The 72,089-nt window shown below is 30.0% G+C and overlaps 2 protein-coding genes and 1 long non-coding RNA gene across 3 annotated transcripts; all 3 read right to left on the bottom strand.

Moving 5' to 3' along the window:
* Positions 1–34,085: 34,085 nt before the first annotated feature.
* Positions 34,086–38,368, bottom strand: LOC112291546 (ethanolamine-phosphate cytidylyltransferase). Its single transcript, XM_024539116.3, has 8 exons — positions 37,590–38,368; positions 36,661–36,896; positions 36,143–36,393; positions 35,784–35,851; positions 35,413–35,533; positions 35,171–35,236; positions 34,793–34,915; positions 34,086–34,660 (listed from the first exon to the last, which is right to left on the bottom strand). The coding sequence occupies exons 1-8, from the start codon at positions 37,922–37,924 to the stop codon at positions 34,589–34,591; spliced, it is 1,272 nt and encodes a 423-aa protein (XP_024394884.1). The 5' UTR covers positions 37,925–38,368; the 3' UTR covers positions 34,086–34,588.
* On the bottom strand, positions 37,938–39,085 carry LOC141046210 (uncharacterized). Its single transcript, XM_090255518.1, has 3 exons — positions 39,023–39,085; positions 38,446–38,640; positions 37,938–38,163 (listed from the first exon to the last, which is right to left on the bottom strand). The coding sequence occupies exons 1-3, from the start codon at positions 39,083–39,085 to the stop codon at positions 37,978–37,980; spliced, it is 444 nt and encodes a 147-aa protein (XP_090111644.1). The 3' UTR covers positions 37,938–37,977.
* Positions 39,086–39,626: 541 nt separating this feature from the next.
* On the bottom strand, positions 39,627–40,990 carry LOC149987827 (uncharacterized). Its single transcript, XR_016506303.1, has 2 exons — positions 40,666–40,990; positions 39,627–40,426 (listed from the first exon to the last, which is right to left on the bottom strand). It is a non-coding gene; the product is annotated as an uncharacterized LOC149987827 (long non-coding RNA).
* Positions 40,991–72,089: the final 31,099 nt, after the last annotated feature.

Here is a 72,089-nt window from a genome sequence, read left to right as displayed (position 1 = left end):
AGCTTCTTAGCTCGTGGAAGCTACTTGAGAAGCTTCTTAGTTTGTGGAAGCTACTTGAGAAGCTTCCTCATTTGAGGAAGTTACTTGAGAAGCTTCTTAGCTTATGGAAGCTACTTGAGAAGCTTCCTAATTCTTAGAAGCTATTTGAGAAGTTTCCTAGCTTGTAATATATATAAGAGCTGAGACTGAGGGGATCTTCAATCTCAACAACACACCTCTTGGAGCTCTAGCTCACCTCTCTAGTATTGTTCTTGTACTCAACTGATTAATCTAATTCTTGTTGATTCTTCTTGAGCTTCTTGTTTAGATTTTCAATCAGTATTCTAAATTTGTGATATCCATTTTAGTATAATTATTTTCTTAAAATTATTGATATTTTCAACATAGTCCTTCACATTGATTTCTCTATATTGTCTTTTGAAAATCTTCACTTACTTTTCAGCAATAGGTATCTTCAACCTTATACCATCTAATTCCTTCAATAAATATGTGGCATTATTATGGACTGTTAATACTACATATGGTCCAAATCACTGTTTTGAATTTTTTTGCAAAATATTATGCTAATTATTCAAGTTGCTATCATAAAGAAAAATCCAATCACCTTCTTCAATTGCTCTAGGCCTCAATTGATGTTGTTTATCAAATCGAATCTTATTTTTGTAGCCTAGCTTTTTATAATCTTTTCAATGCTACCTCCATATGTTTTAATCCTTACTCAAGTTGTTAAATTTTAATATCCAATAATTCTTCTCTTGTCAATCTATCTTCTTAAGGTAGCATACTCCAAGTTGGTACATATTCTTCAATTGGCATAATAGGTTTTTGACCTATCATGAGTTCAATTGGAATATATCTTGTCATTAAACTATGTATTGTTCGATCAATCTGTAATGCATAAGATAGAAATCGAAGCCATTCTTTTATTTTTCTATTATAAGCTTTACCTAAGGCTTTTACAATTGGTGGATGTCCACATTCATTCTTTGCATTTTCTTTTAGATCATAAGTAATAGTCAATGATAATTTAATTCCATATCTTTTAAAGAATTCATAAGCTCTATGACAATTCAATTCTCCATGATCTCTAATAATCTTTTTCACACATTCATAGCAATAAATAACATCTTCAAGAAAAAACCTCCAAATTTTCTCTATAGACTTTGTTCTTAGTGCCTTGCCTGCTACTTGATTTGATAAACCTTCACAAGCTAAAACTAAATACCTCATTTGTCATACTTCCATGAGCATAATAATCAAATCTATAACTCATTTAAAATGAATATCCAAAGGATATATTAGATATAGACTATCTTAATGTCATATATTTGAATACATCTGATAAGTTATATAAGATTCTATAAACAAAGCTATATCTCAATACATATTATTCCTTTAATATTATTTCTTTAAATTAGAAAAAATAGCCAAAATTCTTCTCTATCTTATAATTGTACTGTAAGACAACTAATAGGTAAAAAAGGTGAAAAAATTATTACATTATAAGAGATCTTACTTCAAATACTATAGAAAATTATCTTAGAAAATAGAAAATAATCCAAAAGAAAATAAAACTAAATGTATAAATACTACCTTTTTACAAAGTAAGCTTCTACTTACTTTGTAAGGCCATAAATAAGACAAAATAAGATAGATTAAAAAAATAAAAAATATGAACATATATAAGAAGAAGTTTGGAGTTGATTGTAGTAAAAATCAACTCAAAAGAACAAATTTTGATACCTAGAGAGGACTGATTATCAACCTAGGTCGAAATCAAATTCCAAAGCATAAAACTGGGCACTTATAGAAACTTCGGGATCCTTTGGTAGATTGAAGAGTAAGGTTTGAGAACAAACTTGATAGGATTTTTTAAGGCATTAATTTTGAATGGTTTGAGTGTGTGATGAATTTCTAAGAGCTTTACAAATTCATAGTTATTTTGGATGATTCTGAAATTTGTAAAATAAAAAGGATATCATATTTTTAAAAATTTCATAAGTTTGATAGTTGATCTATTGTTTAAATTTTGAGGTCTTATGTGAATAGTTTTTTAAAGTTTATGTTGTAAGTTTGAGCTTGATCAAATGGTTGAATTAAAGGTTATTGAATTTTAAATAGATTGAGGTCTTGGAAATTAGACTTTGAAATGCAGTTATGATTTCTAAGATCTTTAACAATCTATTAGTTGGATTAGAGTGAAATTTATTTGTAAAGATAATAGACTTGATTTTCTATACATATATAAAATTTGAGAACAATTGAATGGTTTGAAAAAGAAATATTGATACTAGAACTTCAACATTTAGATTGGAGTAGGAGGCTAGCCAATACATGAGCAGATTTTAGGATTTTTCTTCTATTTGATAAGTAAAATTATCTTCAAATTTTGTGTATTTATTACTAATTTAGTTTTTGATAATTATATAAAATTTTAAGTGAGATCTTAGGCATTCTTTTAAGATTTATTTTGGATTTATTTTGAATTCTTTTAAGATTTCTTATTGTTTCTTTTGTAATTTTTTTAAGGTTTCTTTTGAATTTAATTAAAGATTTTTTAGTATTATTAAGATTTAATTATAATTTATTTATTATTCTATTAGAATTAGGATTTTTTGTTATAATTTCTATTATATTTTTCACAGCGAGGTGCCTAGTGCATTCTTGAAAAAGACTTCATGTAATATGACATTATCCATAGACTATCATGAAACTCCTTGAGTAGTTTTTGCTGATCTTTCTTGGTACTTATTACTTGTCATGGCATTCCAATGTTTGATTTTAGCTACTTTCAAAGAAATCTTCCTTATAATATAAACTTATAAGATTTTTTTTTAATTTGTTTAAATTTTTTAATCAACCAATTAGCATGCTTGGTTAATGTGGTCAAATAATTTCTAATATCTAATAACTCTCTTTCATAATTTTTTTATGAAATAGCTTATCTTTTTGTTCAATTGTGAAACCAAATAAAATTTTGTATCTACATCATCAATATTTTCAATCATCTCATCTTTTCTACATCATATTTTGCTTAAAATATCATACTTGCTATTAGATTTTTGTTCTCTGTAATATGCCTAAGCTTTGAATTTAATGACTTGATATAACAATCCATCTCAACATTGTAATATCTGGTGTTATACAATTGGTAATCATTCCAAATAAAGGCAAACAATCTATTTCAATTACTACCATTGCCCTTATCAAATAATCCTTCTCAACTTTCATAGCTGAAATAATTCTCTATAATTCTCTTTTCACTTGTGAATATACACATTTTCAAGTACTTAAATCTCAACTCCAAATCAAACTACAAATCTATATCCATTCAAATCATCTTGACCTATAACTCATCTAATGGCAATTGAAATAATATCTACTATAAGAATCATTAGTCTATTGCACTTATAATCAATTTTTTTCAATACTAGAGGTAATGTCAATAATTTCTTCAATCTTTGCATTGCTTTAATATATATATATATATATTTTTTCTATTTAAATTGATTATCCTTATGTAACAATTCATACAATAGATGTGCTATGTGAGTATAATGAAGAATCCAAATATAAAAAATAACACATGCATCCAAAAACCTACACACCTTTGTTAAAGAATTGTAATTCTTTTTTATTCCTCTAATTGCATCAATCTTAGTTGGATCTAGTTTTTTCCATAAAATCTACATAAATATCCAACAATTTCAATTTCTTATATTCAAATGTAGATTTTATATCCAATAATACAAGATGAACTTCTTCAAGCCAAATTAATATTTTTCTACAATCTTATATATGATCAACAATATACTTGTGATATTCCTTCTTTTCTAAAGTTTCATCCTTGTCTTCTTCTTTCTATCCCTTAATAAATCCTTCAATACCTTATTCATTTTGTACATTATATGTGCAATTGAATTAATAGCACCTTAAGGAAGTATCAAGGATATGAATTTCAAAGAAAGAAAATCCTCAATACACTCTTATGTCACTAAAAGGAATTAGAAAGTCACTCAAAGTTGATATAATATTGAACTAAAATGGCTATTATTAAAAATAAGAAGACTAGAAAGTCTTAAAATAAGATTAAGGATTAGAATGGCATTGACAAGAATAAAGAAGGCTTCATTCCTACCTCCATATATACTCTCTAATTAAGAGCTACTTGACAATATTCTAAAGGACCTCCAACATGTGTTGACTTTGTTAGCCACATATCTTAACTTGCAAGACAAGTTATCTATGTATGTACTACGTAGTTAACTTATTGACTAAGTTTCTAACCTACAAATACATCTAAAGTCAAAATCACCATTATGAAGCTTTCAGGAAGCTATTTTTGAAGAATTTATGAAATTAATCTATATTTATTTATTTCTAGCTAATTATATAAATAACTATATATATATATATATATATATATATATATATATATATATATATATTTTCCTCCCTTTTAGACACGAGTTCTACAAGGAGCAATCATCATCTTTCATGAAACTTTATAATTTTTAATCTTGATTTTGATAGATGTTATTGATGAAAGGCTTCAACTTTCTTTGATACATTTACAAGATTCTTTGATGGCTCTCATGTATGTTCATTAATATCTTATTTTTGTATATGAATAAGATATTCCAACCTATTTCGATGATGCCTTAAGTCTAACACTTCTTCTACCTCAAACTCTTTATTATTATCTACTTCTATAGAAGAAGGTCGCATTTATCTTCTTCTTGAGATATTCATTGTCTTATACAGCTCAAGAAGAGATATGTGAAATATAGGGTGGATCTTCATAGACTCCGATAGATGTAATCAATAAGCAAGAAGATTTATTTGTTCACAAATAAAAAAAGATTCCAGTCTATGATAGTCTAACTTATCACAAGGACAAGTAGTCTTGATATTGCAACAAAATAATCATACTTTATCACCTACATTGAATTATAGTTGTTCCTTGTAATAGGCATCTATATTGATCTTTTGTCGTTCTTGAGCTTCTTTTAATTGTGTCTTCATTGTTGCATGTAGCTGTGACATACAATTTGTTAAATCTTCCACCACAAGATTATCAAATTTTAAAAAGTCAAAAGTATTAAATTAAAGATGATAACCATAATTGACAAATAAAGATGTTTATTAACTAAAAAAATATACTAAATTATTATATGCAAACTTTGCCAATAAAAAAAGAGTTGTCTAATTATCTTGATGATAGTTGATGGTACACCTCAAATACAACTCTAAAATTTGATTCACCCATTTTATTTGTCCATTAGTTTGAGGATGAAAAGCCAAAGAGAGCTTTATATTCATCTTTAGAATCTTGAATAAGATTCTTCAAAATCTCAATACAAATTGAATTCCTTATCTAATATAATATCTTTTGGCAATCCATGATAGCAATAGATATTATCAATGAAAAGCTTAGCTCTTTCTTCACGTAAAATTTATTTTGTACATGATATAAAATGTGCCATTTTGGTGAAGCAATCTACAATTACAAATATTGAGTCACATGAACTTGAATTTAAAAGATCTAAAATAAAATCTATAGAAATGAAAGACCATAATTGTTCAGATATAGGCAATGGTTGGAAAAGTCCATAGGATTGATGATAAAGAGTTTTTGATCTTGAACAAACGTCATATGATTGAACAAAGTCTTTTAGTGCCTTTCACATTTGCGGCCACTAAAAATCTCTAGATATAAGCTCTAAAGTCTTATTGAATTCAAAATATCCTATTGCTGGAAAGTCATGACGTGCTTGAAAAATACATAAACATGCTACTCCTTTTAAAATATATAGGCATCTTTTAAAATAGATTAGGTTCTTAAACTTGAACTTTGAAACATTATGAGACTTAGAAGAAAGATTCTTAATATCATGAATAAGATGATCAGAGGATATATTTGGTTGAATTTATTTGACAAAAGTCGAATCAACAGTAAATGTTGATTTTATTGCTTGAAGATGAAAATGCTCTAGCTTCAAGAAGATTGTTCTTTGTTAATCAAAAGATGTCTCTTTCTTTTGGTACAAGATAAGAGAATCTAGAAAGAGCATGTGATAAACCTTGTTATTTTTTGAGCCGATATGAAATCTTGAAATCAAATCTTGATAATAACATAGTCCAATGGGCTTGGAAACAATTCAAAATACATGATGACATGAAATTCTTAAGGTTCTTGTGATTTGTATATATTTTGACTAGACTTGAAGCATCTTCTAGATAATGATGCCATTCTTGAAATGAATCCACAATTGTAAAAATTTTCTTATTGTAGATCTTATAGTTAATCTTGGTTACTGAAAATATCTTGGAATGAAAAGCTACTAGATGGAATTTGTCATATGTTCTCATTTGTGACAATAGTGCAACAAAGGAGAAATTTGATGCATCTATTTTCATAAAGAATGCCTTAGAAAAGTTGACACGATACAAAGTTGGTACAGAAGTAAATTCTTTCTTTAAAGCAAAAAATGATGCTTTGACTTCTTTACTCTACTCAAGTTTGTCTTTACAAATCAAACGTATAAGTAGAGCTACAACTTGAGAAAAGTTTTAAATAAAGATTTGATAATAATTGACAAAGCTCAAAAAGTATTGTACATCTTTTATTATTCTTGAAATCTTCTAATCTATGATAATTTAGACTTTCTTTGGATCCATCATAAGGCCTTCATTAGAAATGATGTATTCCAAAAAGTTAACTTGACTAATAAAGAATATACACTTTTTCATCTTTGCATATAATCTTGCATCTCTTAGTTTTTGTAATACAAAAAAAACATGAATTTCATGCTCTCTTGTATTCTTAGAATAGATTAAAATATCATCCAAATTACAGATGATAAAATCATCAAGAAACTCATAAAAGATATCATTCATTAGATGTTGGAAAGTAACTAGTGCATTCATGAATCCAAAAAGTATGACATGATATTTGAAATGTCCATACCTAATTTAAAAAGTTCTCTTCCATTCATGTCTTTTTTTGATGTGGACCAAGTTATAAGCTCTTCATAGATCTATTTTTATATAAAACCTTGTTTGATTTAGTTGAACAAGAAGTCCTAAAATTAAAGATAGGAGATATCTATTTTTTATGGTGATTTTATTAAGTCATCAATAATCTACACTTATCTGCAGAGATCCATCTTTTTTCTTCATAAATAAAATAGAAGTGCAAATTAGAAATTTAGAATGGCATATAAAGTTCTTAGCTAAGTTTTCATTAATGTATTCTTTGAGTGCAACCAATTCATTTTTTGATAGGCTATAGATTGATCCAAATGGTGGTTGAGTTCTTTCTTTAAGATCAATGGTACAATTATAAGGACAATGCTCTAAAAGAATATTTGCATATTTCTTTTCAAAAACGTCTTAGAAATCCTAATACTGGCTAGAAATACCAATTGATATCTTTTCACCATCAACAATGGCCATGGCATACATATCAAAAGATGATCCTTCATTTGCGGCATGCATGAAAGCTTTTGCACCTACCAATAAGAGTTTGGATATACTACACTTATGGATTTCTACTTGCCTAGCACGACCTTGGACTAAACTATGGAAAAAATTGAGATTACAAGAAATCTAATCTATCTAAAGATTATATCTTTTTAAGCACAATAATCCTAAAATAATTAGATTAGAAAAAAATTTAATCACATTAAATATTATTAAATTATTGTGACCACTAATTACTACTTCTATAGGAATAGTTTCATGTGTAATATCCCCAAAAGATAATGAACGTCCATCTATTATTTCTACATGCACAGGTTTGATTTTCTTAAGTAAAGATATATCTAATTTTTTTACAAAATCTTCATCTATAAAACAAACTAAGGCTCTTAAATTCAATAAAGCTAAGACTTTATAATTTTTTGGTTCTAAAAAAACTTCTATTGTAAAATAAGGTGAAGGATTAAAGGAAAAAATAAGACCTTTGCTAGATGCTGCATATGATTCTAATTGCATAATTTCTATTGTAATTGGAATAACTCGTTTTTTAACACATTGTCTTCTTTGGCAATCATGCTTCTCATTTTGTAATTATGTTGTTTCTTTAGATAATATTAATCAATGTATTTAGCTTCTCTTTACTATATATCTTTACTTAAAAAAATCAAACATAAGCCCTCTTGATGTTGTCGACTCTTTTCATGCTTTGTGAGAGATTTAAAATGTATTATATCAATTTACATTGGTTTTGGCTTTAATAAATAAGATTCTAAAAACTTATGAGCTGCTGTCATTATTTGATTTTTTCTTATGTAGCCAAATCTTTGTTCTTGAAGTCTTTTAAATAATCAATTTTCACATACAATGGCTTGAGCAATAAACAATTCCAAAGATTTTGTCTTTGGTATTATCAGTAACAAGTCTTTGAAATTATCCTTCAATCCATATTAAAATTGATTGATAAGGGCTTTGTCATTTAAGTCTACATTACAAGCAAGGTTTTAGAATTTAGCAGCATATATGGTAGTTGACCATGTTCCTTACTATAAAGATAAGAGCTTGGTCTTTACTACTCTTTTTCAATCACTTTTTTCAAATGTAGCTGTAAAAACTTCTAAGAATGAATTCAAATTATAATGGAGTTGCAAATCTTTTTCTATTAAAGGTGTAAACTAAAAAAGAGGACTTCTTCATAGAAGTGCACCTATGAATTCGACTTGAGTAAATCCATCTAAGTATTAGAAAGGGTGCAACTTTAGATAGAACATGACTCATTACAAAAATCCTCAAAATTTTGATCTTGTTCCATCAAACTTCTCAGGCATACTAATCCTTATCCCTATTATATTTGTAGAAGCAAAACTCTCTGAATTTGGATATGAGGTCAATCTACTTACTTCCTTCAATTGTACAACTTCTTGCCATAGACTTTGAACTTCTTCTATAGGCATAAGTATAATATCTCCATAATTCATGTTAAAAATATATGAGATTTTTATTCTTAGAGTATTGACAAGGTCATGAAGATTTACAATAGTTGCAAATTTATGTTCACTTTTGTTGAGAGTAGCATCCATAATTTTTTCTTCCATAGACAACTTGTACAAATTTAAAAATTTAAAATAAAAAAGATTATTCACAACTTCTTATAAAAATTTCTACAAAGAGAGATAATTCACTCTCTTTAAGAAAAAGATCAGTATTAAAAAATCAGATTTTTTTGTTTAAAGATAGATAGTCTATAACCTTCAAAATATAATAATAGAAGTAAGATAATTCATTTATTTCTAAAATAAGATAGAAATAGTATGTTAGCACTCTTATCAAACTGTCAAGGACATGAATCTCAAAGAAAGAAAATCCTCAATACACTCTTATGTCACTAAAAAGAATTAGAAAGTCATTCAAAGATGATATAATATTGAACTAGAAAGGCTATTACTAAAAATAAGAAGATTAAAAAATCTTGAAACAAGACTGAAGACTAAAAAGGCATTGAAAAGAGTAAAGAAGGCTTCATTCTTGTCTTTATATATTCTTTCTAACTAAGAGTTACATGGCGATATTCTATAAGACCTCCAACATGTGTTGACTTTACTAGCCACATGTCTTAACTTGTAATGCAAGTTATCTATATATGATCCATGTAGTTAGCTTATTTACAAGCTATTATATGGAGTTAACTTATTCTACAAGCTACCAACATGTGGTTAACTTGTTGGCCAAATTTTTAACCTATAAATACATCTAAAGTCAAAATCGAATCTATGAAGCTTTTAAAAAACTTTTCTAGAAGATTTTATGAAATTAATCTATATTTACCTACTTCTACCTAATCATATAAATAACTATTGTTTTTAATATTTATATTTGTGATAGAAAGAGTATATATTCTAACCACTCTAAGTAGTATTTTTATCATTTACATGTCTCTATTTCCTTCTATAAATTGAAATTGGTCATAGCCTGAATACAAATCATCCATTGAATAGATTGTCCTTCTTGTAAATGCTTTAGTAAGCTCATCTACTATTGATCCAATTTATGCATTTTTGATAGTCATTGCATTCATTCATTGCATATCTTGAATAAATTATAATGATCTATTTTTTTAGATACTATAAACCATCGACTAGAATATGATGCAAAAAATGATTTCAAAATCTTCATCTTCATCTTTTCTTTCAATAATTTCACTAAGCTTGGTAAATGTGCCTTTGGCACTCGAATTGGCTTCAAATTCTAAGGTACATGTGGTATAGTGAAAATAACCATAGGCATTATAATATTTGGATCCACACACCTAATTTCATGAAATTCAAATGATTTGTCTTATTTTTTCAATATTTTTTTGAAGTACACAATTTCTTTTGGCAATAAAAAATCATCAAAATCAATCTTTAATTCTTCAAAAGTCTCTTTAGTATACTTGTGTTCAATATTCTTTGGATCCTTTAAGTTCTTTTAGCTTGATGCTTCTTCTATTTGTTCTTTAGAATCTTTTGGCAACAATCCAATAAAAGATATCACCTTCTTATCTATTATCTTATATTTTTTTTTAATCATGATCTTTGATCCTTGAAAAGATTCAATTATATCATAAATTTTTCTTGAATGAATTTGTATAACTTTATTATCATCACTTAATTTAATAGATATAATTCATTTCAAGAAATCTTCCAATCTATTTTTTTCATAAATATTAGTAATCTTTTTATTATCTTCTAATATTTCTAATCTACATAATTCTTTTTTAATATCATATAATTTTTTTTTAAAATATTTAATCTTTTTATATATAATATTTCTATTTTTAAAAATATCAAAAAATCCTATATAAAAGATACTTAAATCTTATAAAAGTACCTTCCCTTCTATACCTCTATTATCTTATTTTATAATAGTACTCCTCAAAAATCCTTGAATTCTTCAACAACTCTTAACAATAGACTCTCTCAATTTTTTTCCATTCCATTCATTATTTAGAGACACAATTAGAAATTATACTACCCTTCTTCTATCTTTATTATATATTTGTGCATAAGTTGAATCATCATTAAGTACATTTATTTCCATTTGAATTACAATAATATATGGTTGTTCCAAAATAAGAAGATAAGATATTACATCTTGAACAAAGAATTTTTATTCTATTCTAAGGTCACCAATTCAAATTTTTACATCTAGATAAGCACCATAGAAATCACCTTGTTTATTAGTAGCTACTTGTATTATCTATCTATGTTCTATATCAATTGGCCACCTTTATTTCATGTAAAGATCTTTGAATATAAGATTTATTTTCAAACTATAGTCAATCAAAGAAACAATTGGCTCATCTATATTTCCAACCTTCACCAATGCCTCTATAATTATTTTAGTCTAATATTTTTGAGTATAATGACTTGAAAACTCTTTATTCTTGTTACTTTGATCATCATAATATATTCTTTGATTATGACTCCTTCCCTCACTTGTTGATTATTTGCAACAATTATCAAAGTCATCTTCTTTGTCCTCACATATGCATATATCAATAGCATGATTTAATTCAGCTTCTTCCATTAATTACTTCTATTATTTAATACTATCAATAATGATATCATGGAATTTTTCCTAAGAAATTTCTAAAATCTTCTTTAGTGTGAATTCAACCTTATCATTGAGCACACATTCCTGAAGCACTCTTTTTAAATCTGTTATTGCTTCAATATCAGAGAGTAGTTTGTATGTTGATGACTTATTTTTATTTCTTATAACTTTTGATTTTTTCTTCAATGTTATTAAAGCATCTTCTATTGATAATTCTTATGAAGCCATCTCACTAGTCCTTTGTTTTCAAGTTTGTCTCTTGAAAGTATTTCCTTCTCTTGTATCCTCAAAATCTTGCCTCTTCTTCTCTTCTATTAAAGTTTTATGTTGATTTTTAGCAATATAGGCATTTATTGACAAAGCTTCTATAAAATTCTTTCAACTTATAACTCCATGAATTGTAATAGCAGTCCTCAACAATACTTTCCATGGTATCTTTTTTTTTTTTTTTTTACATTGTAGAAATAACAGAAGATCAAAGTCTATTTGGTACAAAATTTCCAAAAAATTCTTATTTTTCATCATCATCTACCTTAATATAATAATTTACACCTTTTATTGCTGTAATTTCATGCATAGCTAAATAATCCTTAACTAATGCTTTCATACCTCCTTTATTAAAGTTGATTTGAAGAAGATTATTAATATCTTTTAATGCCACTTTTCTATCTTTTCAAAAAATAATATCTTGTTATAAAATTTTATTGAATTCACCACAATATTTTCAAGAATGAGAATCATCATCACATCAAATATATCTTTGTATATATCCTTCCTTAAAAATAGCCTTTGAACTTGTTGTAGAAGTCTTCTTCTCAAGCCTTATAAGTTTGATTTAAAGATCTTGCATCTCATGTATAATCTCCTCAAGTTCCATGTCTTCTTTCTTTGATATAGTCTTTGAAAGTTGAATAATAGGTATTATTCATTATAAAATAGGTACTTGAGTTTTAGATATGTGTCTAATTCCTTGAATTTCAATCCTATCATTTTTTTCCTTCTTTGTAAGTAATCCCAGAGCATCTTCAACTTCTTTTCATTTTGTTGTCAATCCTTCATCTTTTTCTTTATCCTCAAGAAGAATTTCTAACTTCTCTTATAATTTTCCATCAGCTCTTCAAAAAAACAATTCAATCTTGTTTGGATTGATAGTTAACTTTTTATCTTTGATAATCAAGAATATTTCCTCTCAAACTCCTTCAAAAGCTTCGTAGCTTGTAAATTCTTATTAGATCACTCAATCCATTCCAAAAATGATTTCTTGATAATCCAATTAATGTCGTCTAAAAAATATTTGTCTTTTAATGCATGTAAAAATGTCTCCTATGAATCCTAAAAATGTTCTATAATTAATTTGATATATTTTCTTATCTCCAATATTATAACAATTTCAAATAGCTCAATCATCTTTTTTTCAAAAACCTAATTCAATTCTATTTTTTATACATAATATCTCAAATATTTTAAAATATTCCTTCCATTAAATCAGTTAATTTTGCTAATCATTGCTTGTAATGTTTTGGTTGCCAAAGCTTCTTTACAATCATTATCCTATTGTTATTTCATAAATAATATAAATGCTTAAAATATATTTGTAATATTTGAATTAAAATACATACCTTATCCATCAATAGAAAACCAAATTGAAGCTCTATTTGAAGATCCACTTGAAGCTCCATCTAAAATTCTATCAAAAACTTCAAATTCAACCTTCTTTTCATCTTGCACCATGAATTTCAAATAACCACAAATACAATTCAATACCTTCTACTCTAAACTTTCATGTCAAATTCACCACTTATTTTGTAATACATATTATCTTGTTTGAAAATGCACTAGGCACTTAGCTCTAGAAGATGAAGTTGTGTTTTACAAATATCAGAGAATTCTTAATAGATTTCAACCATCTAAATACAAAATAATTTGAATTTTAATTCAAAAGTTCTTAAAGCTAATACAAAGTATTCAAAAATACCCTTTTTAGTAACTTCAAGTATATACAAATTCCAATTGCCTAATTACTTTCATAATTGGATAATTTTGATTTTTTCTAGTAAGCCTTGACTCTAGTGAATAAGTTTCAATAAGCTATAATTCTTAATTTAACCATCTACTTGATGCAAAATTTTTTGTACAAATGCTACTATAAGTCTTCTACATGATCAAAAAAATTCAGCCCAATCCAACTTACAAATTATGAAAAAACACCTAATAACTATATTGATATTACTTGGCTATCAACTTGAAAGTTGATGCAAATATTCCAATAGAAATTTCTCCTTCTTTAACTATTAACTTCAGTTCAAAATTAATGTGTAGCTTGAACTTAAAGTCTTCTACTACCATGCCAAATTTCACCTTGATTTAATTAATAGATCTTTAAATATCATAGAAATCCTATCCAACTCCAAACTACTAACTTCTAATATTTTCTTGTACCAAAAACCAAATATTTCTTAATTATACCATTACAATAATACCAAATTTTACACACACTTAGCACACTTAATCAATCAATTACTATTAAATTTTGAACTATAGATATGATACCAATTCTATGAACTAGCCAAAAGTACTAGTTCTAATTATATTGCATAAATTCCAAATTATTAATACAAAATTTGACTTTGATCAATAATTGTAGAGTCATTCTAAATCTCTTGAAAACAAGCTTTATACCTTTGAAATTATTTTGAAGCTAGCTCATCAATTCTAATTGCTGATCTTCAAATACCTTGATATTTTTTCCGATGTGGTTGTTTCAGTAGCTAGAGGTTTGATTTCGACCTTTTCTTACACATGGTTGATCCTCAGATATCAATCTAATCTATCTTAAGGATTTTTTAGCCCGAACCTACCTTCAACTTAATCTTAGTATCAACCATGTTAATTATTTATCTCTTCTAATATAGTTTTATTAATTTTTGGCCTTTTTAAGGTACTAAAAGAATTTCTACAGCCTAGAAGGTAAGATTACAAACCAATTTTAAATCTACTAGCTATTAAAATAAGAAAATAAACTAAGAGGCTTTTATAAAAGCCATGTTTAAATATCTTGAATTATTATTGAATCAAGATGATTAAATATTAATTAAAAAATTATTTTTGATTATATTTTCATCATGTAGTTGTATTACAATAAAAAAGTTCTATAATATATACAAAAACTACAACCAAAGATAGAAGAAAGATTTTTATTTTTTTTTTTTTCTTATTTTTTTTTATAGCACAGATTTGTTATTCTTTATCTAAATTTTAATGGATGTTGTTAGTGAAAAGCCTCCACCTTCTTTGTTGTATTTGCAAGATTCTTTGTTGGCTCCCATATGCATTCATTCATATCATATCCATACTAATGAATAAGATATTTTAACCTATTTTGGTGTTACTTTGAGTCTAAAACTTCTTCTATCTCAAATTCTTCATTATTATTCACTTTTATAAGAAGGAGTGGCTCATATTTTCTTCTTGGTATATTTTTTATCTTGTATGACTCAAAAAGAGACATGTTGAATATATGATGGATTATTATTGACTTTGATAGTATAATCAATAAGGAATTGGATTAATTTTTTTACAAATAGAAAAAGATCGAGCTTATGATAGTCCAACTTATTTTAAAGGTAAATGGTCTTGATATTATAACAAAGTAATCATATCCTAATATCCACATTAAATTATGGTTATTCCTTGCAATAATCATCTACATTTATCTTTTGTTATTCTTGACCTTCTTTTAATTACGCCTTGATTATTACATGTACCTCTAACAAACAATTTATCAAGTCTTTCGACTTAAGATTATCAATGCTTGAAAAATCAAAAACATCAAGTCATAGATGATAATCATAACTAAAAAAGGAAGATATTTAGTAACTAGAAGAATGTATCATATTATTATGAAAAAACTTTGCCAATAGCAAAAGAGCTGTTGAATTATCTTGTTGGTAGTTGATGGTACATCTCAAATATTTCTCCAAAACTTAATTAATATGCTTTGTTTATCTATCAATTTAAAGATGATAGAACAAAAATAAATTTATAGCTATCTTTAGAATCTTAAAAAATATTATTTAAAATCTTAATATAAATTGAGTCCTCCTATTCAATACAATATCTTTAGATAATCCATGTTAGATATTTTTAAGATAAAGCTTAGCTATTTTTTTACATGTGATAGATTTTTTACATGGTACAAAATATACTCTCTTAGTAAAATGATCTACTATCACAAATATAGAATCATGTAAACTTGAGATTGAAAGATTTGTGATAAAATCCATAGAAATAGAAGACCATGGTTGTTTGAATATAGGCAATGGTTGGAAAAGTCTATAAGATTGATAATAAAAAAATTTTGACTTTGAACAAATGTCACATGATTAGACAAAATATTTTACTACCTTTCACATTTGCAACCACCAAAAGACTTTAGATATAAGCTTCAAAGTCTTATTGTATCTAAAATAACTTGCCACCAAAAAGTCATGACGTGCTTGAAGAAAATATAAACACACTTTTCTTTCTAGAATATAAAGATGTCTTTTGAAATAAAAGAAGTTATTTTTGAATTCAAACTTTAAAGCATTATAAAACTTAAAAGAAAGATTCTTGATATCATAAATAAAAGAGCTAGAAGACATATTTGATTGAATTTGTTTGATAAAGATTGAATCAATAGTCAATGTTGATTTTATTGCTTGAAGATGAAAATGCTTTGGCTTTAAGAAAATTATTCTTTATTGATTAAAAGATGCATGTCTTTCTTTTGGTGTAAAATAAGAATATCTAAAAAGGCGTTTGACAAACCTTATTATTTTTCAAGTCAATAAGTGATCTTGAAATCAAATCTTGACAAAGACATGCTTCAATGGACTTGGCAATAATTCAAAACATGTGCTAATATAAAATATTCAAGATTCTTGTGGTCTATATAAATAATGACTTGATTAAAAGTACCTTTTAGATAATGGTATTATTCTTGAAATGAATCCATAATTACAAAAATTCTTTATGATGAATCTCATAGTTTATCTTGACTATTGACAAAAAATTTGAATGAAAAGCTAGTAGATGAAGTTTATTATTATTCCTATTTATAAAAATATGATACCTAAAATAAAATTTGATGCCTCTGTATCTATAAAGAATGGTTTAGAAGAATTGATGTAATATAAAATTAGTATAGAAATATAGGCTATCTTCAAAGCTTCAAATGTTGTTTTTGCTTCTTGATTCCATTAAAATTTATCTTCATAAGTCAAATATGTAAGTAGAGCTACAACTTGAGAAAAATCTTTGATAAAGATATGATAGTAATTGGCAAATTTTAAAAAGTATTAAATATCTTTTATTATTTTTAGAATCTTTTAATCTATAATAGTTTTAACTTCCTTAGAATCCATCATAATTCCATCATTTAAAATGATGTATCTTAAAAAGTTGACTTGAATAGTATGAAATATATACTTTTTTATTTTGGTATAAAATCTTGTACCTCTTAATTTTTGTAACATATAACAAACATAAAGTTTATGTTCTTTTATATTCTTAGAATGGATTAAGATGTCATCTAAGTAAGAAACAACAAAGTCATCTAAAAACTCTCAAAAGATATCATTCATCAGATATTGAAAAGTTGCTAGTATATTTGTAAGTCCAAAAGACATGATGTTGTATTTAGAATGTCCATACCTAGTTCAAAATGCAATCTTCTATTTATCTCCTTCTTTGATGCGTACCAAATTGTATGCTCTTTATACCTCTATTTTTGAATAGATCTTAGTTTGATTCAATTATTTAAAAAATCTAAATGTCAAAGATATCAGATACATATTCTTGATGGTGATTTTGTTGAGTTCTTGATAATCAACACACATCTACAATGATCCATTTTTTTTCTTCACAAATAAAATTCGAACTATTGATAGAGATTTAGAATGATATATGAAATTTCTCTTCAATATATTCTTTGAGTTCAGCCAACTCATTTTGTGATAAATTGTAGATTGGACTAAATTACAATTGAGCTCTTTCTTGAAGATCAATTGAATAGTCATAGGAACAATGTTTTGAAAGAGTATTCACATTTTTCTTGTCAAATATATCTAAAATTTTTTGATATTGGCTTAAAATACGAATTGAAGTCTTTCCACCATTAGAAATAGTGCGGCATAAATGAATTAAGATAATCCTTTTTTTGCAACATACAAAAAAGTTCTTATACTTATAAATATTAGTTTAATTGTACTAAACTTATAGCTTTTTACTTGTTTAAATATATTATTAATTATACTTTTAAAAAAATTAAGACTACGAGAAATCTGATCTATTTTAAGATTATATTTTTTTAGCCATAATAAATCTAAAATACCTTAATTAAAAGGAAATCTAATGATATTGAATATTTCAAACTTACTATAACTATTAGTTATTACTTCTATAAGAAGAATTTTATGAGTAACATCTCTTGAAGATAATGGACAACCATCTATGACTTCTATGTGAACAAGTTTAGTTTTCTTTATTAAAGGTATACTATGTCTTTTAGCAAATTCTTTATTTAAGAAATATGCTGAGACTCCTAAATATAATAAGATAAAGGCTTTGTGATGTTTAGGTCCTAAAATAATATTTATAATAAAATAAGAAGAAGGTTTTAAAGAAAGAATAAAACCTTAATTAAGTATTGTACAAGGTTTTAGCGGCTTTGTTCCTATTATAGTTAGATAAACTTGTTTTCCAACGTACTATCTTATTTGACAGCAATATTCTTTATTTTGTCTCACTTATTTGGATAATGTTGAATAGTGTGTTTAGATTCTCCATAATATAAGCATAATCTTTTATAACAATGGCAAGTCTTTTTTGCTTAATACGAGGTTTAAAATATATCATATTAATTCTTATATCTTCAATTTTTGATTATATATATTGAGGAGATGTTGGTGTTGCTATTGAATTATAATAATGTTGAAGCATACTTGTGCAACTCTCAGATCAAAATTCAAAAAGTTGATTGTTATACTTTACAATAAAGTCAATTGCTTGATTCAATATTTAAAGATTAAATAAATTGAACATCAATTTTTTTATCTCATATTATAATACGTAGAAAAATTGGCTAATAAGTTGTTAAGGATACAAAGTTCAAAGAAAGAAATCCTCAATACTCGCTTGTGTCAGTCAAAAGAACTAAAAATTTATTCAAAGATAGTATAGTATTAAACTAGAATATCTATTAACATGTGGTTAATTTATTGACTAAGTTTCTATTCTATCAATCAACTACAAATATATGCAGAGTCAAAGCAATGTCTATGAAGCTTTTAAAAAGCTTTTTTTAGAAATATTATAAAATAAATCTATTTTTACCTATTTCTACTTAATTATATAAGTAAATATCATAACAAATATATATATGTCTGTGACACAAGTGCAACATTATTTCACTTGATATTAATTACAAGTTGTCAAAATTATAAAGTATATAATATTATTAATTGATTGTCTTATCGCAAAATATAGATCTTGTTAATTGCAATACAAATTGTATTATGATCTCTATACATGGATCAAAACTCTACCAAAAAAGCCTCTAGATTATCTAATATTTAATCTTATTATTTACAAAAATGTAAAAATAATAATAATGCTAAATCTGAAAAAAGTATACTAATGAATCTAACTTGTGATCTTAGAAGTGAATAGCTTTGAAATTAAAGTTCAATCACAAATTCTACTTGATTGATAAATCCTCAAAATTTGGATCTTGTGCCATTAAACTTCTTGGACAAAACAACCCTTGATTTTCTAATATTGGAAGAATATTCCACCATAAGAGAAGGAACATCATTTGGTACGAATGTTGAAGCACCTTCAATCATCTGTATATCTTTGCTCTCTACTTGTGAACTAAAATAACCTCCACTAGTTGGAAGGTTATTTAGTGCACAAGTAAGTTACTATGTAAATTTTGGAAGTCTTAGCTATTATTTAATTATCAATAAATTCACTCTTTAATCTTCTTAAAACACTCGAGTAATTAAACAATATCTACCATAGACTTACACTTACAATAGCAATCTACTCATATATGCATAGTTAAGGAATTTCTTCCTTTCTTTCTCAACTTATTTTATTTTTTAGTTTTTAATTAATTAATTTTTTTTTTTGTTTTTTTTTCTTTTAAAACTAGGACTCATTTATTAACAATCATCTATAAATGGACTTCATCTAAAATAAATTTTCATCCCTAAATAACTTATCATCTACCTTCAAAATTCATCCAAGCTTATACACATCATCTCTTGCATAATTTCATCCACTTCATTAATTTCATCCAATAATTCTTCCAAATTTAACCTAACTTATTCTAACCTAATTCATCTAGATCTACTTCAGTCAATATAATATGCATATGTCCGAATTCTTATAAAGAGGATTGAGGGAGTGGCCTCGACTACCAGGAGATAAGCTTCCTTGCCTTCTTCGACCCCTGCAAGTGTGATTCTCCGAGCCGCAATGCCACCCCTCACTTTTGTTCTCTTTGATTCAGAATTTGTAGCATCAACTCTTCCATTGTCTATTCACGCTTCATTCCACCATCGTTGGACAGAAAAACAACGAGCGCCAGCTTCTCTTTCGACTAGACCACAACGGTGAAGTCGACCGTCAAGTTCGACAGTTCTTTCCTCACCCCCTCCAGTTCATAGAATCAAGAATCGAATCACATTAACTTTGCAGTTTAGATCTTCAGCGACCTCGCCAAGTCCTCCCTTTAATGATAACGCTCCATCAAAGAGTGATAAGCTGTCTTTAACTTCTCTTCGGAGCTCCTACCCTATGTGATCATTAAAAGAGCCAAAAACCTTGCTCCATCTCCTACAATCCGACCCGGTTGGTGTCGATGAGGGCGTTCAATGCACGGTTGGGCTTCACAAGCAATACCTGCACCCAACTGCTAGTTCCAAAATCGCACCCAGTAGTTTAATGGCCTAGTACCTTGCCCACTTCATTGTTGGTTGAGGCTACCACGTCGCCGCAACCCCTCCTCTCCCAATAACCACAACACACCAAGAACGGACTCGCTTCCATGTTGCAACAGCAACCGCTCCGACTGCATCAAAATTGGCGCCTTCCAATAATGGGAACAAGGAGAAAAAACGGGAAAACAAGAGACTGCTGCACGACAGCACTTCGATGGAGCAGAAGACTAGTAACAACAAACTTTGGAGAGCCGACGCTCATGAGAGCACCGAAGGGAGGGAGAAAAATCAAGAAGAGAAAGTTTTGTCACTGTCGAAGCCCGGAACTTGGATCTAAAAAAATAAAGAAGATGGCTCCGCTGAAAACGGATCTAACTAATCACGAAAGAAGAAAAATATAATAAAAAATAGAAAATAACGGACACGCAAAAAATAGGGAGTCGTTCCACTAGCTCGGAAGAGGTGTCGACGCTCCAGTCACGATACCAAGGATAATCCGAACTACACCGCAGCTCACAAGAAGAGGAAGAAAAGCAGACAGGAAAAGTCCGTTCCGGAGCGTTGGAGCTTGTAAGGACATGAGGAAAATAAATAAATAAATAAATAACAAAACAAAAAATGAGAGCAGTCCGAGCCCTCTGGACACCTTCCGATGCCGCAATACAAACCACAACCTGTGGAGCTCGAATCCGAGAACCCAAAAACAAAAACAAAAATGGAAAATCAGGGATCCGGGCGGCCGGACCCCTATCAACGAGGAGGTTGCCGCCATTCCGGAGCAGCCTCTCGCCACCTTGATCAACTTTTATTTTCCTTTTATTTTTCTTTTATTTATTTTTATTTTTTGTCCTTCTTCTTTTTTCTCCTCTCTTTCTTCCCCTTCTACTACTTTTGAGCTTTTTATTTTTTCATATTATATATATATATATATATATATATTAAGAATTAATAATAAAATAAGTTTCTTTTTTTTCTTCTTTTTTTTTTTTTTTTTTTTTTTTTTTTGATAACAAGAGATACTCTCATAGGCCATCATCCAATGTTAGCTACAAAAACCTATTCATCATGGAATTTTATCCTAATAAATTCTACCTTATGTTGCATATCTGCTATTAGCAATCTATTTCCTATTTTTTCAAAAACTTCTACTATTAACTCACCAATTTTGTGATTTTAAGCACAATAAGTGCATTTTTTGTACTAAATACCTAAGTGAGTCAATTGAATGGCTCACACTACCATTCTTCTTACTCCTTGTGGTAGTAAATTGAATTAATACATTATAAGCATTAAATCTCTTAATTGCTCTTGTATTTATACAATTGTACTCTTTGTTTCAAGAAGCTTTGTTATGATAACACTTAGAAAAAAGAAAATATCTAATATCACTTAAGACAAATCAAAGAAAAGACTTGAAAATAAAGAAAATAATAAGAACAATATCAATTTAAAAAAGGATAATCTGCAACTTCTAATATACTTATGTCTTATTAAGAAAAAAAGGTAATCTATTCTTAATCAAAATAAGACAAAGCTCTAATATTGAAAGTATTTTCTTGTCAATCTGTCAAGGACAAGAATGTGATAAAAGCAAATAACCAGGTGAGCCTTTTCTCAAGGAAGTATGACAAAATAGAAGTAAGAAAATATATATATATTAAAAGAAAATTGTAATGACTATTGCTAAAAGACATGAAAATTAAAGACTCTTGAATCTAGACTAAAACATGAAAGGAATTAACAAGAGTAAAGAAAGCTTTACTCTTGCCTTTATATATATTATCCACCTAGAAGCTATGTGGCAAGGTTCTATTGGACCTCCAACATGTGTTGACTTTGTAAGCGACATGTTTTAACTTGCAAGATAAGTTTTCTATGTGTGTGCCACATAATTAGCTTGTTCTACAAGCTACTAACACGTGTGACATGAAACTAACTTGTTGACCAAGTTTTTAACCTAAAGGCCAATTATAAACACATTATAGTCAAAATTATCTCTATAAAGCTTCTAGTAAGTTTTTCTAGAAGATATTATAAAATTAATCTATTTTTATTTATATTTACCTACTTCTATCTAATTATATAGGTAATTATTAGAATATATATATCCATGATAATATGTCCGAGATAGTGATCCACAATTTCTAATTTGTTTGCGTCTTATTAAAAAAATGGATATTTTTTTTTTTTTCTTTTTTATCAAGAAGAAACAAACCTTGATATTGTAAGTATATTCTTGTCAATTTTTCAATGAAAAGAATTTATTGAAGACAAATAAAAAAGTGAGTCTTTTCTTACAAAACTATGAAAAAATAAAAAATAAAAATATGTATATTAAAAAAAACTAAAATGCCTATTGCTAAAAGATAAGAAAATTAGAGATCTTTAAAACTAAGTAGAAGTGAGAAAAGAATTGATAAAAGTGAAGAAAGCTTTATTCTTGCTTCTATATATATTATCTCTCTAAGAATTATATAGCATTATTCTATAAGACCTTCAATATGTGTCAAATTTATAAGACACATGTCTTGCAAGGCAATTTTCTTATATGTACGCGACATTGTAAGCTTGTACTACAAGCTATCAATATGTGCTATGTGTGGCTAACTTGTTAGCTAAGTTTCTAACCTATCAATTACCTATAAACATATATAAAAGTGAAACTACGTCTACAAAGCTTTTCTAAAAGATATTATGAAATTAATTTTTATTTTTATTTTTATCTATTCATATTACCTAGATAATTAATACAATAAATATATATGTTTGTAATATTATAGCCCAAATATAAATCAACTATTGAATAAATTATTATTCTTATAAATGCTTCAACAAACTTATCTATTAACGGTCTTATATCTACATTTTTAATAGTTACTACATTCATCAATTGCATATCTTAAATAAAATATTATGATCTATTTTTCTTAGGCATTATAAACCAATGATTGGAATATGAAGCAAAAAAAGGCTCCAAAATCTTTATTTATATCTTTTTTTCAATAATTCCATCAGTTTATGAAAATATGCCATCAACACAAAAATTGGCATTAAATTCCAAAGCACATGTGGTATTGTAAAGATAATCATAGGAACAACAATATTAGGATCTGCACATCCTTTTTCATGAGGTCCAAAGAGGTAAATGATTTATTTTATTTTGCAAGCATTACTTTAAAATATTCAATTTTTATTAGTAACAAAGAACCATCATATCCGGTCTTCAATTCTTCAAAAGTTTTATTTATAAATTAATATTTAATATTCTTTGGATCTCTTAAACTTTCTTTTTTTAATACTTTTTTTATTTTATTTATAAAATATTTTGAAATATGTATGGCAATAGGTTTTACTTTCTTGTCTATTGTTTTATATATTGTATCTACAATAATTTTTGGTACTTGAAAAGATTCAAATATAGAATAAACCTCTCTTGAATGAATTTCCACAAACTTATCATCATCTTCTAATCTAATAGATGCAATTAATTCTATAGAATCTTCTATTCTATTTTTTTCATAAACACCAAAAATCCTCTTATCACCTTTTAATATTTCTAATTTAGATAATTTTTTTTTAATATTACATATTCTTTTCTTTTCATTTCTTTTAAATTCTCAAATTTTTTGTATATAATAATTTTAATTTTAAAAATGCCAATAAAGCTTATATCAAAGGCACCTACATCTTTCAAAAGTATCTCCTCTTTTATACCTCTATAATTTTGCTTTATAATAGTATTTCTTCAAAATTCTTAAATTCATCAATAATCCTTTGTAATGGCTTTTTCTTCAACCTATTTCAATTTTGTTCATGATTAATAAACACAATTAGAAATTGTATTACTTTTCTTCCATCTTCACTACGTATTTGTACATAAGTTGAATCATTATCAACTTTTTTGTTTCTATCAATGTTGGCATAATATATGATTGTTCTAAAATCATTGGATAGGATGTTGTATCTTGAATAAAGAAATTTTGTTCTATCACAACATTTCCAATCTAGATTCTATATTTTGGGCAAGCTTCATATAATTCACCTCATGTATTATTAAATTCTCATATTGTCTTTCCATACTCTATACCAATTGGTCACCTCCATTGCTATGTAATAATAGAATTATATCATGAAAGATAAAAAAAAATATAGATTTTATTATAGAAGAGCCTAATAGAAAGATATACTAGCAAAATAAAGATAAATAATAGAAAGGTAGTAAAAACTTTTAGAATTAATGCTACTTTTTTATTGAAGAGATTTTTACTTATTTTGTAGGAGCATAAATGAGCCAAATCAAAGTAGATGAGATAATTAATTGATATAAGAAACTTTAAGAGAGAATTGAAAATAGGATTTAACAAAATTACCTCAAAATATCAAGAATTGATATCCAAAGAGGATCCATTATGAATTAAGATTAGAATCAAAGCTTGAGGCACAAAACCATGCATCAATGGCAATTCTAAGGTTCTTTGGTTGGTTAAAGAATGTAAATTGAAAGCAAACTTATGAAAGGATCTTTAGAAATTAAATTCATATAATTTAAAGGCATATTGAGTTTTTGAGGACTTTTCAAAAATAAAAATGTACTTAGTAATTTTGGATTTTGAGAAATAAAATAAAGTTTACAAATTTATAGATTTTGTGACTTTTGTAGCACATTGATAGGTAAAAGTTTGAAAGTTTGTTTTTGTACTTGTTATAAATGTGTTTGAAAAATTTGATATCAATCAAATAGTTAGATTGAAGGATATGTGGTTTTATTAGGTTAAGATCTTTGATACTTGAAATTTAGGATCAATGAAGGTTATTGCAATCTTAAAAAAAATTATAATTTGATTGAAGTGAAAATTGGTGAGGGCTATTTGGACTTAGAAAACTTCACATCAACTGATGTTTGAAGTAATTGAATAGATTAGCAAGGAAAAATCATTGCTAAAATTTCAATATTTAAATTTAAAAAAGAAGGTAGCTAACATCCAAGAAGTTTAAGAGTTTTTTTGTTCAATTGGTAAATTTGATTTTTTTTCAAATTTTTTATGCATGTTAATTGCATGTGAATTGAAGTGTGAGTAAAATTTTAGAGTAGATAAATGGTTTGATTAATATTTATTGAGACTTTAAAATAACTATAGAAATTAGTTAAGATTTATTTAGGATTTTTTTAGGTTATTAATAGTTTTTTAGAATTTGATTTAGGATTTAAAACTTGATAGGATTTTATTAAGATTTGATCAAGATTTTATTAGAATAAAATTAGAATTTATTAGGATTTGATTATAATTTAATTAAGATGTGGTTAGAATATTATTCGAGATTTGATTAAAATTTGGTTAGGATTTAATTAAAGTTTTGAGTAGGATTTAATTAGGATTTTATTAAGATTTATTAGAATTTTATTATAATTTATTTAAAACTATATTAATATTTGATTAGGATTTATTTAGGATTATTTAAGATTTATTTAAAGTTTTTATTTTTAATATTTTAAAATATTTTTTTTAAGATTAATTTATGAATGTTTTATTTATTTTTAGTAATTTCTTTTAAATTTATTTTGAATTGGTTAAAATTTGATTAGATTTTTTAAAAATTAATTAAAATTTGTTAAGATTTTATTAGATTTGATAAGATCTTGTTATTGTAATTTTAATATATCTTTTAAAATTAGATACTTGATATATTTCCAAGCAAGCACTCATGTTATACAACATTGTTTTTTATCAAAAGCTGCATCTTTTTCTTATGGTATAAGATAAGATTGTTTAGAAAAGCCATCCAACAAACCTTATTGTTTTTTTTTAAAATAAATTATCTTAAATTCAAATCTTGACAAAGACATATTCTAATAGACTTAACAAAGTTTTAAAATACATAATGATATAAAATATTCAAGATTCTTGTGATTTATGTACATATTGATTAGATTAGAAGTGCTTTTTAAATAACCATGCTATTTTTGAAATAAATCTCTTATTGCAAGAAGTTTGTTGTCGTAGATCTTATATTTATTTTTAACTATTGAAAGTTTTCTTGGATGAAAATCTACTAAGTAAAGTTTCTTATTTTCTTCTATTTGTGATAATACAATATCTAAAGCAAATTTCAATGCATTTGTTTCCATAAAGAATAGATTAAAGAAGTCAATGTGATAGAAGATTAGTGCAGAAATAAAAATTAACTTCAAAGCTTCAAATGCTACTTTGGCCTATTGATTCCACTCAATTTTTTCTTTAGAAGTGAAATGTATAAGTAGAGCTACAACTTGAGAAAGACTCTTGATGAAGTTTTTATAATAATTGAAAAATCTCAAAATTTTTTGAATAACTTTTATTATTTTTGAAATCTTCTAATTTATGATAGTTTGTACTTTTTAAAGTTCCATCAAGAGTCTATCATTTCAAATGATATATTTTAAGAAGTTGACATAGGTAGTATAAAAAATATAATTTTTTATATTGATGTAGAGTCCTACATCTTATATTTTTGTAATACACAATAAATATGAAGTTTATTTTTTTATGTGTTCTTAAAGTGATTTAAGATGATGTCTAGATAATAGAAAATAAAATTATCTAAAATATTTCAAAAGACATCATTCATTACATGTTGAAAAGTTTCAAGTGCATTTGTAAATCTAAAAGATATGACATTGTATTCAAAATGTTTATATCTAATTCAAAACACAATCTTCCATTCATCTCCTTCTTTGATGCATATTAGATTGTATGTTCTTCATAGACTTACTTATGTATAGATCTTAGCTTCATTCAATTGATTAAGAAGTCCAAATATTAAAAATAGAAGATACTTATTCTTAATGGTGATCTTATTACATCCTCAATAATCTTCATACATCTCCAATAATCAATCTTTTTTCTTTACAAATAAAATTGGAGCTCTTGCTCAAAATTTTGAATGGCATATGAAATTCTTGGAAAAATTATGTTCAATATACTCCTTAAATTTAGCCAACTCATTTTTTGATAAACTATATATTGGTCTAAATAGTCATTGATCTCCTTCTTGATTATATAAATCTTTGCTTGATTGAATTAGTTAAAAAGTCTTAAAATTAGAAGTAAAGAATATCTATTTTTAATAGTGATATTTTTAAGTCCTTGATAGTTTATGCTTTCAAATTATATGTCATCTTGTTTGAAAATGCATTGAGCATCTAGCTATAGAAGATGAGGTTGTATTTCACAAGTATCCAAAAATCCTAATATGATTTATTGTCATAAGAAGAATGTAATTTGAATTTTAATTCAAAAGTGCTTAAATTCAATACAAAGTACTCAAAAACACTCTTCTTAGTAATCTCAACTATATATAAACTTAAATTACCTTATTACTTTTATAATTAAGTAATTTTGTTTTTTCTTTGTAAGCCCTAATTCAAATTAGTAAGCTTTAGTAAGTTATAGCTCTTAATCTAATCGTCCACTTGGAACAAAATTTTGCTGACAAATGTTACTATAAATCTTCTATGTGCTAAAAAGAATTCACTCCAATCTTACTTACAAATCATGAAAAAAAGTCTAAAAACCACACTAATATTACTTGGATGCCAACTTGAAAGTTGATGCAAATGTTCAAGCAGTGATTTTTCCTTTTCCACCCATTAACTTTACTTTAAAATTGATATATAGCTTGATTTTTAAGTCTTCTAATATCATACTAAATTTCACTTTGATCCAATTGGTAGATCTTTAGATATCATAGAAACCCTATTCAACTCGAAATTACCAACTTTTGATACTTTCTTCTACCAAAATCCAAATATATCCCAATTGCATCATTAGACTATTACAAAATTTCACATACACTTAATACACCTAAATAACCAAGCAGTTTCAAATTTTGAACTGTAGATGTGATACCAAATGCACAAACTAGTTAAGAATGCTAGCCCTATTTGTATTGTATAAATTCCAAATCACTAATAAAAACCTTGACTTTGAACAACAATTGCAAAGTCATTCCAATCCTTTGAAAACAAATCTTATACTTTTCAAATCAGCTTGAAGCTAACTCTTTAATCCTAATTTCGATCTTCAAATCTTCCCCCTATTTTGTCCTAGGTAGTCATTTTAGTGGCTAGAAATCTAATTTCAACCCTGTCTCACAAATGGTCGATCCTTGGGTATCAATCTAATCTATCTTAGGGATTTTTAGTCCAACCTTATCCTCAACTTAATGCTAGTATCAACCATGCTAATTATTTATCTCTTCTAACCTGATTTTATTAATTTATGGTCTTTCTAAAGCAATAAAAGAGTCTCTACAACCTAGAAGGTAAAATTACTAATCAACCTTTAGCCTATTAACTATAAAGACAAAAAAATAAACTAAGAGGCTTTTACAAAATTTATGTTTAAATATCTTAAATTATTATTGAACCAAGATAATTAGATATTAATTAGAAATTTATTTTTAATTATATTTTCACTATATAGTCATATTACAATAAATTGAAATAAGATAGAAACAATGAATTAGAATTCTTTTCAATCTATTAAGGATAAGAACTCAAAGAAGATACGTATACAAGTAAGAAATAAATCAAAAAAAGTTTAAAAAATAAAAATAAGAAAGCAAATATATTTAATAAGAAATTGGAATGACTAATGCTAGATTAAGAAGTTAGAGATTCTTGAAACTAGATTAGAAGCAAGAAAGAAGCTGACAAGAGTGAAGAAGGCTTTATTCTTACTTCTATGTATACTATCAAACTAAAAGTTATGTAGCAACATTCTTTAGGACGTCTAACTTGTGTCCAATTTATAAGATATGTGTTTAACTTACAAAACAAGTTTCTTGTATATGTACCACATAGTTAGCTTATTCTATAAGCTAGTAATATATGCAACATATAACTAACTTATTGGCCAAGTTTCTAATCTATCAATCACCTATAGACATATATAAAAATAAAAATATATCTATAAAGCTTCTAGAAAGTTTATCTATAAGATATTATCAAATTAATTTATTTTTATATACTTCTATCTATTAATATTATCTAAATAACTATTAAAATAAATATGTCTATGACAAAAAGTCAATTGAATAATCATAGGAAAAATATTTTAAAAGAGTATCTATATTCTTTTTCTCTAAGATATCTTGATAATCTTAAAATTAGCTTAAAATGCCACTTAAAGCTTTTTTACCATTAGAAATAAGTATGGCATAAATAATACAAATTGATCCTTCTTTTACAATATGCAAAAAAACTCTTGTACATATAAATACAGATTTGGTTGTATTAGACTTATGATTTTTTATTTTATTAATAATTCTCTTAGTTACATTCTTAAAAAAATCAAGACTACAAGAAATTCAATCTATTTTTTGGTTATATTTTTTTTAGCCATGATAAACTTTAAAAAAAAATAGATTAGAGTGAAATATAATGACATTAAATATTATAAAGCTATTATGATCATTGATTGATACTTCTATAAGAAAGATTTGATGAGCAACATCTCCAAAAGACAACAAATGATTATCTATGATTTTTATATGAATTAATTTAGTTTTTTTTACTAAAAGTATGCTATGTCTTTTAACAAACTCTTCATCTAAGAAATAAATTGAGACTCATGAACCTAGCAAGGTCAAGGCTTTATGATTTTTAGATCCTAAATTAATACCTATTATAAAACAAAGAAAGGATTTTGAAGAAAAAATAAGATCTTTACTAATTGTTGTATAAGGTTCCAACCGTATAGTCTCTATTGTAGCTTGGTAGTCTTATTTTTTGACATAATGTCTTCTTTAACAACCATAATCCTCATTTTTTGGTTGTATCATTTCTTTGAAGAATATTGAGCAATATATTTAGGTTCTTTACAATATAAGAATAATCCTTCCTGACGACAAGTCTTTTTTTGCTTAATAAGAGATTTGAAATATATTGCATCAATTTGTGTATCCTTTATTTCTAAATATATGTATTGAAAAGATGGTGGTGTTTCCATTGAATTGTAATAACATTGAGGCTTACTTATGCAACTCTAAAATTAAAATTTTAAAAATGTATTGTCACACTTTACAACAAAATCAATTGCTTGATTTAATATTTGAGGATCAAGTAAGTTGAGCATTAATTTCTTTACTTCATATTGTGATCCATAAAGAAATTGACTAATAAGTGTAATATTATTTCACTTCATATCAATTACAACTTATTAAAATTATAAAGCATATAACATTATAGATCAATTTTTTTGATACAAAATATGGATCTTATTGGTTGTAACACAAATTGCATCATATTTTCCATACATGGATCAATACTTTGCTAAAAAAGCCTCCAAACTATCTTATTTTGAATCATGTCATTCAAAAAAAAAGATAAAAGCCATGGTATTACAAAACTTGAAAATAATGTTCTAAAAAACCTAACTTGTGATCTTAAAGTTGGATAGCTTTGAGATTGAAGTTCTATCACGAGTTGTATTTGATAGATGGATCTTTAAAATTTTAATTTTATACAATCAAACTTCATTGGCAAGACAATTATTAGTTTTCTAATGCTTGAATGGTGTTCTACCATAGGAGGTGTAACATGATTTGGTGTAAATATTGAAATAACTTCAATCATTTCTATATCTTCAATTATGCTTGCTATGCAATCACTCTTATATTTTTACCATTGCATTTTTCATTTCAATAAGCTCTATTATGATTATAAAATAGAAAAGAAGATATATAATATTTTTTAAGTTAAATAGAAGAAACAACTAGAGAACAAAAGAAATTTTAAGAATAATATCAATTTAAAAATAGATAATCTATAATTTCAAATATCCTTATGTCTTATCAAGAAAAAGAGATAATCCACTCTAAATCAAGAAAAAACAAGCTTTGATATTATAAGTGTATTCTTGTCAATCTATCAAGGACAAGAATTCAAAGAAGGTACATAAATAAGAGAAATAAGTATCAAAGAAACATGACAAAATATTAATAATAAGAAGAAAGTATGAATATTCAAAAACAAACTTGAATGATTATTGCCAAGGATTAAAAATCTAGAGACTCTTGAAACAAAATTAGAAGCAAGAAAGGAATTGACAAGAGTGAAGAAAGCTTCACTCTTATCTCCATATATATTATCTAAATAAGAGCTATATGACAATATTCTATATGACCTTTGAAACGTATTCAATTTGCAAGATACATGTCTTAACTTACAAAGCAAGTTTTTTATACAAGTGCCACATGATTAGCTTCTATTACAAGCTACTAATATGTTTGACACATGGCTAATTTGTTGGCCAAATATTCAACCTATCAATCATCTTTAGGCACATACAAAGATGAAATTGCATCTATATTGCTTCTAAGAAGCTTTCCTATAAGATATTATCAAATTAATCCACTTTAATTTACCTCTATCTATTCATATTATCTAGGTAACTATTGAAGTAAATATATATGTCCGTGATAAGGTATTACAAAGGATTTTTTTTTCTCCCTTCATACAATAATAAATTATTAATATTATTATTATTATTAGGCCTTGACTACCATAGATTAGCAAGGAATTTCAAAGTAAAGGAGGGGGGGAGAGAGAAGGAAGTGTGAAATAGGGCATGTCCCAAGCTGGGAACAAGATCAAGGAGAGGAGATGGAAAAAGGGAGTTTGGGATGGAGAACACGGAATAAAGAACAAAGAACATGAAAGGAGAATAGGAACATGGAATTAGAAACAAGATATAGAGATAGAGATGTACAAAATTAATCATGAGATAGCAAGGAAGGATGTGTCTTTAACAACATTGAAATGTGGCTTTATGAACTTTCTAAAACTAATATCAATTACATATAATATCAGAATAAAAAATTCAAATTCATGAATTATGTTTTCATATGTTTTAATATATATGCTTTTACTATTTATTATATATAAATATATATATATATATATATATATATTTTTTTTTTATTTTTTTTTGTTTTCTTTATCTTTGTGAGATGATTTGTTATGATGTATATTCAAAATATGTGTATGTTTGAGGAAGTAGATTTTGAGACCAAAGAAGCTTATATTAAATTAAAATGAATTTTGATATTGTTGATTCTATTACTTTACTTTAATAAAAAAAAAAAAAAAATAGTATATTTGATAAATAATTTTTACACATAGAATAATAATGATATATACATGAGTTACTAAGAGCCAAGGAGGATTTAGAGTTAGAAAAAGTGAGATGCCACAATATTTAATTCTTTTCATTGTTTAAAATTAAAAAAATCTTACCTAGTTGACCTCATGGTACAAAAAAATTAATCCAAATTTTTTTAATAGAACATTTTTTTTTTTTTCCAACATAGCATGAATAATGGTGTCTCTTAAAATCTGTGGTACATCTATATTAAAAGATGATATTTACAAAATTTAAGAACCTATATGAGATATATCCTTATAGAAACTATTTAAAATAAAGCGTCAATTTTTTTTATTTATCATAATTGTTAGAATCAAAGTATGCATTAGCATATTTGGATTTATAGTAAAAAAAATGATGTAGTCAATTTCATGACCTCTTGTCATTTGACCCAATCTCTAAAGACTAAGATTTCCAAAAGAGAGTTCTTTTGCACCAAGTAGATGACTTTTATTAAACTTGTGTACCATAGCATATCAAAACCATGCCAATTATGATTTTTTATATTTTTTCATTTATAAAACTCAATATTAAATTACCTAAATTAAATTGAGTATCAATTGAAATAGTAATAAATTGAGATTTAATTTTATCAAATTTTTTAGTGCTAAACAATAAAGAGGAATAATGATACAATGTTTGAACTTTTGAGTTAGTACACAAACACATATAATAATGTAAAAGTATTGAAAAAACTTTGAATTATGTGCATAAACATAAATATATATATATATATATAGAGAGAGAGAGAGATGAATTTGAATCAAAAAGAAGAAAAGAAAAACAACAACCAATTTTCTATATGTTAAGATGTAAAAAGTACAAAAATGAAAATCAAACGTTTTTATAAATAAATAAGCAAGTTAAATTTCAATGATGATCTATATATAATGATCATAATAGTTATTAAACTGTAAGTTTAATAAATCTTGTATATAACATTATAATAAAATTAAAATGTATTCAACATTTTCTGAAAGACAAATATTTTCTATGTTTTGTTTTTTAAAACAATTCCCCTTCCAAACAATGTTTTGGATTCAGTTTTAGTTTTAAAAACTATGAAAAACCATGCATGGACATGGAAAAATTATGATAAAAAAAAAAGGCAGTTCTTACATGTGGTAAAACAATAGTGGTAAAATTACAAACTCAACTAATTAATACATTTACAATAAAACTATTGACAAAACAACAATCACGTACTTATAAATTAAGTGAGCTTTTGGAAGGATGATCTTCATACAATACTGGGATGTACATAATCGATCAGAACGTCTGTGTTTAGCAACATTCAGCGGCGCTATCTGACTCAACTGACAGTTTCACAATAAATGAATGCTGTAAGAGTGAATTGTTTTATCAAATTTTTAGAATATTGCCAATTATGTACATTTAACTTCCTGACATGAGCTATGCCCTCAAGGTGTTTAACTTCCTTCTCCATGGAACTTCTCCTGGGTTTTGCTACTGCTCTTAGGAAAGCATTGTACCAGGAGATGACATCTGACAAGGCCCCAGCTATCCAAAACACATGAGATAAACCAAGGCCTCACCGCTAACTACATTTAAAATGTAAGTAACTAAATGAAATCACCTCCTCCACAAGTCCACTAAATCACAAACCTGGCGGTGACTGCTGAATTCACCCAGTATATCATGGGCCCAAAAACTGAATAATGAATGATGAAAATAATCATTTTATAAACTCCCGCAACCAGAGACCATCTCCCACCTAGAGCAACGGTCCTCTGCCTCTTACACGAACTCCCGCATGCTAACAATGTCGCAACTAGATCGGACCGCTCCCAACAGGAACAAAGAAGGGTATGACCTAAAGCATTAATCACCGTTCACATACGTTTTCGACAGGTAGTAATTTTTCTCACTCTCCTCCTTCTTCTTATTCCGCTTCTGAACACGCGACCACAATCACAACAAGCGCTTTCAGTAACGTGAGCTTCATTCACTCTTGTTAACCCGTCATAGTGCTCTCTCAGAAACACCAGCTGGTTCCACATCACAGAAAATAGAAATACTTCATACCTTGTATGCGTCGTGGTTGGCGAGTATGCGACTTATAATAGTAGACGTCGTTATGTCTCGAGGACTCTTAATTTCAGAAAAGATTCCCGCTGCCTTAGCAGCTGAGTACGGATCGATCTCTCCCTGTCTCCAAGGCAAAACACTCGTCAGCATTACTCATAACTCTACGTTTACACCGTTGCTTGAGGGCAAAGTTCACATCCCTCCTTACACAAGGGTCCAGAATAACTTGCAGAACCTCCATAAACAGAATTATGACGATGACACCAGAGAGATAGTTCACAACAGCTGTAGATTCTGTTTCGTAGCACATCTGTTGAGGAAAATGTCATAAAAATCTTAAAATTTCATACTAAGTTCCAACGTCGTCACACTTACATTCTTTAACAAGTTCTCCTCCGCACAAGTTCCATGAACCACCAACGAAATATTAAAGGTAGTTATCTGCATTCGCAAGCCAACAACCAGCGCAAAAACCAGTGGATTCATCAGGGTAAAGTTGTACTACTTCTAAGATCGTCGTTACCAAAATGAATCATCCATCTGACCCACCACTGAACTTCAGAACTACAGCATGATAAGGACAAAGTGAGAGTGACATAATACGAAGAAGAATATACCATGTCCTTGGTCACTTCCCATGGGGCCCCAATAATGACTTCATCAACGTAGCGGCACGCCAACACACTCAGACTGCGCTCATGCACGTGCATGATCGGATGATTTGGTCCACGATGCGCACTGTTTTCAAAAAATCACAACCATCACAATAAGTTCGCTGCCATCCAAACAAAAACTTGCTCTGCCTTCAATAAAACCTCTTACCACATTCGAAGGAACTCATTACGTTGTGCAAGCCCAGACACAAATCACAGGTCCAATAAACAAACAAATAATTAAATTGTAAAGAAACAAGATTTCATATATACAGAGTTATACACGAAAAAAGTGAAATGAAAATCTAATAGAAGGTTTCATTATGAACAAGCACCTGACTATCTGATCACTGTGAATGCCAACCAGCAAAAAGTCGCCCATCGCCCTTGCAGCCTTCAGAGTCTGCGCCAAACACCCAAATCCGCAAAATTCAGTCCACTTTCAGATTGAGTTAAAGGTAAATTGAGATTTTATTCGCAGGGTTCCAAACCACAAAACGTAAATTAGATCCTAGATCTGCTAAAACCCGAAAATTCCCGAGGCAGAACTATGAAGAAGAAACATGAACTGTGGCTCAGGAAAAGCAAAAACTATCTCCTCGTCTATCAATCTACCTGATAAGTATGGTATCCACCTAAAGGAAATCACCACTAATCGAAGTGGTGCACAAGGCTTTTGGCTGATTAATAATACCTCAACGTGACCAACATGGAACAGATCAAAGGCACCATCCATGTAAACAATTCGTGCGTCTGGTCGAGGTCCTTTCCCATTCGAAAACTGTACGATTCGGCGAGAAGTCGGCAAGAAATGAGACACGCGAGTACCACCACCAACACTAGTGCCTTCATTGCCACTATGTCCATGACTGAATTGCCTCTGTAACGAAGCGTGCACGGGTGTTTCCCCAGTGATTCTATCCCGAACACACAACAACATCCTCCCTGTAGCCAAGGTGATGCAGAATATCAGCACTATGTCACTTCTGAAGTCCTCTACAAGATTAAAAAGGATTCTGAAGTTCGCATCAGCCTGCTCGCAATCCCTCAACAATTCTCAGCTGGCCATTCTTAATCGGTTGATTAATCTTGACCAACTTCTGCTCAATTATACACGATGTACTTAACCTTCTACACCACTGTCAAACTTCAAAACAAGATCGTGATACAAGCAACATCGTAAAACACACTATAACACATGAAGTAAAGTACCAACGATGTCCGTGCTCGACACTCCTTCTGTGCGCTTTATCTGTTTGTAACGACCTGCTTTCTTCGCGTGCGCATACGCATCTGACCCGTCGGGAAGGAGACACGGATCGTCGCCATGAATAATGTAATCGATTCTGTATTCGGTGAATAACTTGTTCATAAACTCCACATTGATCTCATAAGGGGCATCCTGAATTACTTCGTCCACCCACTTCACTGAGCTCACCATCACCACCCTACAACCCACCTGCTTCCAATCAGTTTAAGTTCCTGCTAGAGTTATTAATCACCCATGTTATCTCCAAGCAATGTCTTACACAAGACTGCTCGTTAGATTCTCCCAACTAGACACCTGTCCAGTTCAAGTCGTCCAGATCTGAAGCAAGATGGACGATGATTTTTACGAAGAACTGTAGGCAATTTACTTATTCCATAAGATGGGGACGGGACTCTGTCCCTGCTTCTGGTCTTAAGGCGCGCCGCCTCCCAGGGCACACCGATCCAGGTGGAAATCAGACCTCCAAAACGGAGCACACCTGACACTCTGAGCACTCAAGGGTTGGGTATCATAATGCAGTTGCGACCAGTGTATGTTCTCTAATCACACGTATGGGTGCCTTGAAATGCAAAAAAAATAATGATCCTTCTACCATGAAGTCACCTTCTCCTCCTCATTAGGATTCAGCCTATGTCATTCTAAGCCACTAAGAGCCAGTAACGCAGCGCGCGTCCGCTGGTCGCAATTCTTCTTCAATAATTTCAGCATGCTTCGCAAAACATAAACCAAGAGCCTAATTCCCGTGTATTGACAAGATAAAAATACAAAATACAAAAAACGCCCCCATCTGTGGTACACGCAAAAGAAAAAAATCCTGCAGAATATAATTGCGCCAACTGCCCAAACACTCGAAAAGTTCTTTCAGGCTCACCTTTCGTCCATCGACATCACTGGAGGCCCCTTGTTGGCTTTAATCTCCTCGTCGCTCATCACCCCCACAACAAGCTCGTCGCCAAGAGCCCTAGCCTGCCTCAGCGCATTAGCGTGCCCATAGTGCATCATGTCGAAGCACCCATCCATGTACACTCTCACCTTTTTCTTCTTCTTGGTATTGTTCTTCGGAAACAGCCCACCTGCAAGATCAGGCAGGGGGGCTATCCCCAGGACTCGACCGGCCATCCCAACCACGGCCGAGGCCATGGCCATCGCCCCCAACACTTTCACCACCGCGAGCCCCTCTGCAGCTTGCCAGTCTCCCTGCGCCATCTACACAATCGCGCTCGCAATTATCAATCAAGACCAGCACAACCCGAACTCGTCTACCAGTAAAACGCCTGAAACGAAACCCGAATTTCCACGCTACTGCCCACTCCGGGACATCGTGATGGCCTGCGCAACACCTCCCTTATTTCACGTCGCCACCATCTCCTCCTCTCCCTCCGCAGGGAGCGGCACTCTCGTGCTCCTACACCACTAACTTCCCCTTGCTCTCTGCCGCAAACTCCCTGCGAAAACGCCCCAAACAGTCGGGCGGACAGATTACTAAATCAGCAATAAAAACGAATCGCGATTCCTCCGCTCCCGAGTCACATCCAATAGTATGCAGTTATTGCCTAGGGCATGTCAAAGGAATATCAGGAGCACGCAATGGCCAGGACAATGGTGATCACGCCCGCAAGAAACAAAACACAACTGGATCGCGGCCTCGCAGCACACAAAACTCGCGAGTCGCGACAGCATGCCTTCCCTTTGAACTCACAGGATCCTTTACTTCAACCGCAACTTACCTTTCGGGTTGCCCTTCCATCTACTCGTCTACATACCTTCCAAGACGCTGGCTCCCTAACTAACCGACTACCCTCTTGGTCCACTCGAGAAATTGGTGGCGCTTCTGCAGTGGCCAGGTGCCTGGTTTTCCGATCCGTGAGTAAAGCTGTTGCTCTTCGTGTGTGCGACCGACGGGCTTGAGCGTTTGCCTTGGGCTAGTAGCAGCCGCTCGACCCCCTTTCTTCTTTTTTTTAAATTTAGGGCGATGTACCCAGCCACGTGAAACCCTATACTTGCCAAGAACTTGGGGCTCGCGTAGAATTCCTCGACAGCCTTCAACTCTACCAAAATTGCAATAAATTTCCAACTTCCCTAGAATTTGCGATGTTGGGTTTGATTGGTCTGAGGTTTTACGATACTCCTACGTATGCCCTGGCCATTGAACATCAATTCCAATAATATCCCTCGGAGCTCGTGCCAGGTAGCTCACGATTGGATCACACCCTTTTCTTTTTTATGCCAATTTTGTTCGGTGCGTAAAATTTCGTAACAGGTTTCGCCGGGTGGTGAAGTTGGTGGGCGACGGGGAGGTCGCGCCTGTCGGAATTCTACTTCGTCTTCACTGTAATTCCATGTTGGGTGTTGAGATTTATGGGCCATTTTCCCTCTGTTGCACATGTGGAGTAGCAACCCACGGGTGGAAAACCGCGCAGCACCTGGCACGCGTTTTCGGTGGCAATTCCCACGGCAAATGTCAGGATTTTTCGAGGGGAAGATGCTTCTCGGTAGGTCACGGGTGCGTGATTCATAGAGCATGTTCTGAGTTTGGGCTAATCCGGTGTGGCTTCTGGGCTGTAGACTTTCCTTTTTCGTTGATTATTTGATTATGGGAAAAGAGCGAACATTGCTTTTCGGGTGGGTTGGACCACATGAGTAGGAACATCCCTTTCACATGAAAACTTGAGGAAGCCTCGATAAGGAAAGTGGTCCACAGTAGGTGTTCTATAGTTCACACGCAGTTTCTCAAGTGGTGTTGCTGAAGGCATACTACTGACCGATTGGGTCGCGTGGAGCGCCACAACTGCTGTGCCCGAGAAAGCTTCAAGCCATGCTTCACAGCCACTCTCGATTACGGTATTTCTATCCATGCAATAACCGCGAAGAAGATTGGAGCGCACCTGGAATATTCTTCTCTAAAAAGTGGAGGCTAAGAAAATTCTTGACAGCCATTCTTAAAATTCAAAGATTTCAATTCTGACATAATCGCTATGCAATTAGCGCATCTGTCCCTCGGCACATTCTGTTCGTGATTCTACTACACTGCAAGCTCAAGAACATAATCTAGCAGATTTCAAAGGGGCCCAAATCATCGATCACGACGGTCACAAATATCAGCACATGCACTTCAGATCACAGGATGAAGCTGTGACAATGTATGATGCTTTCTGAGAATATCCTCTACGCTTGGCGGTCACTTGAGCTCCTAGAACTGAGAGTCGAAGTTCAGTTGATTGCTTCCGTTGGAACTAGTAAATTCACTGACTAGTTTAACAGGTGCTTGCAGATAGAACCAACCAGCTCTTAAATAACACTGCATCTCGCCGTTGCTTGTTAGAATATTAGAATCAAGTTTTCCTGCTTGCAGTAAAATTAAATAAACAATGTCGGAATCAACAGCATTGTTAGGTACAAATTTGTAAGCGAGGATGTTTTAACTGTTGATGGAGCAGTTTGTGAGATTTGGGTTACACCTCTCGAGTACATAAACCAACTCTAAACAAGGAAATGCTACACATGCATCAATCGATCCAACTCATAAAATTGTGCATGATATTCGACGTCTTCAAGTAACTGACAGACCGAGTTGACTTCCGGCAGCTGTGGATTTACAACTTGTAAACGGTTCAAGGCAACTTCCAGGCCCATCCCCTGATATAATTGTCCCGTGACGATCCTCGTCGTGACTGAACTTGTGCGTTCAGGACATATTACTTCGATGTTCTGCTCGATTGATACAGGCAAACGATAACAAAAATAGATCAAATCCCTTTCATCTCACCGTTCTCGATGCTCGTTGTAGAGAAAAAAGGAGGGATGATGGTTACGTTCTCAAACACTTGCAACATCAACTGGTGAGAGGCTTCTCAAGTTAAACCCCACTGATTGCAGCATGATCCAATGAGGCGGAAATGACAAACCACTGAGAATTTCACACACCACGTTGGAATTTGCGAGCAAACCTGGCAGAGGTAAAGACCAAAGCGCGGCATCCCTCAAATCCCCCGCTCCATTGCTATCCAAACAAACCCTGCACACTAACAACCCCACCACGCAAGGCGAAAAACGATACACCAACGAGATAATCGAAAGACACCACAACTGTGCTTGGCAACACCGTCAAAGTCGAATCATTCCACAGAATGAATCGAAGAGCAGGAAAGTCGATACCAAACCGGTGATACACCTGAATGCGAGCAATCTGACATAGTTCCAGTCTGATACGTATTTCAAATGGTCCGGATCCAAATCGTGCTATGGAATCGAACCATTTGGGATAAGAAAAAAAAAAAAAAAAAAGAAAAAAAAACAGATTTCACGATGGTTTAGGGTTTAGGATTCTTTGAAGGAAGGGGGACGGTTCCACCTGGAATCGTGCTCCACCACGATTTGACCGTTCCTTCACCAGACACGACACTTCTGGACCATGAACTTGGTTTAGGGCATGGAATTCACGGATGGGATGTGAGAAAGTGGGCGATGGCCCCGAGGCATAAATAAAGAATAAGTTGAGGATGCCCCACATGGGAGACATCCTTGGAGCTGTTTAAATGCTTTCTCTCTCCGACTAGTTTGGAGTTGGTCCCTTTGTCATGAGAATCTTTGTAGAATATGTAACATATGTGTGTGTGTTACATATTCTACAAATGTAACATATACACACATACATACACACACACACACACACACACATATATATATATATATACATACTTGTATTTGTATTTTGATGCTTGCATTTGTTCTTGGAAATTGTAAAACATCATGTGCCCAAGCATGAGAATTACTAAAGGATGTGTATATATATATATATATATATATATGTATTTAGATAATATAAGAAATGGGGTGACATAGATTGATTTTTTCTTTGCTATAATTATAATTATTTTAAGAAGGGCTATAATATAGACAAAAAAATCATGTAGTTACTATAAGTATTAAGTAATTAAATGATGAATTGGATAAGAATAATTAGATTGTGAATTAGAATAATGATATTTTAATATTTTACATATTAATAAATCATGATATTTAATCGAAAATAAAGTAGTCAATATTTTAATAAATTATATATAATATTTTATTTATATATTTAATTTACCTAATATTGGTATTAAAAATAAAATTTGAATATTTTTTTAAAAAGATAATTAGTATAATATTATTATTATTAAATCTAAAGATTTCAAAAGCATATGATTATAATATAAAAAATTTATAAGATTAAAGGTGGACTTAACTTTGAATATAAGAGAAATAACAATGAATTTAGTATATTTATATTTATAATATTGGTTGATATATTTAACAATAAATTTTTATTTGATCTTTATAAATAAAATAAAATAAGAAATAATCTAAAATTAATATATTATAATTTCTAAAATAAATAAATATAATACAATATAATAGAATAATAATAATAGATATTTATATTATATAAATAGATATTAATAGAATTAAGTAAAAATTACTAAAATTATAAATTACAATAAAATACTAAATTATATTATATCATCATAAGATCAATAATAAGAAAGATGACCTAAAGCTCTAAGAAATGTACTATTGAAACTAAAGATCTCCTCAGCTTTAATTCCAATATATATTAAGTATTAGGAAGCTTTTTCAAGAAGTTTTCATATTCCTTGTAAACAAAGAAATCCAAAGAAGCTTCAATGATAACTTTCCTAATTTTTTTAGAACTTTTTAGAATGTACTAAAATATTCTAAGAATCTTATAAAACCTTTTAGAATATTATAAAAATATTTTAAAACCTCCTATTGAAATATTTTAAAAGTATTTTAGAACTTTTTGGAATTTTCTAAAAATATTTCCAAAATCTTCTTGTTGGATGTCTATAACATCACCTCTCCTTCTAACACTAAGTTCTATGAAGAGCATTGGTTTCATATCTACAATAGAATGAGTAAAGCTTGAGAATCATCTTCAAGGTTTTCTTGTTTAAGTTCATTATAGTGTGGATGTTTTTTTCCTCAAGAAAGTCCAACTTCATCTTAAGGATGATTTTGTGAAGGTTGCAAGAGCTGGAACAATTGATCTGATAGAAGTGATAAAAAAGCTCAAATTTTAGTTCTATTTTTAGATTCATGATCTAAAAATTATATACTCTCCAAGTTGACATATTAGATCATGAATTGGATATACTCAATTCTAAGGTTGCTATAAGAAATATCAGCTTTCTTTGTTATGTAAACATCTTAGCAATAGCTTTATAGATAAGTCATCTTAAAACAGGTTTAGATTTTTGAGGATAGCATCAATGAAATTCTTGTATCTTTTGTAGCACATTAATTAGATTTTTAGCTGATTCCTACATATGTTCATTGATATCATAATTATGCCAATTTATAAAATATTCTAACTTTCTTCTTCTTTACTAAGAATCAAGGATCTTTTTCCCTTCATATTCCATATGATTATCTATTTCAATATAATGTAGTGATAGTTGTATTTTTCCTAAAATAGTTATTTCTAAATAAGCTTCTTCGAGAAAAACATGAAAGAGTGGATATATCTTCATGAATATGGACAGTTCCAACTAATAAGTAATTAGATTTATTTACTTTTGAATACAAAATGGCCGTAGTCTTTGATAGTCCAACTTATTGTAAAGCCAATTGATTTTGATATTTCATTGAAGAAGCCATACTTTATCTTCAACTTAAAAAAAGAAGGGATTCTTTTCTAAATTCGTTTGAAGATGCTTTATAAGAATCTTGAGCTACTTGTAAATAGAGCTTTAAAGTTGTTTAGAGCCATGACAATTGTTTTGAAAGATCTTCAGCTGCTAGATTTTCATCCTTTGATGTACCTAATAAATTAGCTTCACATAGTAACCATAATTGGTGCAAAATGATGTTTGCTAAGTATCTATCTTCAATATCTCAAAAAAAGATTTCTAAAACTTTGCTATAAATTGAGGTTCTCAATTAGAAATGATGTCATTAAGTAGGCCAGGATATTGATATATATTATTAAAAAATGTCTTGTTGTTTTTTCTCCAAAAATTATCTTTTTGTATGTGATAAAATGAACCATATTTATAAGTCAATCCACAATAACTTAGATAGCATCAAAAGTAATTGATGGTAGTAGATTAGTGATAAAATTCATTGATATTAAAGACTATGGTTGCTTTAAAATTAGTAATAGTTGTAAAAGTCTATAAAGATGATGAGAGTTCTTAAAACTTGAGAGATGCCACATTAGAGGATAAATTCCTTCATGGTCTTCGATATTTGAAACTACCAAAAATCTCAAGAAATAAGCTTTAATGTTTTATTAAATCCAAAATGTCATACAACTAAGATATCATGACAAGATTGAAGAATACAAACTTGCATAAATTTTTTTGGAATATATAAAAAATCTTTAAAATACAAAAGATCTTTTACAAAATTAAAATTATCATTATCAAGGTGCTGCTTGATATTACAAAACTAATGAGTTCTTAGTTGACACTATACAAATTTGTTTAAAAATACTTAAATCAATAGATATAATCATAAAAGTAGTACAAAGATAAAATTATTTTAGTTTTAAGAAAGTAGTATATTCATGATTAAATGTTGCTTCTTTGGCTTTTGAAGCAAGTTATGATCTCTTTGTTGAAGTATCTAATAATTCTTATTGCTTCTCTAGTCAATATATAATTATAAAATCAAAATAAAATAATGACTTATTCTAGCAAATTTGGTGATGATTTAAAATCCAAGCTAAGATGAAATATTCTAACTTTTTGTAATTTGTATGTATAATTATAAGATGTCTAATGTCTTCTAGGAAGTAATACTATTTTTTTTAAAAAAATCTATAATCATAAGAAGCTCTTTATCTTGAATCTTATCATTGATCTCCATAGTTAAAAACTTTTTAGAATAGAATGCAGTTAGATAGAGCTTTCTATTATTTTTTATACATAATAATACAACTTTAAATGCAAATTTGAAAGTATTAATTTTTAAATAGAAGGCTTTTATAAAATCTAAGTACATTAAGCTTGGAGTTATAATAAAAGTTACATTTAAATCTCAAAAAGTCCTTTATACTTAAGATCCCTATTCCAATTTGTCTTTGAATGCCAACCGAGTAAAAAAAAACAACAATTTGGAAATAGTTCTTGATAAATATCTAATAGAAATTAACAAATCTAAAAAAATACTATATATTCCATATTATCTTTGATGTTGTTTATTCCATTATAGCTTAAACTTTCTTTGCATCCATCAATAGGCCTTCATTGCATATAATATATCCAAAAAAAATTACTTTTGACTAATGGAATATATATTTTTTTAATTTAGCATATAATCTTGCATCTTGTAATTTTTGTAAGATTAATCTCACATGTTCTTTATATTCTTCAAGAATCTTAGAGTATATTAAGATATCATCAAAATTGCAAATAATTAACTTATCTAGAAATTTTCAAAAAATATCATTCATCAAATGCTAGAATATTTATCAATCCAAAAGGCATGACATTATATTCAAAATATCCGTACCTTGTTTGAAATGTTGTCTTCTATTAATTATTTTTTTAATCCATACCAAATTATTTGCTCCACAAAGGTCTACTTTGAGGTATATTTTGGCTTGGTTGAATTACTTCAAAAGCCTTGATATCAATAGTAATAGATAATGATTCTTTACCATTATTTTTTTAATGGTACATAAATCAATACACATTCACAAAGATGTATCTTTTTTCCTTAAAAAAAATATTAGTATGTCTGCTAGAGATTTGGAATGCTGAATAAAGGTCCTTGCAAGATTTTTATTGATGTAATCTTTCAATACCAAAATCTTTTTTTGTGATAGATTGTAAATTAGGCAAAATGATAGTTGAGCTCTTTCTTGAATAACAATGGTAAAATCATATGATGATTCTTTGGCAATATATTAACATTTTTTTTTCAAAGACATCTTCAAATTTCTTATACTACTCTAGAATAGCTAATAATAAGCTTACTTCTTTACAAACTAGTGTTACATAAATAATAAATTGTATTTCCTTGTTAGTTGTCTTTATGAAAGCCCTTATTTCAAGAAATAAGTACTTTTTTGATTGTGACTTCTTAATAGATTTATTCTTAAAGAATTGTATAAGGTATTGAATCTCATGAAATCTCCCATTTACAAATTAATCATAGCTTTTTAACTACAAAAATCTTAAAATGATAAGATTGGATGGAATTTTAATAATATTAAATATTATTTTAATACTATGGCCTTCAAATGGTATTTCTAGTGGTATGGTCTCATGAGTAATATTACTTGAAGATGAAGGTCGACCACCTATTAATTCTATATGTATAGGTTTTTATTTCTATACAAGATAAATTTTATAAAATTAAAAAAACTTTTTATCAAGGACATGAATTTTAAAGAAAGAAATCTTCAATATACTCTTGTATCATTGAAAAGAATTAAAAAGTCATTCAAAGATCATATAGAATAAACTACAATGGCTATTGCTAAAAACAAGAAGACTAAAAAGTCTTGAAATAAGACTAAGGACTAGAAAGGTATTGACAAGAGTGAAAAAGGCTTCACTCTTTCTTCCATATATATTCTTAACTAGGAGCTACATTGTTGTATTATGTGGCATTTTGCTTGAGAATGCACAGGGTACTTGACTATGGAAGATAAAGGAAAAATTGCAACAATAAATAACCAATAACAATAATTGCTCTGATAACAGTAACCAATAGGAGCAACCAATAAGCAATAGCAATATACAATAACCAATAACAATAGCCAATAACCAGTAGCGATAACCAAAAATCAATAGTAATAATCAATATCCAATAGGAGTAGTCAATAACCAATAGCAATAACCAATATCTAGTAGCAGTAACCAATTTTCAACTGCAATAATCAATACCCAGTATCAAAAATCAATATTCAGTAACAATATCAAATATCTAGTATCGATAATCAATGTCCAGAAGTAGTAGCCAATATCTAATAATAATAGTGAATAATCAATAGCAATAACCAATATCCAATAGTAGTAGTGAATTTTTAATAGCAATAAGTAATATCTAGTATTGAAAATTGATATCCAATAGCAGTAATTAATATCCAATAGTAATAGCCAATAACCAATAATCAATAACCAATATTTGGTAGCAGTAGCCAATTTCTAATAGCAATAATCAATATCCAGTATTGAAAACCAATATTGAGTAGCAATATCTAATATCCAATATCGAAACCAATATCCAAGAGCAATAACCAATATCCAGTTGCAATGACCAATGCCCAGTAGTAAAACTCAATATCCAATAGCAACAACCAATATCCAATAGCAATGATCAATATGCAGCAGTAATAACCAATATCCTTCAAATTTACAGAACTTTAATATTCAATTTCTTCTAATCCAAGTGTTGGATTGAGCTCAAAATTTTTGATAAGACAATATTCTTAACTTCAAATGGATCATAATTACAAAAATGTGATCCAGTGTTGGTCAACCTTCTTCTCCAATCTAAATGCAAAATTTCTAGTGCCAATGTCTTCTTATCAAACCATTCAATGAATCTCAAAATTCTTACATACAAAAGAAAACAAGTCTACTATTCAAACACACAACTTCGACTCCGATCCAACTAGTAGATTGTAAGAAATCTTAAAACCTTCACTAGACCTAAGTTTCTACTTTCTTAGACCTTGACTCACTTAAACCTCAATAATCCTCAATCCAATCCTTTGATTAAGTTCAAATTCACCATACATATTAAATACAATTATAATCATTCATCTACAAAATTTCACTTATAGATCTATTATAAAACTCTTGAAATTGTCCAAAACGTCAATCCTACTTTATTTCACAAAATCCAAGTCATCCAAAAACAAACTTGACTTTGTAATGTTTTTACAAAGTCATTACGAATCCAAATCATATAAAAATAATTCTCTTCAAAATCCTATCTAGTCAGCCTTCAAACTCCACTCTTTGATTTGCCAAAGAACCTTGGAGTTGCCGTAGGTGCTTGGTTCTGTGCCTCAAGGTCTGATTTCGATCCCAGTTGATAATTGGCCCTCCTTAGGTATCAAATTTTGTCTCTTTTGAGTTAATTTTTGTTAAAATCAACTCCTAACTTCTTTTTATAAATGCTTTTATTTTTTATTTTTCTAATCTACTTTATTTTGTCTTATTTATGGTCCAACGAAATAAATAGAAGGCCTTTTTGTAAAAAGAAATATTGGTACTTTTTAGTTTTACTACCCCTTTGACTATTAGCTATATCTCTAAGATAATTTGCTCTAATACTTTGAACTAAAATCTCTTATATTATAATAATTTTTATACTCTTTCAACTATTAGTCATATTATATCAAGACAATGTGGCAATATCCTATAGGACCTTCAAAACGTGTTGACTTTGTAAGACATATATCTTGACTTGCAAGGCAAGTTTTTTATATATATGCAACATAATTAGTTTGTTCCACAAGCTACCAACACAAGGTTAACTTATTGACCAAGTTTCTAACCTATCGATTAACTATAAACACATGTAAAATCAAAGTAGCATCTATGAAGCTTCTAGGAAGCTTTTTAGAAGGTATTATAGAATTGATTTACTTTTATTTACTTTTATCTACTTCTACTTAATCATATAGATATTTACTAAAATACATTTGTGACATTATCTCTCTTTCTAAGAATGAGTTCTATGAGGAGTAGTTATTATGTGCTTATACAATCTTAGATGTAACAAATCATATTTGTTACATATTTTGGTCTTTTTTTTCTTTGAAGATGGTTGATAGATCTTCTTAGCCATTGATAGTGTCTCCTATCAGGGCAAAAAGACCACCTTGTTATTTGATTGTTATTGAGGCCTTTGTAACTTCTTTTAATTAAAACATTTGGAACATTATGAAGAGTTGTTTCTATCTCTAATAAAATCACCAAAGATTAGGAGTGTCTCTTCAAAGGTCATGATACCAAATACATTGTATCTTAATATTTTTTTGAAGGACATGTTCTTGAGGATCTTCATCTCAATTACATTGTCTTGAAAGTTATGACAATCACAATATCTAATGTGATAAGTTAGCAAGTAAAAGTTCTTGAATTGAATCTACTAGTTGTTGGTTTTCCATCTCCTTAGCGTCACAAATATAAAAAAGCTACAAAGAAGGATAGAGGTAGAATGTTACTTTCTTTGGATCTTATTTCTTTTATAGCAAAGATTTGTTATTTTTCATCTTAATTTTAATAGATTTTGTTGATGAAAAGCCTCAATTATTTTTACTATATTTGTAAGATTTTTACTGGCTTCCATGTGCATTCATTAATATTATATCTATGCCAATGAATAAGATATTCTAACCTATTTTGGTATCGTCTTAAATTTAAGACTTCTTCTACTTCAAAGTTTTGATTATTATCCACTTCTATAGAAAGAAGTGGCATTTATCTTCTTCTTGAGATATTCATTATCTTGTATAGCTCAAGAAGAGATATATGAAATATGGAGTAGATCTTCATAGACTCCGATAGATTTAATCAATAAGCAACAAGATTGACTTGTTTACAAATAGAAAAAAGTTCAATCCTACAATAGTCTAACTTGTCACAAAGATGAATAGTCTTAATATTACAACAAAGTAACCATACCTTATCTCCTTCATTGAATTGTGGTTGTTCCTTGTGATAGACATTTACATTAATCTTTTGTTGTTCTTGAGCTCCATTTAACTGCACCTTTATTATTGCATATAGCTGTGATAAACAATTTGTTAAATCTTTTGCCATAGGACTTTTAACTTTTAAAAAGTCAAAAGTATCAAATTGTGGATGATAACCATAATTAGCAAAGAAAGGTGTTTATTGATCAGAAGAATGATAAAATCCATAATTACCAAATTATTGTATATAAAATCTATCAATGATAAAAGAATTGTGTAATCATCTTAATGATACTTGACAATATCCCTCAAGTACTATTCCAAAACTTCATTTACTCATTTTGTTTGTCCATCAATTTGAAGATGAAAAGTTGAAGAGAGTTTTATATCTATCTTTAAAATCTTTAAAAAGATTCTCTAAAATCTTGATATAAATTGAGTCTTCCTATCTAATATAATATCTTTAGAAAATTCATGATATTGGTAGATATTGTTAAAAAAAAGCCTAGTCATTTTTTCACCTTTAATAGATTTTATATATAGTATAAAATATGTCATTTTGATAAAATGACCTACTATTATAAATATAAAATTATACAAACCTGAGATTAAAAGATCCATGATAAAATCCATAGAAACAGATGACCATATTTGTTTTCGAATAAATAATGGTTGAAGAAGTTTATAAGATCGATGGCAAGGAGTTTTGAATCTTAAAAAATATTACATGATTATACAAAGTCTTTGACTGCCTTCCACATTTGAGGCTATCAAAAATCTCTTCATATTAGCTCTAAAGTCTTGTTGTATCTAAAATATTTAATTGTTGGAAAGTCATCACGAGTTTGAAGAATACGTAATCATGTTCCACCTTTTGGAATATATAATTGTCTCTTGAAATACAATAGGTTGTTTTTGAGCTGAAACTTAGAAATATATTAAGACTTAAAAGAATTATTCTTAATATCATGGATAAGAGGATTAAAGGACATACTTGATTGAATTTGCTAGGCAAAGGTGGAATCAAAAGTTAATGTTGATTTTATTACTTGAAGGTGAAAATGCTCTAACTTCAAGAAAATAATTCTTTATTGATAAAAAGATTCATCTCTTTTTTTTGGTACAAGATAAAAATGTCTAGAAAGAATGTTTGACAAATCTTGTTGTTTTTTAAATTGATAAGTGGTCTTAAAATCAAATCTTGATAAAGACATATTCCTACGAACTTGGCGACTATTCAAAATACGTACCAATATGAAATACTTGAGGTTATTATAATCTATATATTTGGTGATTATACTCAAGGTGCCTTCTAAAAAATGATGCCATTTTTAAAATGAATCTACAATTGCAAAGAGTTCTTTGTTGACAATCTCATAATTAATTTCAACTTTTAAAAAAATTCTAGAATAAAAATCTAATAGATGGAATTTATTATATGCTCCCATTTTTAATAATACTCCAATCAAGGCAAAGTCTAATGCATTTTTCTTTATGAAAAATGCCTTAAAAAAGTCAACACAATATAAGATTGATGCAGCACTAAACTCCTTTTTTAAAGCATCAAACAATGCTTTGGATTTTTTACTCCACTCAAGTTTGTTTTTACAAGTCAAATGTATAAGTGAAGCTGCAATTTGAAAAAAAAATCTTAATAAAGACCTTATAATAATTGCCAAAGTCCAAAAAGTATTGCATATCTCTTATTATTTTTAAAATATTTTAATCTATGATAGTCTAGACATTCTTTGAATCCATTATTAGTCCTTCATTAAAAATGATGTATCTTAGAAAGTCAACTTAAGTAATATAAGATACATGATTTTTTAACTTGGCATATAATCATGCATCTCTAAATTTTTTTAATACATGACAAATATGAAACTTATGCTTTTTTATATTTTTAAAGAAAATTAAGATATTATCTAAATAAAAAATAATGAAATCATCAAAAAACTCTTAAAAGACATCATTCATTAGATGTTGAAAAGCAGTTGGTACATTCATGAATCCAAAACATATGACATTATATTCAAAATTTCCATACCTTGTTCAAAATGTAGTTTTTTTTTATTCATCTCCTTCTTTAACACGTCCCAAATTATATGTTCTTTATGTATCTATTTTTTTTAGATTTTTATTTAATTGAATTGATCAAAAAGTCCTAAATTCAAAATTAGAGGATGGTTATTTTTGATGATGATCTTATTGAGTCCTTGATAGTTGACACATATCCGTAGAGATCCATCTTTTTTCTTTACAAATAAGATAGGAGCTCCAATTAGAGATTTAGAATGGCATATGAAATTCTTAGCTAAGTTCTTATCAATATATTCCTTTATTACAATCAAGTCATTTTTTGATAGGTTATAAATTGGTCCAAATGGTCATTAAGCTCCTTTGTGAAGATCAATGGAACAATCATAAGGACAATGCTTTGAAAGAATCTTTGTATTTGTTTTTTCAAAAAAAACTTAAAAATCTTAATATTGGCTAAGAATACTACTTGATGTCTTTTTACCATCAAAAATAAATGTGACATATATAGCAAAAGATAACCCTTCTTTTGTAGCATACATAGAAATTCTTGCACCTACCAGTAAGGATTTGGATGTAATAAACTTATATATTTCTATTTTACTAATAGGATTTTGAATTAAACTATCAAAAAAATTAATATTAAAAAAAATCCAATCTATTTGAAGATTATACATTATTAATTAAGATAATTCTAAAATAATTGGATTAAACAAAGATTTTATTATATTAAATACTATTATGCTATTATGATCTTTAATTGCTATATCTAAAGAAACAATCTTATGTGTAACATCTCTAGAAGATAGCAAACAACTATCTATAACTTCTACATATACAGGTTTAGTTTTTTTGATTAACAATATCTTTTATTTTTTGACAAAATCTTTGTCTATAAAATAGATTAAGGCTCCTAAATCTAACAAAGCTAAAACTATGTGATTTTTTGGTCCTAAAAAAACTTCTATTGTAAAATAAGGTGAAAGATTTTAAGAGATAATAATACCTTTACTAGGAATTATACAAGATTTCAGCTACATAGTTCCTATTGTAGCAAGAAAAACTCATTTTTTGACATATTGTCTTCTTTTGCCTCTCATTTTGTGGTTGCATTGTTTCTTTGGACAATTTTGAGTAGTGTATTTAACTTCTCTATAATATAAGTATAAGCCTTCTTGATATCATCAAGTCTTTTCTTACTCTGTGTGTTATGGACATAGTCCTTCGAACTTTCTACAGACAAGTTTCTAGAACCTTCTAGAAACAAGTCTCTGGAACCTTCTAGAAGCAAGTCTCTAGAACCTTCTAGAAGCTTCTTAGTTCATGGAAATTACTTGAGAAGCTTCCTAGTTGGTAGAAGATGTTAGGAACATAGTTCTTAGAACCTTCTAGAGACAAGTCTCTAAAACCTTCTAGAAGCAAGTCTCTGGAACCTTCTAGAAGCTTCCTAGTTGATAGAAGTTACTTGAGAAGCTTCCTAAATAGGATTATATATTGGAATCAAGGTTGAAGAATTCTTCAGTCTTAACAATACATCTCTTGGAGCTCTAGCTCACCTCTCTGGTGTTGTTCTTGTATTCATCTGATTAATCTAGTTCTTACTAGTTCTTCTTGAACTTCTTGTTAGATCTCGAGTTTGTATTTCTGTGTCCGTGATAGTTTGTCGAGACTTCACTCACCTCAAATATCACAGCTAGTTTCTTCCTCGTTAGAGTGTGGATTACCCCTCTGCTTGGAAGTGTACTAGCATTTTAGAGGTTGCAGATTACCCTCCTCTAAACTGATATTTCTTTTGTTACAATATTGGAGTCTTATTCTTCTTGGAGAGAGTGGATTATCCCTTTTCTTGAAGCTCTTAAGGTATTTTAGAGGTTGCGGAGTATCCTCCTCTAAACCAATATTGTCTTCTTGTAGAGTCATTTCTGTCCTTCTCTTAGAATGGCCGGGGGCCAAGACATTAGTATGACCGAAAGTTCGGAGTCCAAGTTGGATGCTATCATGAATGCCCTCGCTACGTTATCACAAAGAACTGCAGAGATTGAAGGAATCATGGCAAGGCTTCATAATGATGGAGCATCTGGAATGGCACAATCTAGGTTGCACCAACCTCAAACTTTTGCACTTGGAGAAGCAACTTTACCTCAAGTTCAACAAGCACCGCTAGTTCTACAACATAAGGAGCCCCGAATTAGCCTTCCGGACAACTTCGATGGTACGCATTCCAAGTTTCAAGGATTTGTCAACCAAATCAGGTTGATAACAGTTTTACAACCCGAATGCTATCCAACGGAGGAGTCACGTATTGGATTTGTTAGAACCTTACTTACAGGGCAAGCTCTATCATGATTTGTTCCTTTGTTTGAGAAACGATCGTCCATACTAAACAACTTTGAAACCTTTTTGGAGGCGTTTGCGAAAGCATTTGGTAAACACGATAAGGTTCAATGGACTACAACAAAGATCCGATCACTACGACAAGGGATGCGCTCTACATCAGTCTATGCATCGGACTTCAGGCAATTAACATGCGACATCAATTGGGATGAAGAAGCGTTGATGAGTCAATTCTATTGGGATTTAAGGAATGATGTGAAAGATTTATTGTTAATTCTTCCTGATCCACAAACACTCAACGAAGCTATTAGTCAAGTTGTGAAGTGCGATAACCGCCTATTCCAACGCCGCCAAGACCAACATTCAAGACAACATACGGTTTGCCACGTCCCAAATATGTTGGCAAGCAGCATGAATTTACATTCAGAGGTAGAAGATATGCAAATTGATGTGGTACATATCAAATCCCTTACTCTAGAAGAAAAAAAGCGACGTATGGAGGAAGGTCTATGCTTGTATTACGGTGAAGAAGGCCACAAAGTTGGAAACTATCCTAAGAAGCAAAATCGACGTATTGTCAAGACTAGGGGCACGTTCATTCAAGGAAACGAAGATGCCTAGCTACAATAGGAATCGTGCGGCTGGATAGTGAAATATCGCAATAACAATCAAGTTCCTTTTTTTCCGCTCAACATGCCCTTTGTTTTACAATCCCTTTGCTTATTGGCTCTCAAAAACTGAGAACCTTAGCATTATTAGATTCAAGAGCATCTGCTTGTTTCTTAGACGAAGAATTTATGAAGCATCATAAGATCCCTTTAGTACAAAAATCCAAACCTGTTCACCTTGAAGTCATAGATGGACGACCTTTATTGTTTGGTAGTGTCATCCATGAATCAGAACCTATAGAAGTAACGTTTAAGGGCCATAGTAGTCATATTATTTTCAATATTATTAGAACTCCATCAAATCCTATTATTCTTGGTCTTTCTTGGTTGGAAAAGCATAATCCATCCATAGATTGGAAGTTGCGGAAGATGACCTTTCCTACAAAACCACCCAAGAGCAAGCCTAGTAGAAAACTCCGAATAGAGAAATCCTTTTTCATTGGAGCAAGAGCGTTTATAAGATCGTCCAAGGAAGGCACACTGTTTGTCATTTATACGACTCCAACTATCGAGGAGAAGATCTCGACAACAAGTATACCCGAGCAATATAAGGATTTTAAAGACATGTTTCAAAAGAAGAATGCCGACATGCTATCGGAACACAGACCATATGATTGTGCCATAGACTTGCAAGAAGGAGCACAACCGCCTTTTGGCCCAATCTACAATCTATCGCAGATGGAGTTGGCGGAGTTGCAGAAGTACATTGACGAGAATCTAGCCAAGAACTTCATCCGTCATTCAAAATCGTCAGCTGGAGCACCCATCTTATTTGTGAAGAAGAAAGATGGCTCATTACGGATGTGCATGGACTATCGAGGCCTCAACAAGGTAACAAAGAAGAATCATTATCCGTTACCCTTGATTTCTGGTCTCTTAGAACAACTTGGACGTGCAAGGATCTTTACAAAAATTGATCTAAAGGGAGCTTACAACCTCGTATGAATCAAAGAAAGAGATGAGTGGAAGACAGCGTTATGTACAAGGTATGGCCATTTTGAGTATAATGTCATGTCCTTTGGTCTGACCAATGCTCCAATGGTCTTTCAACATATGATGAATGATATTTTCTGAGAGCACCTTGATGATTTTGTTGTCATCTATTTGGATGATATTTTGATATTCTCCAAAAATGAAGAAGAACATGAAAAGTACATTCGTTCGGTCTTGGAGAAACTACGCGAGTGAGGACTATATGCCAAGTTAGAGAAGTATTTATTTCACTAAATAGAGATGAAATTTTTGAGATTCATTGCGACTACAAAAGGCTTGAAGATGGATCCCAAGAAGGTAGAAGCAATCGTGTCTTGGGAGGTTCCGAAGACGGTTAGAGACGTACAATGCTTTCTTAATTTTGCCAACTTCTATCGGATCTTCATCAAGAATTACTCTCAAGTTGCTGCTCCTCTCACTCGGTTGACATGCAAAGATAAACTGAAATGGGGACCTGTAGCGGAGAAGGCGTTTCAAGACCTGAAGATCGCATTTACTACGGCTCCAATCTTAGTACATACAGACTTTATAAAGGCCTTTTATTTAGAAATTGATGCTTCGGATTTTGCTTTGGGAGCTGTACTTTCACAAATGGGAGAATATAAGAAGCTCCATCTGGTTGCATTTTATTTTCGAAAGTTCTTTGCTGCTGAAATCAATTATGAGATCCACGATAAGGAACTTCTTACTATAGTGGATTCTTTTTAAGAATAGCATCATTTTCTTGAAGGAACTGCATACCCAGTGATCGTATACACAGATCACAAGAATTTAGAGTATTTCATGTTGGCTTGAGTTCTAAATCAACGTCAAGCTCGATGGAGTATGTCGCTATCTAGGTTCGATTTTGTTATCACTTATCGATCTGGAAAGCACCAAGGACTATCTGATGCCTTATTGAGGAGATCATATCTTATACCAAAGGTTGGAGAAGCAGCGTTTGATCAACAATATACGACGTTGTTGAAGCCAAAGCAATTTCTGCTTTGCGCTACTATTGTGCCAATTGATGCTGACTTCCTGAATCAGGTACGTGCTGTGACCATTAAAGATTCAGTAGCCATTGATATCAAGCAGCATGCCAATGACGACAAGTTCAAGGTGGAGGGAGATCTTTTATACTTTGAGGAGCGGTTGTATATCTCAAAAGGACCAGTACGACTCCGAGTTCTTCGATCTCGCCACGATTTTCCAGCTGTGGGATATTTTGGATTCAACAAGACCTTGGAGCTTATTTCTCGAGATTTTTGGTAGCCCCAAATGTGGAAGGATGTGAAAGATTTTTTCCTCTCCTACGACATCTGTTCAAGATCGAAGAATCCTCGGCATCACCCTTATGGACTCCTACAGCCATTGCCAATTCCATGTCGACCATGGTCTTCAGTTTCCATGGACTTCATCATGGACCTAGTATCATCAAACTCATTTGACAGCATCTTTGTCGTGGTAGATCGGCTTACAAAGATAGCACACTTTGTCCCTTGCAAAAAGACATCATCCAGTGAAGTCACAGCAAGGCTCTTTCTCGATAATGTGTATCGATATCATGGACTACCAGATGATATCGTATCACATCGAGGAACCCAATTCGTATCAAAGTTTTGGAGATCTCTCTTTGAGATACTGAAGGTGGATATCAAGCTTTCTTCGGCTTTTCATCCTCAAATTGACGGCCAAATGGAACGGGTGAACTAAGACTTGGAACAATACTTACGATGCAGCATCAACTATCAACAAGACGATTGGACCGCATATTTACCGCTAGCCAAGTTTACATATAACAACACCCTCCATGCGTCGACTCAATACACACCATTCTTTTTCAACTATGGATATCATCCGAAGCTTGATTTATTCAGTTCGTCAACAAATAACAATCCAACAGCTGAAGAATTTGCAAAACAACTATCAGAGCTTCAAAATACGTTGAAGCTTCAATTACTATCCACTCAAGAATCCTACAAGGCGTCTGCAGATAGATTTCGGAATCAAGCACCTACTTTCAAAATTGGAGATAAAGCATGGTTTTTTCGACGAAATATCAAGACCAAGCGACCCTATGATAAGTTGGACTATCAAAGATTGGGACCATTTATCATCCAAAAGCAAATCAATCTAGTGGCATACCATTTGGAATTATCGGCTTCTATGAAGGTACATCCAGTCTTTCATGTTTCTCTGTTAGAGCCTTATCGAGAGTCGTCTTTTTTTGGAAGAGTGCAATGTCTGCCACCTAGTATTGAGATTGAGAACCACGAGGAATATGAAGTTGAAAAGGTGCTGGATTCACGGGAAAGGTGGGGCAAGTTAGAGTATCTTGTTCATTGGAGTGGCTATGACATTAATGAGCGAACGTGAGAGCCAGCTAAAAATCTCGCCAATGCGCCACAAAAGGTACAAGAATTTCATCAACAACATCCTCATAAACCTAAGCCGATTCGACGATAGCTTCCTTCTAAAGCTTGCTCACCTAAGAATATAAGAAAGGGGGAGAGCACCACATAAATTCGTAATTGATGTAGTTATTTTCTCCAAGATAAAGTAGAATTTTTTCAATGGCCATAATTTGGTCATCTGATATGGATAGCCAAGAGATAGATACTGTGCCAGTCAGATTATCTCAACCGACTAGCTCACGAAGGCGACCCCAAGATGAAGAACCGCCTACATTAGGATGACGACCAAGGATACCGAGTAACCGATTGTTGGTGATTGTATTTGAGTTCAAGCCTGCTTACGATGGTCAGCCAGAAGGCGTGTTTGTAGGACAATTTCACAATGAGGACACAGAAGTTCATGCTTGGTCAGAAATCGAAGGCGTAGGCCACTACCGTTGGCTTCAAGGGCCAATTAACCACTTACCTCATGAACAACAGTTGGAGTTCATAGCAAATGTTATGCGATAGATCTTCATTTTCTTACGTTGGTACTGATTAACAACAACATTGCTTCTCAGAGACCTCGAAGCTAAAGGAGGGGGTGATGTTAGGAACATAGTCCTTAGAACTTTCTAGAGACAAGTTTCTAGAACCTTCTAAAAGCAAGTCTCTGGAACCTTCTAGAAGCAAGTCTCTAGAACCTTTTAGAAGCTTCCTAGTTGATGGAAATTGCTTGAGAAGCTTCCCAGTTGGTAGAAGATGTTAGGCACATAGTCTTTAGAACCTTCTAGAAGCAAGTCTCTGAAACCTTCTAGAAGCTTCCTAGTTAGTAGAAGTTGCTTGAGAAGCTTCCTAAATAGGATTATATATTGGAATCAAGGCTGAAGAGTTCTTCAGTCTCGACAATACATCTCTTGGAACTCTAGCTCACCTCTCTGGTGTTGTTCTTGTATTCATCTGATTAATCTAGTTCTTGCTAATTCTTCTTGAATTTTTTGTTAGATCTCGAGTCTGTATTTCTGTGTCTGTGACACTGTGAGGGATTTAAAACGTATTATATTAATTTGCATTAGTTATAGATTTAATGGATAAGTTTCTTAAAATTTGAAAATTATCATTATTATTTATTTATTTCACTCCAACTAAGTCTTTGTTCTTAACATCTTTCAAATAATCAAGTGTCACATGCAATAGATTAAGCAATAAATTATTCTTAAGATTTTGCCTTTGGCATTGTCAACAACAAATCTTTGACATTATCCTTCAATCCATATCAAAATTAATTGATAAGGGCTTTGTCATTCCAATCCACATTGTAATTAAGGTTTTAAAAATCAACAGCATATATGGTACCTGATTGTGATCCTTCTTGTAAAAATAAAAGTTTAATCTCTACTATTCTTTCTTAATGACTTTCTCCAAATGTGATTGTAAACACTTTTAGAATGAATTAAAATAAAAAATAAGTCATAAATTTTTTTCCATTAAAGGTGCAAACCAAGAAAAAACTCTTTCTGATAGAAGTATATATATTAATCCGACTTGAGTAAATCCATTAGAATATTGGAAGGCATACAACCTTAGATAGAATTTGATTTGATATAAAAATCCTTAAAATTTTAATCTTATTTCATCAAACTTCTTAGGCATACTAATTCTTGTTTTTGTCATATTTGTAGAAATAAAACATAGAAGATTTGATTGTAAGGTCAATCTACTTGCTTCTTTCAACTGCACAATTTCTGGTCGCAAACTTTGAACTTCTTCCATAGGCATAGGAATAGTACCTCCATTATTTACATTAGAAATACTTGAGATTTTTATTCTTAGAGTAGTGATAAGCTCATGAAGATCTACAATAGTTACAAATTTATTTTCACTATTACTGAGAATAGCATCCATAATCTTTTTTTCTATAGATAACTCAAATAAATTCAAAAAATTAAATTAAAAGAGGATAGTTTGTAACTTTTAATATCAAATAAAAATTTCTACAAAGAAGAATAATTCACTCTCTTTTAAAAAAAGATTGGTGTTAAAAAAAAAATTATTTGTTTAAAGATGGATAGTCTATAAGCTTCAAAATATAATAATAAAAGTGAGATAATTCACTTAGTTCTAAAATAAGATAAAAATAATAAATTAATATTCTTAACAAATTATCAAGGATATAAATCTTTTTTAAAAAATTCTCAATATACTCTTGTGTAACTGAAAAGAACTAAAAAGTCACTCAAAGATGATATAGCATTGAACTAGAATGGCTATTGCTAAAAATAAGAAGACTAAAAAGTCTTGTAAAAAGACTAAAGACTAAAAAGGCATTGAAAAGAGTGAAGAAGGCTTCATTCTTACTTCCATATATACTCTTAATTAGGAGCTACATTACAATGTCCTATAAGATCTCCTAAACGTGTTGATTTTGTAAGACACATATCTTAACTTGCAAGGCAAATTTTTTATATTTACTCCATATAATTAACTTTTTTATAAGCTATCAACATGTGGTTAACTTATTGACTAAGTTTCTAACCTATCAATTAACTATAAGTATATGTAAAGTCAAAGCAACATTTATAAAACTTCTTTAGAATTTAAATTTAATCTATTTTTAATTACTTTTATGTACTTTTATCTAATCATATAGGTATTTACTAGAGTACATATGTACATCCGTGACACTTCTGATTTAAAAAATAAGCAAATGCTCTTGGATCTAATAAAGCATTTGTTTGAACTTTTTGCAAGTCAAGAAATAAAGTTATAATAAAACAACAAGCAAGTTGGACAAAGACAAAAAGGACTTTGATAAATTTTAGGTATTGGAGTGTTTAGCCACATGGTTCCTATTGTGGCTAGGTCTCTTTATTTTCTTAAATAATTGCACTACTAGTCATAATTGTACATTATTTTTCTAAACAATTTTTAAATTTGTGGCCTCCTTCACCACCATATAAGCATAAGTCTTGTTCAAATTGACACTTCTTTTCTTCTACTACAAGAAATTTGAATCATACTACATCAATTTACATATCTTTAGCTTCAAAGTATGGAAGTAATATCTTGTTGAAGCAATAAAGTACAAATTTTTAGTGCATTGCTTTGTCAAAATCCACAATTGTTGATCTTGATGGCATTGAAATAATTAATTATTGTACTTCAAAACTTTGTTGATAGATTCATTGAGTGTTTTAAGATCATGTAATGATAATAATAAGTTTTTTATATCATCCTTTAATTTTCAATAGTATTAGCTTATAAGAGCTTATTCATGTCAATTGATATTATAAGTTAATTTTCTAAAATTAGATGAATAAATTAATCCTAAGCATGATCCTTGATAATTTCATATAATAAAATAAAAATATATTAAATACCTAAATATAGAGATTTTAGTTCTAACTTATTAGCCAATATTTAATAAAAGATATATTCATAGAAATTAACAAAATTTTCTAAAATTCATATTTCTTGATTCAATCGTTCAATTTTTTTCAAATTTCTAAATAATGTAGGCTTTATCTTTCATTTTATTTTTTAAAAAAATTATAAATCTACTACAAATTTTTTGGCATCTTAAAAATCCTAGCAAGTGCTTTAAACCCTAATTTATAAGTATCCAAATACTGTTTTCTTCATATCTCAAAAATCCAAACTTTAAATATCTAAAAATTTATGTATAAAGTTTAATAACATGATAATATTCATTCTTAGAAATTTTGAGCTAAAATCTTATCAAATTACTCAAGATATAGCTTGAAACACAACCACTAGTAAATTGGAAAACTTATTGCCTTTAGATTGTAAGAAGTGACTTCAACTTCATATATCTCTTTCATTCCAGCTTAGAATTTATCAAGCAATATATAAAAATTATAGCCAAAAAAGAGCTCTCTCAAATCTAATCACCAATTCTTTATTTCTTTCCAAATAAAATACCAAATAAAAGAATCTAAATGAAATTTCAAGACTCACCAATATCTAATAAAGATAGCTCTAAACATATAAAACTATTATCAATATAAAATCAACTTCAATAATTATCCTTTTATACTAATTAATTTAAAGTAATAATCTAATCATCTTTTGTTATCAAGTAAAATTTCATAACATGGCTTTCACTACACTGTATAGTAAATTATTCAATAAATATATATTTGCATTATTTTCACATAGTAGCTATTCTACAACACAACAATATAATGAAAAAAACTTTGTTGTTACCCATCAAGCCTTATCATATTTTTCACATGCTTCTACAAATACTTCTACATATGCTTCTAAAAAAACTTCAAAGATACTTAAAATTAAAGATTTCTTTTCAAATAAAAGAAAAAACCAAGATAAGGCTTGTCTTGTGAACAAGGTTCAAATTAAATCAACTTGCAACTCCTCTATTGAATAGTCCTTAGATTATAAAAAAATTATCTATCAAATTTAATTTATAAATCATCAAAACTTCAAGTGTGAGTCATCAAATTTTTTTAGAAGACTAATCTAAGGCTCATTATATTATTGAATAGGTGAGTTTTCTTGTTGAGGTACAAGTGCTATTATATACTTAGATGTAGAAGCTTGAGAAGGTGGTTGCATCATAGATTGAACTGTTCCAAGTCTCATATCACCATAAAATCTTACAAAAATAATCTTAATTTTAATAGTTCTATTATGACAGTATATAAATAAGATAATTATATAGATAATTATAACCATGGAAGTTTCTAAAATTTGAAGTTGGATTAGTGGACCATGTAGAATCCATCGTAGAACATTCTAGAAAGATTTTAGGGCAATTATTTAAATGGAGCCCATTATGGAACCTTCTAAAGATTTAGGACGGTTATATAGATGGAGCCTACTACCTAGGTATTGAAAAAAAGAAGTCTAAAAGCTACAAATACTTAACATCAGCAAGGATTGTAGTCTAAGAGAAGTGTGGAGAAAGATGATTCTTACATCCAACACTCTTTACTTATAGGTAGTGATTTGCTCACCAATGAGGCAACTTCCATCCTTTTGATATCACATCCATTTCTACCTCATCCAACTAAATCTTTGATGCCACCACAATAACTTACTTTAACTCTTTGCTACTTTTTTACTATTAGCAACATACTATACTTAATCTCTATGTGGTTGTAACTAAGCAAGTACTTGCTGATCTTCAACACTAGGAACATTTTAGAAGTCCAACGTGACAGGATAATGTATAAATAGGACTGATTAGGGCTTTTTGGAGCATTTGATCATGTATGGCTCTAGACCCTTTTTTTTAATACAATTGGATTTTGTATCATCTTATTTTATTTTTTTCTATCTTAATTCTAGTTGTCTAATTTTATCTTCTATATTCCATTCTATTTAGTTTTTTTTAGTTTTGTTTTGGTCCAATCTATCCTATCTAGTGATGAGGTTTTAAGTTACTGTGGATTAGAAGAACCTTTGATACTTGAGGTAGATCGGTCTTGTTTCATTGGTATTAGAGTAGGTTTTAGATTTTTTTTTCTTTTGGTATTGTGTTTAAAGTCATCATTTAGTCCAATGTCAGTTATTATAGTCATATTAGGTATTGTATTGAGGCTATGACAATCTATTCTTAAAAAGTCAATTGAGAGGTAAGAAGATATTATAATAGTGGAGTTCAGTGGAAAAATTACAACATGGAAGACATGGTGGAGCAATTCCAAATGGAGGCTCAAATATAACACTTCTTAGACTAGATAGCTACTTTGCAAGGCCAAAAAGAAGCCTTGAGGACAAGAGAGTTGATATTTGTTAGGCTGAAATTGAATAAGCTTAGTACATATTTTGCGACTTCAAGACAAGATGTATATCAATGGCTTTTTAATATGCGACAATATCTCCAATTATCTGAGGCAAATACCACTGAAAGAATTATATATGCAGCGAGCTATTTGAGAGATGCGGCAGCTATTTGGTAGTAATATTGAGTTGAAAGCTATGGAGCTTAAGGTAGATTTTGTAATTGAGAGGAGTTTAAAATCAAGTTTAGGAATCAATTTTGGCCCATCAATGTGGAAAAGTTAGCATGTGATCAATTGATAAACCTTACTTAATTAAGATCGGTGTAAGATTACATCTCCCAATTCAAGTCTCTATGTCTCCAAGTTGATAATGTTTTGGAGACAGAGATGATGGATCAATTCCTACAAAGTTTGAAACATGGGATCTAATATGAAGTAGAACTAAGAGATCCACAAATATTAGAAGATATAATTTGGATTGCAAAGAGGGTCGATATTATAGATTTCAAAAATCATGGAACACGACTTATAGCATGAAGTCTTATGCTGCTAACTAATACTATGGTACAACAACCAATGCCAATGGAGATTGATGCCTTACAAGAATCATTGTCACCACAAAGATAACAAATATTGAGGCAAAAGGATTTATATTTTTATTTTTAGAAAATAGGCCATCAAATTGGAGATTTTTCAAAGCATCAAAATTCAAGTATCACCAAAACAAGATAAGTTCATAGTTTCAAAACTCACCAAGTCGATAATAAAATAGAGCAAAAAAATGGGACTCCCAATAAAGTTGCTGAACGCTAGTATAAGAGATAGCTATTCTATTTCAAAGACAAATGGCATGGCCTTGGACAACTATAAAAAAAATCGACTGATGCATCTAAAGGGACTACTAAGAAGACAACCATGTTGAGTGCTTGTAGATTGTGGCCCTATAAAAAATTACATCTTTACTAAAATTGTTGATCAACTTGGAATTGAAACTAAGGCAATCAAAAGAAGAAGTATATACCTTACAGATGACTAAAAGAATGTATTGAATGAGACATGTGAAGAAGAAACCTTGAAGTTGATGGACACCTATGACTTAAGAAAGAGATTCAAGGTGACAAAAGTAAGGTATGATATTATTCTTGATATGTCATGGTTAGAAATGGAAAACAAGCAAATTGATTAGGTAGCAAAGATAATCTCCTTTAAATATGGTAGACACAAGATAACTCTTTATACTTCCATATCAAGTGAAGAAGAAAAACAACCTCCAATCAAGAACTTACTTATAGAAATGAACTTTATGGAGAAGCAAATACAGCATAAGTAATCGATATATATATATATATATATATATATATGGTGATTTCAATTCTTGCATCAATAGTAGGTAAGATAGCCCAAGGAGCAAAACAAGTAGAGCAACTAATAGAAGAATATCAGGATGTCTTTCTAATCAACCTACCTAGTGGCATGTCTCTTAATCAAGGTGCCTCTTTTTAAATAGAACTATTGCTTGGAGCTAAGCCAGTATGTCGACCAATTTATAGCTTAGTGCCAAAAAAAATTGAAGACTTACGAAAGATATTAGACAAATATTTAGAAAAAAAAAAAAAACTCATTTGAGAAAGCACATCACCATAGAGAGCACATATACTCTTTGCACCCAAGAAAGATGGTGGACTTTGTCTTTGCATTGACTATTGAGGCTTTAATAAGTAGATTGTTAAGAATGCATATCCTTTTCAATATGTGGATGATCTTTTTGACCAACTTTGAGGTGCAACCATCTTTAGTAAATTAGATCTTTGGAGCAGCTATTAACAAATACCTATTGCAAGAGAGGATGTAAAAAAAGATGGCATTTTGTATGTGCTATGGACACTTTGAATGGCTAATTTTACCTTTTGGCCTCACCAATGTTCCAGCCTCTTTTATGAGTCACATGAATAGATTATTTTGGAACCTTTTGGATAAGTATATACTTTTTTTTATTGATGATATCCTCGTATATAATAAAATCCTTGCAGAGCATGAGTAATGTCTATAAAAAGTATTGTGTCAGCTACAAGATAGTTGCTTCTATTATAAGAAATCAAAATGTGAACTTTAGAAGTCAAAAGTCATATTTTTGGAACATGTGGTATCTTCCAAAGGCATGCATATGGAACAAGATAAGGTAAAAGCAATGAAAGATTGATCAATTTCTAAATATGCTTCTAAAATCCGCTCATTTTTAGACTTTGCTGGATATTATCACCGTTTTGTTTGGCGATTTGCTCACATTGCTATCTCATTAATAAACCTATTAGAGAAAGATGCTCTATTTGAATGAAAATCGGAGTAACAAAGTATCTTTGATAAGTTAAAAGAAGCACTTATTATTATTCTAATATTACAACTGTATGATTCTTATTGAATAACAAGAATTTTGAAGTCACAACACTTAGCATCAGCAAGGTTTCACACAAAAGAAAGTATGGAGTAAGATAACTCTTACTTCCAATACTTGTTATTTATAGGTAGTGGTTGCCAACCAACGAGGCAACTTCCATCAACGTTACATCCATTTCTACTTCATCCAATTAAATCCTAGGTTCTTTCTTAACCTAGCTACCACCTACAAATCCTAGCCACCACCTATACATCCTATAAGCCACCATAGTAACTTCCTTATACTCTTTTGCTATCTTTTTACCACTAGTCACTTATCTAAGGTAATACCTTTTACTAAAAGACTTACTTTAATAATTTTAACCTTCCTTGTATGCTTCACATTGATGCTTCTGACTTTGCTATTAGAATAGTCCTTCAACAAGACTTTTGTAGGCACCTTCAATCTATGGCATATGAATCACACAAGTTCAAAAGGACAGAGCATAATTACTTTGCATATGATCAAGAGCAATTAGCGATTATACATGCTATAAAGATGTGGCAATACTATCTGTTAAGGAAGCCAATAGTAGTTCAAATTAACCATCAATCCTTGCTATATGATTTACATCTAAAAAATATGAAATCACAACATCATTGTTGAGAAGAATAGTTGTAATTTTTTGATATTCAGCTTGAGTATAAGTAAAGGCAATAACATATTGTGCCAAATACCTTATCATAGAGACTAGACTTTAAAAACAAATCAAAAGACGAGGCAGAAGTTACTACCATTAGTAGTGTCATTTCAGATCTAATCAAAGAGGTAGAATAGAAAGAAGCTACATATCAAGATACTTATTTCAAGATGGTTAGTGATTGATTGAAGGTAGATAATATACAATATCAAGATTACACTCTTAGTGATGGCTTGTTCTAATTCAAAAAGTAGATTTATGTATCCGATAATACTAAACTCTAGATGCACATACTTTAGAAGAAACATGACATTCTAATATCTTAACATTCGGGACAAAAGAAGACTCTAGAATGGATCTCAAGGACATGGTTTTGAATAGGTTTGGATTATGATATTCGAGCCTTTATATGCTCTTAAAAATCATGTCAATGTAATAAAGCAAGCAACATAGTCACTTTTAGACTATTGCAATCCATTTTGCTACTTACAGCATATTGGAAGCAAGTGACTATGGATTTCATTATATATTTGCTGCAGATGCTTGGTAATCATGTTGTGGTTGTCGTCTTTGTGCTTCAACTCTCAAAGTAACTTTACTTAGCTGTATTGTACTCAGATATTGATGCCTTAAGGCTTGTACAAGTCTTATTTGATGCTATCTTTTATTACTATAGATTATCTTGTATCATTATTTTAGATTTGAATCCACACTTCACAGGAATTTTTTGGCAAGGCTTATTTAAGCTACTAGATACACAACTTGTCATATCTACAACCTTCTATCTTCAAATAAATAGGTAGACAAAGTATGCAAATTAGTCCTTAGAGGATATGATGCAAGAATTTGTGGTGGTTCATCATAATGATTGGAATGAATACTTGATACTTTTGGAGTTTATTTACAATGATAGTATTGATATAAGTACCAATCATTTACCATTTTCTTTAATATCGATTAATATCCAATTATGCCAACAACTTTTCATCATCTCATTGACACCAACAACTTGACAATGGAAGAATTTATACAATGACTTACAACAGCCTTATAAGAGGCACAACAATGCCTGTTAATTATATAGAATTGACGAAAGTAATATGTAGATAACCATCGACAACACAAGATGTTTTGGAAGGGTGATCAAGTATTATTCTCCAATGTCAATTTGCCACTAGCTACATCAACCTAAATTCATAAACTAGCACCTCAGTGGCTTGGACCTTTGTACATTTTTGTAGTAATTTCTAATATCCCATATCACCTCAAGCATCTGTCATATATTCGATTCCATCCAATCTTTTATGTTTCTCAACTAAAAGAATTTCATATCAAACCAAAGCACTTTTTGGATTGACTCCAACCACCACTACCACCACTGGTTATAGTTGATGACCAACAAGAATATGAAGTGGATAGTATTTTGGAGCATTGCTACTATCGTCATGGCAATGGATGTCGACAACTTGAGTATAAAGCTTTTTGGAAAGGTTATCTAATTCATGATGCAACATGGGAACCTATACAAACTTCACCCATTGCCAAGATACAATTTGGAGATATCATTGGAAGCAAAACAAAAATGTTCCACATTACTAGAAGGAGATAAACTGTAATAGGATATAGATAAGATAATTGTGTAGATAGTTAGAACCATGGAAGTTTTTAGAATTTGAGGTTAGATTAGTAGACTAGGTAGGACCTATCGTAGAATATTTTAAAAAGAATTTAGAGTAATTATTTAAATGGGGTCCACTATGGAACCTTCTAAAAAAAATTTAAGGTGGTTATTTAGATGGGTTCCACTACCTATGAATATTCTAAAAAGTCTAAGGTAGTAGGATAAGGTATAAATAGGATTGACTAGGGCCTTTTGGAGTATTTAGTTACGTATGGCTTTAGACCCTTTCTCTTAATACAATTGGATTTTATATCTTCTTATTTTATTTTGTTCTGTCTTAATTCTAGTTGTCAAGTTTTATCTTTTGTATTCTATTTTATTTAGTTTTGTTCAATTTTGTTCTAATCTAGTCGGTCCTATCTTATAATGAGGATTTAAGTTATTGTGGATTAGAAGAATCTTTGATACTTGAGATAAATTGGTCTTGTTTCATCTACAATATAAAGCATTCAACATATTCATAATAACATCTCCGTTAGACTTAGGAAATTCAACCATACTAACATCTTTATCTCTAGCCATCTTGAAAATATATATATATATATCTAAATCTAAATCTAAATCTAAATAATACTCATTTAGAAGGTAATCCACAACTTCTAAAATATTCATATGTCTTCAAAAAGAAGAGTAATCTACTCTCTATTAAGAAAGACCAAGTTTTAGTATTAATAAGAAGGTAGTCTTGACAAACTATCATAGATATACTATATAAAAACCAAATAAGAAGTTGAAGAAAAGAATTTCAACAAGAAATCCAATAAGAACTTAATTAAATTAAATGAGTACAAAATCAACACAAAGAAAGATAAAAATTAATTAATTTTAAAACTTTTATATATTCAATTTTTTTTAAAAGTATATACAATCACATTTAAAGTGAGACATTAAAATTTTAAAATATTAAAAAAAAAAAAAAAAAAAAAAAAAACTTTTATCTTTGAAACAAAGATTATATTTAATTGCTTTCTCTAGTTTTAAGTTTCAATAACTTATTTTAAACATGGATTATTAAAACAAGGTTTTTATTAATTAATTTTAATAGAATTTTTAAAAAATAATTTTAAAAATCTTTTGTTGACAATGCTAAAGCATATTAATTAGAATAATTTAAGAAATTACATGCAACAATATATTTTTGGAAATTTTAAAAAAACAAAGATTTTATTTTAGAATTTAAAGAATTAAGAAATAATAATAACTTCTAATTCTCATAATTCTATTTGTAAAAGCCAAAACATATGAAAATTATTATAATTTAATTCAAGTTGTTAATATTAGAAGAAAAAATAAAATAAAATATTATATTATATTATATATTATAAAAAATACTATTATAGATGAAAAAAATCAATATATAATAATATCAATATTTATTGGTCTGATGGACTTGTAGGTAAAATTATTTCATATAAAGAATTTTATTTTATATTAAGATTTTCGAGAATATTTTTTAACATATTAAATATTGATATCAATTTATCATTAGTTTTTATCTTTAACTTGACGTCAAGGATATGAATCTCAAACAAATAAATCTTCACTATACTCTTGTGTGATTTGAAAAGAATAGATATTTATTCAAAGATAATAATATATTAAAATTAAAATAGCTATTGCCAAAAACAAGAAGATTAGAGACTCATGAAACAAGACTAGGGACAAAAAAGGCATTGACAAGAGTGAAGAAGGTTTCACACTTCTCATCATATATACTATCTAATTAGAAGCTATGTAATGATGTTCTATAAGACCTTTGACACGTGTCCAACTTGCAAGTCATGTGTCTAACTTCCAAGTCAAGTTTTCTATATGTGCACTACATAGTTAGCTTGTATCATAAATTACAAACATGTACAACATATGGCTAACTTATTGGTCAAATTTCTTATCTACCAATCAACTACAAATACATCAAAAGTCATATCTACATCTATGAAGCTTCTAAAAAGCTTTGCCTTAAGATATTATCAAGTCTATATATATTTATCATCTATTTAAGACTTCTTATTTTGATAAATATGTATGTTTGTGATACTTAATTGACAAACATAACTTGTTAATTAAGTATTAAAGCAATGTTTGGAATGTCCTATTAACTATTATTGTTAGGGACATATTCCTTAGAACTTTCTAGAAAGAAGTTTCTAGAACCTTCTAGAAAACAAGCCTTTGGAACCTTCTAGAAGAGAAGCCTCTAGAACCTTTTAGAGAGAAGTTTCTAGAAGCTTCTAGAAAAGAATCCCCTGGAACTTTCTAGAAGCTTCCTAGTTAATAGAAGTAGCTCGAGAAGTTTCTAGAATCTTCTAAAAAGGAAGCCTCTGGAACCTTCTAGAAGCTTCCTAGTTAATAGAAGTAGCTCGAGAAGCTTCCTAAGTAGGAGTATATATAGGGATCGAGGCTGAAGAGTTCTTCAGTCTCGACAACACATCTCTTGGAGTTCTAGCTCACCTTTTTGGTGTTGTTCTTGTACTCATCTGTTTAATCTAGTTTTGCCACTTCTTCTTGAACTTCTTGTTAGATTTCAAGTCTGTATTTTGTATCCATGACAGTTTGTCGAGACTACACTAACTTGAGATATCAGAGCTAGTTCTTTCTTAGTAGAGTGTGGATTACCCCTCTACTTGAAGGTATACTAGTATTTTTTAGAGGTTGCGGATTATCCTCCTCTAAACTGATACTTCTTCTGTTACAATATTGGAGTCTTATTCTTCTTGGAGAGAGTGGATTACCCCTCTTCTTGAAATTCTTAAGGCATTTTATAGGTTGTGGATTACCCTCCTATAAACCAATATTGCCTCTTATAGGGTCATTTTTGTCCTTCTTTTAGAATGGCCGGAGGTCAAGACATTAGTATGACAAAAAGTTCAGAATCTAAGTTAGATGCTATTATGAATGCCCTCGCTACGTTATCACAAAGAACTGCAGAGATTGAAGGAGTGGTGGCAAGGCTTCATAATGATGGAGTATCTGGGATAGTACAATCTAAACTACACCAGCCTCAAATTTCAGCACTTGGAGAAATAACTTTACCTCAGGTTCGACAAGAACCACTAGTTCTACAACATAAGGAGCCTCGAGTTAGCCTTCCAGATAAGTTTGATGGAACACGTTCCAAGTTTCGAGGATTCGTCAATCAAATCAGGTTGATAACAGTTTTACAGCCCAAACGATATCCAACGGAGGAGTCACGTGTTGGGCTTGTTGGAACCTTACTTACGAGACAAGCTCTATTATGGTTTGCTCCTTTGTTTGAGAAACGATCATCCATATTAAACAACTTCGAAACCTTTTTGGAAGCATTTGCGGAAGCATTTGGTGAACACGATAAGGTTTGATGGGCTACAACAAAGATCCGGTCGCTACGACAAGGGATGCGTTCTACATCAGTCTATGCTTCGGATTTCAGGCAATTAGTATGTGACATCAATTGGGATGAAGAAGCATTGATGAGTCAATTCTATTGGGGTTTAAGTGATGATGTGAAGGATTTGCTGTTAACTCTTCCTGATCCACGAACGTTCAATGAAGCCATTAGCCAAGCTGTGAAGTGCGATAATCGCCTATTCCAACGTCGCCAAGATCAACGCTCAAGACAACATACAATTCGCCATGCTCCAACTATGTCGGCAAGCGGTATGAATTCGCATTCAGAGGTGGAAGACATGTAAATTGATGCGGTACGTATCAAATCTCTTACTATAGAAGAAAAAAAGCTACGTATGGAGGAAAATTTATGCTTGTATTGCGGTGGAGAAGGCCACAAAGTCGGAAACT

The sequence above is a fragment of the Physcomitrium patens genome, chromosome 14 (genome assembly GCF_059467195.1).
Source record: "Physcomitrium patens ecotype Gransden chromosome 14, ASM5946719v1, whole genome shotgun sequence".
Lineage (NCBI taxonomy): Eukaryota > Viridiplantae > Streptophyta > Bryopsida > Funariales > Funariaceae > Physcomitrium > Physcomitrium patens.
This window is presented reverse-complemented; position numbering and strand designations above follow the sequence as displayed.

Coding starts and splice junctions, on each gene's coding strand:
- LOC112291546 (XM_024539116.3), bottom strand. CDS start 37,924: ATGGCGCAGGGAGACTGGCAAGCTGCAGAGGGGCTCGCGGTGGTGAAA. Junction 35,852..36,142: donor TCCATGTTGGTCACGTTGAG/GTATTATTAATC, acceptor TGTTTGGCGCAG/ACTCTGAAGGCTGCAAGGGC. Junction 35,237..35,412: donor GGGAAGTGACCAAGGACATG/GTATATTCTTCT, acceptor TTGCGAATGCAG/ATAACTACCTTTAATATTTC.
- LOC141046210 (XM_090255518.1), bottom strand. CDS start 39,085: ATGGCCCATAAATCTCAACACCCAACATGGAATTACAGTGAAGACGAA. Junction 38,641..39,022: donor ACGAAGTAGAATTCCGACAG/GCGCGACCTCCC, acceptor GGCTGCTACTAG/CCCAAGGCAAACGCTCAAGC. Junction 38,164..38,445: donor ATGGAAGGGCAACCCGAAAG/GTAAGTTGCGGT, acceptor GCGTTTTCGCAG/GGAGTTTGCGGCAGAGAGCA.